At 40.7% G+C, this 72,089-nt stretch overlaps 2 protein-coding genes and 1 pseudogene across 2 annotated transcripts; all 3 read right to left on the bottom strand.

Moving 5' to 3' along the window:
- Positions 1-17,609: 17,609 nt before the first annotated feature.
- LOC118856021 (olfactory receptor 5V1-like) lies at positions 17,610-18,584 on the bottom strand. The gene has a single exon (XM_036766071.1). The coding sequence runs from the start codon at positions 18,582-18,584 to the stop codon at positions 17,610-17,612; it is 975 nt and encodes a 324-aa protein (XP_036621966.1).
- A 12,460-nt stretch (positions 18,585-31,044) lies between these two features.
- LOC118857513 lies at positions 31,045-32,485 on the bottom strand (annotated as a pseudogene).
- A 14,720-nt stretch (positions 32,486-47,205) lies between these two features.
- Positions 47,206-51,656, bottom strand: LOC118857514 (olfactory receptor 5V1-like). The gene is made up of 3 exons (XM_036768178.1): positions 51,486-51,656; positions 50,332-50,389; positions 47,206-48,170 (listed from the first exon to the last, which is right to left on the bottom strand). The coding sequence occupies exons 1-3, from the start codon at positions 51,654-51,656 to the stop codon at positions 47,206-47,208; spliced, it is 1,194 nt and encodes a 397-aa protein (XP_036624073.1).
- Positions 51,657-72,089: the final 20,433 nt, after the last annotated feature.

The raw sequence follows: 72,089 nt of genomic DNA on the forward strand, positions 1-72,089 counted from the left end.
AGAAGAAGGAGGGAGAACCAAGTCAAGTTTTTGGTAGAGAGGGCATGGGAGGGACACGATGAAGTTTGGCCAAGGAACCTGATATTCCTGGAGTCTTAAACCAAAGAGGTAGAAGGAAAAAGGTTTAGAGTGAAAGAAATGGAGAGGTAAGAGAAGAGGGTGAATGAAAGGGGTAAGAGAGGTCATCAGTTATTTTAGCTGTGCAAGAAACCAGTGATATTGGCATGTAATATTGTATATCAGGAGATTCCAGAGAATGGGTTTTCAGCAGCTAAAATCAAGCTTATCATATAGAGAGTAGAACAAGAGCCCCATGGGTGCAAGTCACAGAGAGGTATACTTCAGTTTATTATGGAGAATTCCCAAACATGTAGCAGTTCCCAAAAATGGATTATAAGAGGTCATTTCCTCTCTTGATGGAAGTGGGAGTTAGAGAGCAAGAAACATGGCAAGAGCTGGAGCCAACTTGAGTCCTTGAATTGGAACCAGAAGACCTGGATTCTACTCCTGGTTTGAGCAGAGAAGTGACACAGCCTTGGTGACTGTATCTGAACTGGGAAAGTCATTCAGCTTCTCTGAGTCTCAGTTTCCTCATTTACAAAATTAAGATAATAATATTGGCAGCTGGTACCTCATAAGGCTGTTGTGAGGATCAAGACACAAAGTGCTTTGGAAACAGTGCTATTGCTATTATCACAGAAAAGATCAAATGGATGAAGAATGTCTATTGTCCAAATTAGGATATGAATCTCAACAGCCATCCTATAGTGTTAGTATATGAATCTAGGTCCTGCCAAGCAAGTGGTCATTCAACTGTGTTGAGTTGAAAAGGAGTAGGGTGGCTTCAACTGCACTCTGGACATTGTGAAGTAATTCTAATGTCCTCAAGCTTCCTGTAACAGCAAAGTCCCTACTTTTCAATACAACCATTGTACTAGTGTTGTTGTATGGTAATGAGTACAGAATCACCACTGCTTCCAAAATATTTGACAAGTGTCATCCTGAGAGCAATGGAGAAGTGCATGGTAAGCAGGCTACAATAACCAAGGAGGAACTGTATTAAAAAAAAGAATACCTATGAATAGCATCATCAAAGAATTTTTTGTCAGAAAGAATGGGCAAGGCATGTGGGAAGAGTGAGGGATGAGAGGTGGACAGTCAGAGTGCCCCCAAGTTACCTGCCCTCAGATGTCAGGAGAAAAAGAGGACAGCCTCTAAAGTAGTAGGTGGACCCAGGCTTTCAACATGACATAGACATGAGGAGCACAGGATGAGCAGTAATGGACAGCTTCCAATGTATACTCATGGAAGGCAGTCCCAGAACTATGGGATCACAAAACCATTAGAGGATCACTTCCTCCCCATTCTTTTTGCTGGCATCTATATCTTTCAGGTCACTCTCTCAAGCTGCTCACTGATGCTATCAGGATCTTTCTTTCCTACCTCTCCTCTGCTGTCAGTCTCATGGATTTACAGGTGACTTCTCTAACAACCTGACTTTCTTTTCAGCTTTAGACTGGTAGGGTCACATCTAAGACCTCAACAACTCTGAAACTGTGCCGAATAGAATATCTGCAATTTTGAAATTCTAACTTGACCTCTATCTCCTCCTTATCTCTCCTCTGACCCTCACAGTGAATCTATTCTTTGCCCCTTTTACATTCGTAGTCTATAGGCCCTTGACATATCTCTTTTCTACCAATGCAACTCATTCTTTTTGATTTTTTTTTATTGTAGAGTCTTTACTACATGGCCTGCCAGTTGAAGGTTTCACTAGTTACTTTCCTCCACTCCCTTACATCCTTCAGCTTTACCATTAATCATCTATAATTATTTATCCCTGTGAATTCACTGCTTCTCCTCCAGTGCGTCTGAGTTTCAGTGGAGAAAATCATAAAACCTGATTATTTTAGGCGCTGAAAGCTTGGGTTACAAAGCCTACTTCTTGATAGTATCTCTACTCTACTTCATTCCCTTCATATGTTATTCCCCATAGCATCAACTACAAATTCTTCCATCCTTCTAACACTCATTCTCAGAAATGATATTTGGCCACTTGCTGGGTATGTTAGTTATAGTGGGGATTCTTTTTGTGTCATGGGTTGTAGAAGATGGCCTGAAGACTGATCTAACACTCAAATTCTGCAATTCTGCCTCCTTTTCACTAAGATTGAGGACATCAGACACAATCTTCAGACAACTATATTCTCTCTTTCCTTAAAACTTCTTAGCATCCCCACCCAGTTTCTTCTACTTTCATCTTCTCTCAGAATAAGGCGCATAACTTCTAACAAAGTCTAATTCTTCTCCCTGGGCCTTTGAACCCATTATCTACCCACCTCCTTCAGGACCTTACTACAGCAACAATTTTCTCTTTCATGCACCAGCAATTTTTCTTTCCCTTCTATGTGGAGATGTGCCCAGGTCTTCCCAATTCTAAAACTTAAAACCAAACAAAAAACCAGTTTGCTTAATCTTATCAAGCTTCCATCCTGAAACTCTTCTTGTTGCTAAACTGCTTGTAAAAGTCTCCCCTAAATGCCTTCGTTTACTCCCAAACCCATCTTCTCCTCAACTGCTTAGTACTGAGCTTCCATCCCTATCTCTCTGTTGAGACCATCCCCTCAAGGATCACCAGTGACTCTTGTTTTCAGATGATTTGACCTTTTTTTTCAGTCCTCATCCTCTTTGAATTCTCTACTGCTTTTTAAGTCATGCCTGCCTATTAGATACCACTGCATATACTTCTTTGGCTTTATAGCCAAGACAGCCAGGTGTCAGAGTGGAGGGTGTGCCAGGCCTGGAGTCAGGAAGATCTGAGTTCAAATCCAGCCCCCAACACTTATTGCGTGTGACCTTGGGCAAGTTACTTACCCTTTGCTTCGGTTTCTTTGACTGTAAATTAGGGAAAATAAAAGCACTTACTTTGCAGATTGGCTATAAAGAGGAAATGAGATAATGTTTGTAAAGCAGTGCTGGGCAGTATATAAATGATAAACTACATAAATGTTATGTGTTATGATTATTTTAGCTATCACTTTCTCTTAGGATTTCTGCCTTTCTAAACACTCCTTCTGTATCCTTTATAGACCTCTGAAGAAGGTATTCCTGCAGGCTTGGGTAGAGAAGTAGACCAGGGTTGTAGGCCTACCCACAAAGAGCATGTTCACCAACAAACCTGTGGCTGGATTTTCTCATTTAATGGAATTATTGGCTCAAGGGGTAGATCAATGGGAACAGCAGCCAGTAGCTTCATTTGTCTAATCTTCCATTATCTTCCAGATTTGTTGGGAAACAAATCCTGCCCTTTCCCCTCTGAAACATCTCTCACCTCTGTCCTTCCCATTGTCCCTGCTGTTCCCAAGGCTCCTGGCCCTCGTCACCAAGTGCCTGCCTGCACTACTGCAGCAGCCCCAAAGCAGGTCTTCCTCCCTCTGTTCTCTGCCCCCTCCAAAGCAGCCTTCATGCCAGGCAGCCTCATCTTTCTAATGCACTCATGTAGTGATGCCATCATTCTGCTCTACCATCCACAACGGTAATTTGCTGAACTGACTGTTTTCAATTAAAATTAAAATATTAAAATAAAATAATCAGTTAACAATCTGACCACGTTTTTTGCTTACATAAACCATGCTGAAAATAAATTGGATTGTCCTTATTACTTGTGGGTTTCACCTGTGGTGAGAACATTGTTTTACCCATGGATTCGGTAGGATAAAGAATTAAATTATTTTAGGAAACTCAGAAAAAAATTGAGATGTTTCATGTCAATCAAAGAAATATGACTTACCTCTTCCTTTGGAATTTTCTCCTTAAAAAACAAAGAAAATAGGTGAATGAAACTAGATGGAAAACATAAAGGAGAGGTTGTGGTTTCCTGAATGGGAAAAAATTAATTTCATGAGCAAACACCCCAAAAGCTCCTGTTTTAGTCTTGAGAACAGAGGTGCAATCAGCCTCTGGCAGTGAACTGCTGCCCCAGTGTCTGCCATGAGAGGATTTGGGTTTTTCAGGTCCTCCTCTACTGGCTGCTCTAACTTCTTGCCTAGCCTCAGGGGTAACTCTTGTGTGCGATCAGGGCCATCAGCTTGAAGAGTTCAGGTTATAGACCTGGTTGTTTCGTATTAACCCGGTCAATCCCTAGAGTCCGGAGCAGACTAGATTCCCTGTGGTTATTTTCTTGAGTCTCTGGATTAGCTCCTCTTTATTGCCTCAAGCAATGAGTCTTTCCTTTCCCCCAGGGTCTGAGGTTCATAGAATGATTCAGTGCAAAGGGACCCTGAGAATCATCTCTTTGGAGCCTTTCCAGTATCACTTTTTTGTTAACATTTATGAGCTTCACTTACTATATAATTCTGGAATTTTAAACTTCAATTTACCAAAGACTTATTTAAGTGTCTACTGTCTATACACTATAATATTCACTGACAGAGGTCCCTGCCCTCATGGACCTTACAGTCTAGTCTGTACACATACATATAGTTACCTGGGGCTCTCCTTCACCTGTGAAGTCCCAGGGTGGCAGCTTATCATGAGTGTGAGTCAACATTCATTCAAAATCAGATTTCATGATCCTTTTGGATTTTTTTGGTTTTTGGTTTTTACTAGCCAATCATTGGAAATATTAGTTCAAAGTAAAGGACATAGAATTCAACAGCACAGCAAAATAAGTGACCAAAGAATCAGCCCCAGACAAACCAGGGGACACTTGTCCATAGGTAACCAGATTACTTGTGGGAAAGAAGGCATATACCAGAGTGGGAATGTAGGGGCATGTAGGTAAAGCACATGCATGGGCAGAGAAGACACAAGGAGAGCATTTATGGATGGAGCAGACATGGAAAGGACAAATGATGCATCTGACAGTGCTGTTTGCTCCTGTGAAAGGCCCCTGATATGCTCTGGTGATGTCTCTGGGAAGGCTGCTTTATTCTCTGACCTGGGGAACTCAGCTGCTTCGTTTTAGGCCCCCTTCTGCTCTCTATTATTCTTGAACCTTATTGGAAGGACTATACTATTCCTTTCTGCTTGGAGAAAGTTATTTCTTGGAGCTGTAGCTCCATAGGGTATTTGGGCCACATTCAACCAAAGAGCCAGCAGACACCCTCAGGCTTAGATTGTTGGTCTTTTAACTTCATTGCTTCTGCCTCAGGCTGTCTACTTTCTGACTTGCAATGAGAAAGTTCCTTTCAACTTCTCTCCATTTTCTTGATGGCAATTTTGCTCCATGCAAATCAAGTGAGGGCAAGACTGAAAAGGGCCTGGGTGGAGCTGGTGCTGCCTTTTGTCTGCCCTCCCATGGTCCCACACAAACCCTTAGTAATCAAATAACCACACTCTTTATACACAGATGAATATATACAGAACGACAAATGTTTAGTATATTGGAGGAGGTGGTAGAGGTTGTTGCCCTTCATTCTTGAAGAGGACTAAAATGACATCACTATGTTAGAGTTACAGTCACAGTATATCTCTGATTGTGATCAGACCAATAGGAGCTCGGAAGGCTCTATCACAGTCTGGGTACAGATAGTCCATGTGAACATTTAGGGTGGATTCTCTAAATTTGCACATCTTGTGTTTGTTTTGAGCTACTTCAATTCTCCTTTGCTCGTAGAGCACAGCACCTTCTCTGATGTGGGCATGCCATGCTGGGCCCTCCTGTGCCAGCATCTACCATGTTACACAATCAATTCCAAAGTTTTTAAGAGAGACCTTGAGAGTGTCCCTGTATTACTTTTTGTGACTGCCATGTGAGCACTTGCCTTGTGTAAGTTCTATGTAAAATAGTGTACATTTGGCATGTTAACAAGGTGGCGAGCCCATCAGAGTTGCACTCTTTGCAGTAGAGTTTGAATGCTTGGCAGTTTAGTTTGAGAAAGGACCCCAGTGTCTGGTACCGTCTCCTTATCTTTCTAAGATAATTCAGATGAAGGTGATTCAGTTTCCTGACACAGTGCTGACAGGCTGTCCAGGCTTCACAGACATATAACAATGAGGTCAACGTAACACCTTCGTAGATCTTCACTTTGGTAGCCAGACTAATACTACTTCTCTCTGACACTTTCCTTTAGAGCCTCCTAAAAACCGAGGTAGCTCCAGCAATGCATGCTTCAATCTCATCAACGTGTATATCTCTGGAAAGTATACTGCCAAAGTAAGTAAACTTATCCACAGTATTCAGAACTTCTCTATTCGCTGTAACAGATGGTTCCATGTATGGATGGTGTGGTGCTGACTGGTGGAGCACCTGTATTTTCTTCGTGTTGTTAGGAGAAAATGAGTACAAGCAGCAGAGAAGTGATCCATACTTTGTTGCCTCTCAACTTCAGAGGCTGCATTGAGTGTACAATCATCTGTGAACAAAAAAAAATCATGCACCAATGCTCCCACCTTAATCTTGGCTTGTAGTGTTTTCAAATTGAGTAATTTACCATCAGTGTGTTAGCTTACCTTGATGCTGTGTTCATGCTGATTGGAGACATTTGACAACATGGCTGAAAACATCATGCTAAAAGCATGGGAGCAAGCACACAGTCTTGTTTCTTTCCATTAGTTACTGGGTAAGTGTGAGAGCATCGTCCATTATCCGGAATATGGGCAAGCATGCCATCATGAAATTGATGTATAATACTGATGAACCACTCCAGGCAACCAGATTTAGACATAATTTTCCATAAGTCCTTATGACTGACAGTATCAAAGTCCTTTGTCAGATCAACAAATGTTGTGTATAGAGGTCTGTTCTGCTCCTGGAATTTTTCCATATCAGCCATTCCTCAGCCCTTTGTGAAGCCACACTGGCTCTTGAGTAGATGACCAGCTTCCCTGTGAAGGATCAGGATCCTGTTAAAAAGAAGACGCTAGCATGAATCTTGTCAGCAATGACTGAGAGAGATTCCCCCGTGATTGTCACTGGAAAATCTATTTCCTATAATATTAATCTATATTGGAGAGATTTAGTCAAAGTGCTAGTTGAGGTCTAAGGAGAAAGGGTTACCAGTTACTAGAGAGATAAGTGAAGGCTTCCTAGAGAAGGTGGCATTTGAATTGAGTTTAGGGTTGTCTAAGAATTGGAACAGGCAAAGAGATGGAGAAAAAAATAATCCAGCCATGGAGAACAATAACAACAAATTTTGAGTGGCAAGGAATAGCCGGCATTCAAAATAGACCTATTAATAAACGTAATAGTAATAAATAGCATTTACGTAGCACTTTTAGGGTTTGCAAAGTTCTATACAAATATTATTTTATCCTCAGAACAAGTCTGAAAGGGAGGTATAATTGCTATCCCCATTTTACAGATGATGACATTGAGGCAGACAAACATTAAATGACTTGCTTGGTCTTATGTCTTATTGAAGAGGCTGTACTACCTCTTCTCTGCGGAGAGAAAGCTAGAAAGTGTCTGAGTCAGAATTTGAACTGAAGTCTTCCTAACTCCAGGTCTAGCGCTTTGTCCACTGGCCATTTATCTGCCTCCATGATAATAATAAATGGGAGGAAGAGAGTCCAATGGAGGGAACAACTTTATTCCATTTTGTCAGAGAAACTTCTTGTAACTGCATTGAAAAGTGAAGAACAGTTGGGAGACACCAGGCACAGTATTAGGAACATGCCTATTTCATACACAGAGAGAGCCAGCACACTAAATTCCTCTTTAAGAGAATAGGAGCTTCCTTTTAACAGAAAAAGTTATAGTGAAAACTACTGGTTAAAATAGCTATACATCGGTGAAGCTGGCTAGATAAGGACTTGTTGGCTGAGCAGTTCTTGTAAGTCTTCAGAGGCTTCCTAAAAATTTTTAAGATGTGCCCTGGCTGCCCCCTTTAGTTTCATTTGTGAAGTCAAGGACTTCATTTTTGGGTACCTGTATAAGTTGCAATTGCCTCATTTCTGTTGTTTCTTTGTGTGTGTTTATTTTCATTTGTTTTTTAATCTTTTATTCTTTGAACAAATATTCTAGTTTTAAGGCATCTTAGTTAAGTGTGATATAAGATAGAATAAAACCCCGTGTAATAACACACAAATCTACAAAGGAAAGGTGTTACTAAACTGTGGCAAAGGAATTTGCCCAGCTGCTAAGATTTAGGAACCAGGAGGTGGTCTCAAAAGAGGGAATGCAAGCAATAGTCTGGAATTTGGACTTCTCCAATTCCTCTGGGTCTTTCTGCATAGAATGAGCATGTTCCTCAATTTCTTTACTGTATGAAGATGTAGATGAAACATTCAGAGCAGAGTGGGTCATGCATCACCCCCTTAGAGGCCAGCACAGTATCCAAGGCCATGGGGTTTTCAAGAGCAATTTGTCCTGGAACCAGGATCGCTAAGGAGATGTCACAGAGTTCCGTGATGGGCTCGTCCATGGATTTTTCAAAAGCTTATCCTGGGGAGTTGTCTGCCTGGTCTCTGCAGCACCGTATGGGGCAAAAGTAGTTTGCATCCGAAATTATCAAGCTGTGAGAACCCCTTTGGGTGAGGAGACGACCCCGTTGTTGTGGATGGGCTGCCCAAGGTTTCTTTTTGTACACAGACCCTGGAAACTATAACCCCGTTATAACCAATGCTGTGCTATTTTAGTGTATTTTCTCCACATACTAAAATCCTGTTTCCTTTTAAAGTGCTCCAGAACCTGCCCCTGCTGGCTTTCCAATCTTCTTACACCTCAATCCCCTCTACACTCTAGGACCCGGTCCCACCGGACTCCAGCCTGATTTTCCCATATGATGCTCCGTCTCCTCTCTCCAGGCCTGTTCAACTGCTGCTCCCCCTCCCCCACCCTGTGCCTTCATCTCCCCCTCCCTCCTCCCTCTCTCCTTCCTCCCCTCTCTCCTTCCACCCCCTCCCTCTTCCTTCCCCCCCCCTCCCCTCCTCTTTTCCTTCCCTTTAAATTTTTTTTCTTGGTACCCAGCCTTACATTCCCTTTCACTCTTTGGCCTTGACTTGCCTTTTCCACTTGGCCTCCCCCTTGTCACTCTGCCCCTCTTGCTCTTGCACAGGCACCCTAGGCACCAGGGGAGGGGCCCTGGCCAAAGGGAGGCTCATCCCCGCCCCCCTGCTCCCCTCCCCCCCTCCCCCCAGCTCTGTGAGCACGAAGCCCACGAGGTCTATGTCGGGGAGGCCGTGGGGGCAGCCTGGAGCACGAGGCCGGCGCCTGGGTCTTTCTGGGAGCCTCCTGGATTGATCGAGGGGCACATCATCCACGTACTTTCCTAGCCCAGGGGGAGGATTCCCTTGCACGTGGTGCGGAAGAGGACGAGGCCAAGGCCGAAGGCTTCTGCTCTACTGGCCCAATGATCAGGGGGCACTGCCCTGGCCTTCCAGATGGAAAGGTCGACGTCCGAGCAGACCACGTAGTTACAAATCCCCTCCCCCAAGGCTCCGAGGTACCAGACCCTGCTGCCCGACGCCTGGGGGCCTGAAACCCAGGCCAGAACTCCTAGGACACGTGGGCAGGTGACAATCCCGGGAGAAGACACCGGATGGGGGAGACGAAAAGGGGAAGCAGGATGACCAAGATGGAGCAGCGGTGCCCTCGGACCACCCCGCCCGCCTTCTCCCGCCGGGACCCAGACCCTAAATCTGAAAGGAGAACTACGCATGTGCAGGAGGAGAGCGGCCATGTGGTGGGGGGGAGGGAAGAGGGGGATGCCAGTCCTGACCAGGCCAGGCGAGCCCATGCCAGGCCAAGGCCAGCCTGCCCAGAGGAGGGCAGAGAGGGCCAGGGAGCCAGGCCCCTACTCAGAGGTCCTCCACCAGCTGCAGGAGGGAGGCTGGTGCGGGGAAGGATCTGGAATCAGGAGCAGGTGAAGTCCAGAAACCCGAGTGAAGGGAGGGTGGGCTGGTGGCAGAAGCAGAGGCACCTCCCAGAGAAGCCACTGGGCATTGTGGGAACCCGGACCATTCTGCTGGGGGGTAGGGGTGGAGGGACCCTAGTCCACTGGGCTCTGGGGCTTAGCGAGGTCTGTCAGCCAACACTAAATGAAGATTAAAAAAGTAAAAGCCTTTGTTACTCCATGAAGTTTCCCTGCTTCTTAAAAACCTCTTTCGTTAGCATATATATGTAGAGAGAGAGGAGCAAATAGTTGCTTCTAATAATTTCTTTTCAATTCCTTTTGCAAATTCATTATTTATCTTAATTTTTGGTAATTTGCTCTTTTTAAAAAAACAAAACGCCTGCTTAAAGGTTTATTAATTTTATTGATATTCTCAGAGAATTGGCTCTCAGCTTTTTTAAAAAAAAGGCATTTCCTAAATCTGATAGGTAAACTATTCCTTGCTCTCCCAAATTGCTTATAGTATCAGCCTTTATTTATGGAACAGCAAAGAATTCATGACAGGACAAGAGATAGTGAGCATTACAAAATGCAAAATAGATGATTTTGATTATGTTAAATTGAAATGTTTTGTATAAAAAAAAAAGCCAATGCAACAAAGATTAGGAGGGAAGCAGAAAATTGAGAGAAAATCTTTACAACTAGTGTCTCTGATGAAGGCCACTTCTGTAAATATACAGGGAACTGAGCCAAATTTATAGGAATACAAGCCATTCCCCAATTGAGAAATGGTCAAAAGATATGAACAGTTTTCAGAGAAAGAAATTAAAAACATCTATAGGCATATGCAAAAATGCTCTAAATCACTACTGATTAGAGAAATGCAAATCAGAACAACTCTTAGGTACTACATCTCTCTTGTCAGATTGGCTAAAATGACATAGAAGGAAAATGATAAATGCTGGAGAGGATATGGGAAAATTGGAACATTGTTACGCTGCTAGTGGAGTTATGAACTGATCCAGCCATTCTGAAGAGCAATTTGGAACTATGCCCAAAGGGCTATAAAAAGGTTCATACAGACACTGTGACCCAGCAATACCACTTCTAGGGTTGTATCCCAAAGAAATTGCACAAGCGGGAAAGGGACCTGTATGTACAAAAATATTTATAGCAGCTCTTTTTGTAGTAGCAAAGAATTGGAAATCAAGGGGATGCCCATCAATTGGGGAATGGCTGAACAAGCTGTGGTGTATGAAGGTAATGGAATACTATTGTGCTGTAAGAAATGGGGATAATACAGACTTCATAACAACCTGGAAAAACCTACATGCTATAATGCTGAGTGAGCAGAGCTAGGATAACATTATACACAACCACAGTTATATGGATTCTGTGATGACTAACCCTGATAGACTTCGCTCTTCTCAGCAATACAAGGTGTGAAGACAACGCCAAAGGACTCATGATGGAGAGGGCTATGTACACCCAGAGAAAGAACTATGGATTCTGAATGTGGTTTGAGGCACACTTTATGCTCTCCTCTTTTTTTCCCTTTTTTTTTCCTCTTTTTTAAAATTTTTTTTGTTTTGTTTCTTCTTCCTCATAATTCATTCCATTGGTCATAATTCCTCTTTATAACTTGACTATTGTGTAAATAAGTTCAATGCTAAGTTATATGTAGAAGATATATCGGATTCCATGCCATCTTGGGGAGGCGGGGGGAGAAAATCTGGAACTCAGAATTATGTGGAACTGAGTGTTGTAAACTAAAAATAAAAAAATCTCAAAAAAATCATTTCTATAGTATTTTTTTCCATTTTATCTCTTTTCTCAGAGCTGTTTTGTGCTTCGTTTGTGTTTGTTGATGCTCTAGGTTTTTTTTAATAATTACATGCTCTATTAATCTTTTTTCAGGTTTGTTAATGTATTTTTAGCCACTGCTTTATGTGCATCCTAAAACTTATGGTATGCTGAATCATTATTACTGTTCTCTTTAACATAGTCCTTAATCGTTTCTGTGATTTGTGCTTTGATCCATTCATTCAGGATATCATTATTAAGTCTCGGTGTTTGGCTTTTGTTCTCTGTTATTGTTTTTATTGCATCATGGTCTAAAATGGTGTGCTTCCTATTTCTGCTTTTTATATTTATTAATAATTTTTCTGTGCCTAGTATCTGCTTTTTTAAAGGTACCAAGAAATGCTGAGAATATGTATTTTCTTTAGTGTTCCCATTCAGAAGATGCCATTAGTCTTCTTTCTGTTAGATTTGTCCCACTCCATAAGACATATTAAAATCTTGCACAATTGTTAGAGTTTGTTTGCAGTTCTGTTTACCTTTATGAATTTAGATCCTGTATAATATTTTGTTCAAATACCCTTAATGGTGACAATAGTTTCATTGTCTATGGAACCTTTAAGCGTAATATATTTTCTTGTTCATCCCTCTTGACAATGTCAGTTTTCATTTTTGCTTTGCCATAGTGTGGGTGCAACTAATGCCTGTTTGGAGTCATCTGATACATAGTAAATTTTGTTCCAGTCTCCCATTTTCATTCCACGTTTGGCTTTTTCAGATGTATTATTTATATGCAACAAATTGCTGGGCCTTGTTTTCTTATCCATTCTCCCATTGTCTTTCTTTTTATTGGATTTTGAAATCCAGGTACATTTATGATTATAATTATTGAATTTACATCTTTGTTTATTACTTATGTCTTGCTTTTTATCTCCTTTCAAGTTAATATTTTGTCCCTGAGATTGATTTTGTTTATAGTATTTTGATGCTTGTCATTTCCACAAGCTTTCTCTCTCATTCCTGCTTACCACCTCCACAAAATTCCTTGAATTAACTTAAATTGTTGACTTTTCTTTCTTTTCTATACTTCCCCAGATCTTTGACATTGCCCTTTCCTCAATCAGATAAATGGGTTATTCAAAGTCACGCCTTCCTGCTCCAGCACCACAGCCAACATTTTGGCTTAGTAATGTCCTTTTGTGGTGCTTTGTCCCAAGAAGTTTTCATTTATTATATCCTCTTCAATATGCCTGTCTTTTTCTAAATTGTCTTATGTCATGTGTGGGACATTAATATACATATCTAATATATATGTTATATATAATGTTTATATAAATACAGTGTGTATACACACACAAACACACGTGCATAGAGAAAGAGAATGTTAGGACAAGGCTCAAATTAGGTAACAGATATAAAACACTTTGCAAACCTTAAAGTGCTATATAAATACTAGTTATCATCATCATCATCATCATTATTATTATTTGCCTACAGTAATCAGGCATAAGTCTGGGGATAACTTCATTCCTTGAGCCTTCTACCGCACCCCGCCTTAGATCAACCAATGTTTAAAGGAGTTTGCTAGTAAATGTTAACAACTGGATTCTCGGCGGGGGCAAGGAGGGGGGGGGATGTGTGCACACATGTTTTAAAGTTTAATCTGCATTATTGATACTTTCTTACCCTAGATCAGGATTGGACATTATTTTTCTCTAAAGGGCCAAATTGTAAATATTTTAGGCTTTGTGGGCCAAGAAGCCAAACTGAGGCTATTATGGAGGTACTTATATAACAGGGCAGCTTGATGGCACAGTGGACAGAGTGCTAGCCCTGGAGTCACTGTGTGACCCTGGCCAAGTCACTTCTTCCCGTTTGCCTCAGTTTCCTCATCTGTAAAATGAGCTGGAGAAGGAAATGGCAAACCACTCTAGTATTTTTGCCAAGAAAACCTCAAATGGGGTCATGAAGAGTCAAACACAACTAAAAAAAGACTGAACAACAACTTACATAACAATAGAAATTAAATTTCCACGAATTTTTAATGACAGAATTCATAATATAAAAATGATAATTGGGTATAGCTTTTTGTAATACAGGTCTGCTAATGAGAAGAATGGAATTCTTTTTTGTGTGTGGGGGGGATAACATTTCATTTAATTGTGGTTCAAAGTGTTTCCTATTATCAAAATTGATTACAAATGTTCATCTGTTAATGCTGATCTGTAATGGGATTTTATGTATTTCATCTCTGAAAATTTCTTCACCTAGGCATCATCAAATACTGATATCTATCAATAGGTACATAATTTTAATTGAGCCTATTTATCACTTGGAAGGCATTTATAGAACTCTTATCAAATTCTTTTTTTGATATTTGCCTCAGCATGTCATTACATTGTAGATTAATTATGTATGTAAATTTCTTTTGTATTTGTATCAAGGTCCACAAAACGCTGCTGGAACTGTAGTTTGAGCTTAGAAAATACATCTGCTGCAAATGTGTGTGGGAGTGGAAATCTTGTTTTAACTTCTGACAGCATGAGAAGTGTATAAAGCAGTTTGACATTACTTGTAATTCAAACAATATTAGTTGCCACCAAATTGCCTTTACTACATGTAAATTCACAAATAAGTGCTGTTTTTCATTGAGTTTTATGTTGAATTCATTAACATCAACTCAACAGCAAAAGCTAATTTTCATAACCATTCAGTATTTGATAATAGTAGCTGGGAGTGGTTCTCTCGTTCATTCTTGGCCCTGAACTCTAAAATCGTAATAAACTTTTTTTTTCTCTTCTTATTTTGACCTGATGGGTTTATACTAGCAAAAAAAAATTAATGTCTTGGTATGGTGATTGGAACAGTCAAGTTCTAACTGCATCCTTGATTTCTACTGCAGTGAAATGTGAATTTTATATAGTTTTCATATGTTATGAAAGTCTTCTTTTGATTTTTTCTAACTATTTAAAAATATAAAACCATTCTTAGCTCTTGGATCAAACAGGAAGTGGGAATTGGCTGAGGGGCAAGTTTGCCAAGACCTGGTTTAGATAATCAACAAAACAATAAATCAAACCCTAATTTGGAGTCCGTGATTTCTGAGGTATAAATGCTCACTCTGAAAATGTTGCAATTGGTTCTCATCAGACTGTGGGAGCTGGCTCGATCATACCACTATGTGCTTTTTGATTCTATGTCACCAATGAGTAGAACTTCTGAAGTACCAAATTTCAGCTCCCTTGTCTGTCCCATTTCTTTGTTAAGTGTATTTGGATCTCCCCAGATTTTACCTTCCGCTTATTTATTGGCTTAATTTTATCTTTTTTTTTGGTGTGCCCTTCTACTGTACATCACTCCCAGAAGTATCAATTCATGAAAGAGGCAGTAAAGCATGATGGAAATCATGCCAGCCCTAATGCCGGCCGTTACCATGACTATTCACCTCTCTTAAGGCCAGGATGGATCGATCTGTCTCTGGATTTCTGTCTCTCTTTTTATGCTTAGTGCTAGTTTCTACCTATCCCCAATCCTGGGGTGGGATAAAATCCTGGTAAGTACAGTCCTTGCTCAGAGAAGGTGGTCTCCTATTCTGCCTATTCTTTCCAGATGAAATCTAGTTATAAAACTCCTCCCTCCTCACATTCCCTATGCATCTCAGTCTCTCGCTTCCATTACCTTTATTCTATCTCCTCTTCCATGATTTCACATATTTATTGAGAGACCGAAGAAATTGCTCTCCCTCTCCTATTCATCTCTAGACTCAGTGGAAATATATTTTTAGCTTTAATTTCTCATTTCTCTTCCTCTCCCTGCCAAAGTGATTAATTGTTAAATATACAGATTCATTTATAGTAAAGTAAATGAATTGCTTAGACTTTTCTTGGTTATTGTTCATCTTTTTTTTAGTTTATCTTCCTTATAGTGGTCATAAGTTAAATATTCTCTTTACCTCTGCTTTTGTTTGTTTTGACGTTAATACTTTTCATTTTGTTGTTGTTCAGGATCTATCTATTTAAATGGATGATTAGAGCTCTTTTGTAGGATATGTAATTTTAGGTTATATCTTGAGTTCTTGGTTTTTTGGAATATCTTATTCCAGTATATTTTGTGATTTCTCATAGCTGTGAAATACTCCTGGGCTATTTCATTTGATATTTCTTCATCACTTTGCTTACAAAACGTGTTGTTTGACATTGGAATGTTGAAATTAAACTACTACATACCTTGGACTTTCAAGTGTAGTGTTTTTCTCTGATGGCAACCAATGGATCCAATCAAAAAACATTTTGTAATATGTATTCAAAAGTTCTGGACAGTTTTCATGCATTATTTCCTTCAGTACTATAATTATGGGTTTAAAAATTTTTAAAGTCTTTTGAAATCTATAATACATTGCATATCTCCATGCACCTTATCTTTAAGGTCATTCACTTTGACTTATATAGAATTCATGTATTATTTCAGAGTTGCTTTCTTTTTCTTCTCTTCTTGTAGCCTGTCTTCTACTTCTGCTTTTTTTTTTGAGTTGCGAACCTATTATTTTCCTTTGAAGAAGGAAACTTTGTTGCCCACTAAATCTCCATTATATGTTTAAAGTTGTCTATGCTTATCTTTGTGATTGTGAAAGGTCTTATTTCTGACCTAGTTACCATCCAAATACCTTCTTTTAGACATTTTATTTTTTTTGAATCATTATGGGGTTTTTCAGTGTTGTTCTGGATCTCTATGGGATTAAATTTTTCTCTCTTCCATTGGAGGTGTTTAGTTAATTTTCTTTCATGGTATAATACTTATTGTTCAAGCTAGCCCTCTTAGCCTATTATATCTACTGGCCTTAAACACCAGGCATGCTTCACCTCAATATCTCATCGAGTCATTTAGCCATCCAGCTGTCTACTCCAGGCTGTCTTATCATCTGCCTGCCACATGCATAGCTACTCATTTCCCACCCCAATCCCTTTCTACCACTCTTTCCCAGGCTACCACTTGCCTATATATGCTGTCTTCCCTTGTAATCTCCTTGAGGGCAGAAACTGTCTCTCTTTTTATATTTGTCCCCAGGACTGAGTAAAATGGGTGACACAAAGTAAGTTCTTATTAAATGCTTTTACATTCAGCCATTTATTCCTTCCTTCATACCGTATTCAACTTACCCAGTCATGTTCCCCTGGGTCCTGTTGCTGGCTTTTCCTATTTTAACCTATTACCTCGTTGCCAGTGTTGACCCATCATTGATGCCATAAGGTAATATATAGTTTGTGGAGAGGCCCTAGCTCTATAGATGGTATAGTGCCTGCCAAATGGTAGGAAGGCAATTGTATGGGCATATTTAAGTGATATTTTATTGCACATATACTAGGATAAAAATCAGCTGAAAGTGTCATGTAAGAAGTCAAAAGCTTACAAGCACATTAACAACTTATGTTAATTTCCCAGATGAAAGAGTATAGAAATGGTGCTCATTAGAAGCTTGATATTGTAGAATTATAACAGTATGAAATGTGTAATGTTTTAGACGTATAGTTCCCCAAAATGTAAATATCACAGGATGGTGTGTTAGGCATCTGTATGCCACCAGTTAGTAAGGATTTTTCCCCTTCAACTTTAGTACTTTATTTAACCCATTCCACTTTTAGAAAGTTCAGATTATCAAGAAGCTCCTCTGTTTTCCTCCAACACATCCAGATTGAAGTTGCTTTTTCATTAATCACATGCTATGTACCAGGCACTATGCTAAGGGCTGGAAATATCAAAAGAAAGACAAAACCAAAACAAATCAAGTCCTTGTTCTCGAGGATCTTTTAATTGAAGCTCAAAGTCATGTACGATTGCACTACCGGAGCCCTAGGTTTGTACTCCTTCAAACCTTCTCTGTTTTTTCTGCCATAGGACTCATTTATATTGGAAGAGATATATTGACCTAGACTAGGGGTTTTTAAATGTATAAAATACATAGGCTCACTAAGGATACCAATTATATTGAAAATACAGGTAATAAATGTTTTTTAGATCAAGTTTAAGGACTCCAGGTTAAGAATGGATTTGAACGCTGGAATCACTGGGTAAAATATACCCTTCACATAGTTTCCTCAAGGCACCTTTGACTTCTTTGTTTCTCAGACTATAGATGATAGGATTTAACATGGGGGTGACAATACAGAAGAGGACAGAGACCAGGATATCCACATCCAGGGAGTAGCCTGAACTGGGCTGGTCATAGTTGAAGTTGGCAGTTCCAAAGAAGATGACCACCACAGTGAGGTGAGAGGCACAGGTGGAGAAGGCTTTTTGCCTCCCTTGAGCAGACTGGATTTTCAGGATGGCAGAGATAATGAGTATATAGGACACAGCAGTGAAGAGGCAGGGACTCAGACCAATGGTGGCGCTGGACACATAGAGTGTGAACTCATTGACTGAAGTGTCTGAGCAGGAGAGCTTCAGGAGTAGGGGGATATCACAAAGAAAATGGCTGATCTGGTTAGGACCACACAAAGTGAGAGTTGCTGTGAGCCCTGTGTGTGTCAGAGAATTCACTAACCCACACATCCAGGACCCAGCTGCTAAGTAGGCACAGACCCTCTTGCTCATGAGAACTGGGTAGCGTAATGGATGACAAATGGCTATAAATCTGTCATAAGCCATAGCAGCCAACAGGACACCCTCAGAGCCTGCAAAAGTAACAAGGAAGAAGAGCTGGGACAAGCAGCCTTCATAGGTAATGGTCTTCTTCTCTCGGAAAAAGTTCACCAGCATGATGGGGACAGTGGTGGAGGTGTAGCAGATGTCGAGGAAAGACAAGTTGCTGAGGAAATAATACATAGGAGTATGAAGAACAGGGTTGATTCTGATTGCTGTTAATATGACGAGGTTCCCCAGAAGAGTTACCAGGTATACAACCAAAAATATCAGGAAGAACAATCCCTGCAGTTCTGGGTGGTTGGAAAATCCCAGGAAGAAGAATTCAGTGACAACTGTTTGGTTTCCCCTTTCTTTAATGTCCTTCATAGCTGAAATGAAAATAGAAAATGTCATTGTTTGGGAGAGGAGAGAGTTGACCCCTTCCTCTATCTTACCCCACTTCACCACACTATTGGCTGCAGGAATCAATGGGATGTACTTAACCCAGAAGAGAGAAAGCACAGGAAGGACAATGGTTGTTGCCCTTAGGACCAAAATGACGTCAGTATGTTAGAGTCAAGTTACAGTGTGTCCAACTGTTGCTGATCAGACCAGTGGTAGCTCAGAATGCTCTACCATGGGTCGAGTGTAAATAGTCCATGTGAACTTTTCAGGTAGATTCTCTAAATCTGCATGTCTCACATTTCTTTTGAGCTGCTGCAATTCTGCTTTGTTTATAAAGCACAGCACCTTCTTTGATGAGGGCACGCCATGAACAGTCCTTTTCCAGCATCTCCCATGTCACATAATGGATTCCAAAGTTCTTCAGGGAGACCTTGAGAGTGGAAGACTCATGTGAATACCAAAAGACAGTCACCCAAGGGGAGGAAACTTGGCTTGAACTGGAATCCTGAACTCATGGATTTGTAGTTCTCTCTCCTTCAATTGCTTCACCAATATTCACTGACCCCTCTGTACTGACCTCAGTAATGGACTAACTACTGTTTTATAAAAGACTCTGTGGGTGTGACATTCATTCATTCAACCAATAAATATTTATTAACTGCCTACTATGTGCCAGGTATTGTGCTAAGAACTGAGCATATAAATACTAAAAAAAGAAAGACAGTCCAATCATCCTGCTTTCTTTCTTGAATCCTTTCTATGACCCTAGGGTCACACAGCTAAGTTCAAATTTGAGGTGAACTTAGGTCTACTTGACTCCAGGCCCAGCACTGTCCCCATTAGGCCACCTAGCTGCCTCAGACAAGTCACAATCTCCCAGGGTGCGTTTGCTGGGTATGTTATAGTGGGGCTTCTTTTTTGTGTACAGGTTGTAGAAGATGGCCATTGAGATCCATTCTGACTCTCAAGTCTGCAATGCTGCCTCCTTCTTCCCTAAGAAGATTGAGGACATCAGACATCAACTCACCCTTCAGTCAACTATACTCTTTCTTTTCTTAACACTTCTCAGCATCCCCTACTCATTTTCTTCTACTTCTGTCTTCTCTCAGAATAAGAGACATCTCCTCTCCCAGCAAAGCCTAATTCTTCTCCCTGTGCCTTTGAACCCATTATCTACCCCCTCCTTCAGGACCTCACTACAGCCACAATTCTCTCTTTCATGCACCATAGATCCTTCGCCTCTGTGTGTAGACATGCCCAGGTCTTCCCAATTCTAAAACTTAAAACCAAACAAAAACAAGTTTGCTTAATCTTATCAAGCTGCCATCCTGAAACTCTTCTCTTTTTATTGCTAACCTCCTTGTAAAAGTCTTCCCCAAATGCCTCCACTTCCTCCCAAACCCATCCTCTCTGCAGCCCCCTAGTACTGGGCTTCTATCCCCATCTCTCTGCTGAGACCATCCCCTCAAGGATCATCAGTGAGTCTTGTATTTAGATCTTTGGCCTTTTTTTCAGCCCTCATCCTCTTTGAATTCTCCACTGCTTTTAACTCCCTCCTGTCTATTGGATACCATTGGATGTGCTTCTTTGGCTTTATAGCCAAGGCAGCCAGGTGTCACAGTGGAGAGTGTGCCAGGCCTGGTGTCAGGAGGATCTGAGTTCAAATTCAGCCTCAGACACTTACTAGCTAGGTGAACCAGGACAATTTGCATACTCTTGGTTTGCCTCTGTTTCTTCAACTGTAAAATGGGGATATTAGTAGCACTTACCTTGCAGGATGGGCATGAGAATGAAATGAGATAATAAATGTAAAGTGCTTAGCACAGAGCCTGGCAGGTGCTGTATAAATGTTAGCTATTACTATTACTATTATAACTATCACATTCTCTTACTTTTCCTTCCTTCCTCCTTCTCTATCCTTTATAGACCTTTGAAGAAGGGTATTCCTGAAGGGTCTGTTCTTGTCTACTTCTTTTCTCTGCCTCTTGAAAATATCTTTCAGGCCTCTGGATTCAACCAAACCTATGCAAGGGGGTTGAAACCTTTATCTGCAAGGTAGTCTTACACACTAAGAGCATGTTCACCAACAAACTACTGGCTAGAGCTTCTGGTTTTATGGAATTATTGTTCACAGGGTGAATAAATGGGAACAGCAGCCAGTAGCTTTATTTATTTAATCTTCTATTCCCTCCCAGCCTTGTTGGGAAATAAATCCTGTCCATCCCCATCTAAAACATCCCTCAAATCTGTCCTTTCCATTCTCCCTGCTTTTCCCATGGGCCCTCATCACCAAGTGCCTGTTTGCAGCCTTAAAGCAGATCTTCCTCCCTCTTTTCTCTGATCCCTCCAAATCAGCCTTCATGCTGGCACAGCCTCATCTTTCTAATGTGTTGATCTGCTGATAACATTGAGGCAAACAGGGTTTAGTGACTTTCCCCAGGTCACACAGCTAGTAGATGTCTGAGGTGAGATTTGAGTTCACTAAGGTGAGTCTTCCTGATTTCAGGCCTGGTGCTCTATCCACTATGCCACCTAGCTGTGCATGGGTTTTTCGAGGAGGACCAGCACCTCTGGTGTAAGGATTTGCTAAGACCTTTTCAGAGTCGTGCATTTTATTTTTGGTGTCCATCTATCACCCAATTCTCACCTGTGGCTCCAAGAAGCTGTAGCATTGGCAGCAACCACTCCCAGGCAAATTCACTCAGCTGACAGACTAAACTAGGTTGAGGGTAACCAACTGTTCTCAAATCCATTGGTGAGTTGGGGGGGCATCTACCCCAAGCTTGTGAAGACTTCCCCTGGTACGGTGGACGAATGAGAACACGTTGTTCCAACAGCCATGAAGGCGGCTGAAGCAGGTGCTGTGAAGAGCTTAGAGCTTGGTCGGACATGGAAGACACCAAAGCCATCCGCTGCATCCTGGGACATCTCCGGTCATCCTGATTTTTGTCTTGCCGCTAGACATCGATGACTCTAGAAGAGAGAGTGAAGCTGAAGATTTTGTGCAACTTCACCTCACTTAACTCCAATTCATGCATAAGTCAAGACATCATCCATGATGTCATTGGTACTCTTCAAAAATGAAAGACAAACAACAGCAACCATTATTCTGCTCTATCATCTATAATGGTATTGGCCATTATAACCAAATTGGGTTCCTAGTATCTACAGAGTAAAATTGGAAAAATTGCCTGACATTCAAGGCCCTTGACAAACTAGCAGCTCCTTATCTTGTCATCCGTGTCTCTCATGTTTTTCCCTTCTATGGACTCTACATTTCAGCTGCATGAACTTCTCAGGTGCCCAAGCATGTGCTGCTCGTTCTTACATCCATAGCTTTGCTCACATTGTTACCTAGGCTTAGCATATTCTCTTTGCCTATTACATTTCTTCCTATGCTTTAAAGCCCAATTAAAATGCCACCTCCTCCATGAACCCACCCTGATCCCCCAGTTGGTACTGACTTACCCCTTTGGAGCCCATATAGCTGTGTATTTTGATAATTTTGATAACACTTATCTGTTACTGTATACTAAGTTACCTATCAATGTGTCTTATCTCCTCTATTAAATTATCAACTCCAAGTGGACAAGAACCAGTGTCTTAACTAAGCTTTGCACCTCCCTGTCTCTGCTCACCTACTACAATGCTTGGCCTACAGTGTGCGCTTATGAGGTATGTTGAGTTGAATCGAAACCTGTGCCGCCCTCAGCTACTAGGGCAAGAAAACACTCTTCCCAGAGACGAAAGAAAAATTCTCCTTTCTTGATGTCAGTATATGGAAGATACTCCTCTCAGGGCAACCTGTGACATGAAATTTAGAACAAGGGGGCTCACCGTGTGACTCTGCAGCACCAATTTTGAGGAAATGTCTTTTGAAAGCCAAGATACACAAAGACTGAGGCTGAGAGTGATTCATGTCACCAAAAAACCTGGCAAACACTGAAGAATCAGTTGTTTGATTGATCTTAGCAAAGGTTGAGGATGACTGAGTTTGTATATGGCTGAAATGACTGATTTTTTAAAAATTTAAATGACCACGTGTTTTTACATAAGCCCTGCTCAAAATAAATTTGATTGCCCTCATTGTTCCTGGGTTTCACCTGTGGTGAGAACATTCTTTTGCCTATGAATTTCCTAGGATAAAGAATTAAATTATTTTAGGAAACTCAGAAAAAACTGAAATGTTTCATATTAATTAAACAAACGTGACTTACCTCTTGCTTTGGAATTTTCTCCTTAAAAAAAGAAAGAAAATAGACACAAAAAACTAGGTATAAAACACAAAGGAGAGGTTTTGGTTTCTTGAATGGGAAGAAAATGAATTTCATGAGCATAACACTGAAAAGCTCCTGCTTTAGGCTTGAGAACAGAGGTGGAATCAGCCTCTGGCAGTGACCTGCTGTCCCTGTTCCTGCAGTGAGAGGACTTGGGTTTTTCAGGGCCTTCTTGGATGGCTACTCTAACTCTTGCCTTGCCTCAAGGGTTACTCCTGTATGAGATGAGGAACATCAGCTTGAAGAGTTCCAGGTTATAAACAAGGTTATTTCCTATTAACCTGGTCAATCCCTAGAGGCCAGAGTAGGCTTTAGTCCCTGAGGTTATTTTCTTGAGTCTCTGGACTAGCTCCCCTTTAGTGCCCCAAGCAATGAGGCTTTCCTTTTCCCCCAGAGACTCATAGAATGTTTCAGTGCAAAGGGACCCTGAGAATCATCTCTTTGGAGCCTTTCCAGTATCACTTTTTGTCAACATTTCTGAGTTTCACTTACTATAAAGTCCTGGCGTTTTATTTTCCCCCCAAGGTGTAGAGTATATTCAGGGAAGACTAGTATCTCTGGTGAGGGCTGCTTTCTACCTTTGGTGTCCACCTGATACACACGACTCTCACCTGTGGCTCCAGGAAGCCGTAGCACATGCGATAGCCACACCCTGGTAAACTTTTTCAGCAGATGGTCTAAATCAAGTTGAGGGTGATAGGTCTCAAGCCCTTCAGTGAGTTAGTGGGGTGTCTACCCCAAGTATGTGAAGACTTCCCCTGGTGGAATGGGTGAATGAGAACAAGTTGTTCCCACAGCCATGAAGGTAGTTGAAGCAGGAGCCATGGAACACTTAGAGCTTGGGTAGACATCGAAGATGCCAGTCATCCACTGCATCCTGAGTCATCCCCAGTTATTTTGACTTTGTCTTCTCCTGAACCTTGATGACTGTGAAAGAGAGGGAGGCTGATGACTTTGCCCAACTTTGCCTCACTCGAATTCAATTCATGCTTAAATCATCCTCACCCATACCATTTTACCATTTTTACCTATCTCAAAGTCCTGTGGTGACAGGCAAGTTATGAAGCAGCAAGTGTGGCTACACTGGGAACTGTAGTCACAGCCCTGCCCATTGCCTGCCCAGGTCATAGAGTTGTCTTTTCACTGGAAGCACCAGTGGGATTCCTAAGCCCGCTGGGTGTCTAAGCAGCCTTGTAAGGACTGCACTGCTCACCTCCTGGTGTGAGAAAGGGGCAAAAAAGGTGCCCTAAAAATTGTCTGCTTCATCCAACCTTGGTCTGCCTACCATGGCAGGTGGAGATTGCACCCTGCAGTTGAAACCAAAAATATGTACAAAATCTCTTGTGAAGACGATTCCACTCACCATCTGTACATTAATATCACGTACTTATAGACAACACAAAATCCCATAGACCTGAAAGATGAACGGCTCTTGTTGAGAGAGAACACAGCAGGTATCACAGCCCTGAGTAAAAAAAGGCTGGCAAATGAAGATCAACTTTCTGAAATTGGAGCTGGATACATGTTTTTCTAGAGTGGCCACAGTGAAGAGGAGCATGGTGAAGCTGGCATAGATTTTAAAATCAAAACTAATCTAGTCGGTAAGCTTGTGTGCCTCTCCAAGGGAGTAAGTGACAGTCTCATGACAATACAATTGCCAGTTGCAGGAAAGCACCATTCCACATCTACGAGCAAAGCAGAATTGCAGTAGCTCATAAGAAACATGAGGTGCTCAAATTTAGAGACATCTCCACCCTAAATGTTCATGTGGACTATTTGTGCTCAATGTGTCGTAGAGCTTTCTGAGCAGATATGGTCTGATCAGCCACAGCTGGACACACCGTACCTTGACTCCAACATAGTGATGTCATTTTGGTCCTCTTCAAGAATGAAGAACAACAACCAACCCCTCCCCAACCAATTCTGGTGTTTTAAATTTCAATTCAATAAAGATTTATTAAGTGCCTGCCGTCTATGTCACACAGCACTAGGCATTGACAGAGGTCCCTGTCTTCGTGGACCTTACAGTCTAGTCTTTACATATGCATATAGCACCTGGGGCTGTCCTTCACCTGAGAACTCCCATGACTGCTACTCCCAGGTTGGAAGCATATCATGAGTGTGGGCCAATATTCACTCAAAATCAGAGTTCACAGTCCTTTCTTGATGTGTTTCTTTTGCCAGCCAATCAAAGGAAGCAGTTCAAGGCAAAGGACATGTAATTCAACAGCACAGCAAAGTAAGTGACCAAAGAGTCTCCTCAGACAAATCAGGGGACACTCGCTCATAGGTAACCAGATTATACAGTATATACCTATACAACCAGTATATACAGTTGTGTGAATGGAGGGCTGTATAGGTAAGGCACATGCATGGGCAGAGAAGACACAAGGGTTATCAGTTACTGGGGAGATGAGGGAAGACTTCATAGAGGGAGTGACATTTGAATTGTGTTTAAAGGATGGGTAAAAATTAGGTAAATAGGTAAAGAGGTGGAGCAAAGGACAATCCAGCCATGGAGAACAAGGACAACAAATTCTGGGTGGCAAGGAATAGTCAGGACATTCAGAATAGATCCATCAATAGAAATAATAATAATAACTGACATTTATGTAATACTTTTCAAGTTTGCAAAGTGCTGTACAAATATCTCGCTTTATCCCCAGAACAAGCCTGAGAGGTAGGTGTTATGAATATCCCTGTTTGACAGATGAAGAGATTGAGGCTGACAAATATTAAATGACTTGCTTGGTCTTGTGTCTTACTGAAGGGGCTATGCTACTTCTTCTCTGCAGGGAGAAAGCTAGGAAGGTCTGAGTCTGAATTTCAACTCAGGTTTTCCTAACTCTAGGTCCAGTGCTTTGTCCACTGAGCCACCTCCTTCCCCCAATGCTAATAATAAATGGGTGGAAGAGAGTCCAATGGGGATGGGAGGGGAATAACTTTATTCCCTTTTGTCAGAGAAATCTCTTGGAATTGCACAGAAAAGCGAAGCATAGTTGGGAGGCACCAAGAGTTGTGTATTAGGAGCCAATCCATTTCATACATAGAGAGAGCCAGCAGACTAAATTTCTCTTTGATTAAAGAGAATGTGAGCTGTCTTCCAATAGAAAATGTTATAGACATGCACAATGAGAACTACGGTTTAAAATAGCTATATATCAGCAAAGCTGACTAGATAAGAGCTTGCTGGCTGAGCAGTTCTTGTAGGTCTTCAGAGGTTTCCTAGAAATTTTTAAGATGTGCTCTGGGTGTCCCCTTTATTTTAATTTGTGAAGTCAAGAGTGGGACAGCTTTTAACTCTGTCTTTCCCTCTCTGAGGATTTTTTCTTTCCTCTTCACTTTTGGTCACCTATAAAAGTTGCAATGGCTTACTCTCTGTTGCCTTTTGTTTTTGTTTTTTCATCATTCATTCTTTGAACAGTTATTCTAGTTTTAAGGTATGTTAGTCAAGTGTGACATAAGACAGAATATAGCCCCATGTAATACCCTACAAAGGAAAGGAGTCACTGAACTAAGACAAAGGAATTTACCCAGCTACTAAGATTTGGAAATCAGGAGATAGTCTTAAAGGTGGGAATCCATAGGTTGGAATTTGGACTTCTCCAATTCCTCTAGGTCTTTCTGCATAAAATGAGCATGTTCCTCAATTTCTTCACTGTATGAAGATGTAGATGAAACATTCAGAGCAGAGTGGGTCATATATCAGCCCTGTAGAGGTCAGCACAGTATGCAAGGCCATGGGGTCTTCAAGAGCCATGTCATGCAGGATTGCTAAGGAAATGTCATGGACTTTTGTGTGGAGCTTATTGATGAATTTTTCAAAAGCTTTTTGGGGGAATTGTCCGCATGGTCTTTGCAGCACGATATGGGGCAAAACTAGTTTACATCCCTTCTTGGAAATTATCAAGATATGGTAACCCTTTGGGTGAGGAGACGTCCTCTTTGTTGTGGATGTATCACCCAAAGTTTCTTTTTGTACACAGACCCTAGGAGCTATAACCCCATTAGAACCAATGCTGTACCATTTTAGGGTATTTCCCCCCACATAATAAGATCCTCTGGTTTTTAAAGTGCTCTAGAACCTACCCTTTCCAGTCTTCCTATACGTTAATCCCCTCTACACACTCTAGGATCCAGTCACACTGGCTTCCAGGCTGTTTCTCTCATAGGATACTCCATCTCCTGTCTCCCAGCCTTTTCAATGGCTGCTCCCCCCATGCCTTCATCTCCACCCCCTGTCTCCCCTGGATTCCTTCAAGACTCACCTCAAATCCCACCTTCTGCAGTGCATGTTTATATCCCCAAGATTAGGGCAGATCAATAAAATATATTTGGAGAAAGACTAAGTACCCTTGGGTATAAAGCGGGATTCTATGAGAATAGTTTCCCAGGGTTATACTGGTGGTAGATGTGGCAAGCAAAATAGATTTTTGTTGTGAGAGAGGAGAAGCCTGGGGCAAATCAAAACTTCTTAATATTTCTGAGCATCCACTCTTGGGACATCTCGGAACTTAGTGAGAAAGAACTTCCAAGGTGGGAAGGAGTGAACAAGGGGTCGTTGGCTGACCATCAGGGAATTTCTAGATGATGCCTCTGAGCCAGGGATAGTGTCCAACTTGAACCAAATCTTTTTCTCATCTTCAGATGTTTCATCCTAGTGTGAGGCTAGAAAGGAGAAGAGACTTGGCAAAGAGGTCAATGATGAATTTTGTACCAAAAAGGGGATAAAGTACCAGAGGTAATGACAGCTTTTACTGCAGTATCAGCAGTCATGACCTCTTTGGTACCTATGCTATGGACTTTGTACTAAGTGATTGAAATGGTAGAAGACAAGAGAAAGGCAGCAAATAATTCATTTGTCAGAGAATCATGGAAGAGAGATGTCCCTGCAGCTGTAAGAAACCCTTTGTATCTCCAGGTTAAAGTGAACACATAGCAGACATCATAGTCATGATACCTGTCAGCATAGATTGTGACAGATTGACCAGGGTCGAAGCACAGTGAGCAATGAGAATGCAGTAGGAGTCAGACATTATATGGGGAATGTAAGCATAGGCAATGATCAGGTTCCCAAACAGGTCAGGGCTGCAAGATTTGTTGATAAAAACAATAATAATAAAGGGCAGGGTTAGTAAGGGGAATCTCTATAAAATAAGGATATTGATATCCATAATATCTGTCTCTCTGAGTTGTTATAAAACTCAAATGACTTAAGTAAAGTGCTTTGTCAATCTCAAGGTACTATATTAATGTTATAATTATTGGTGAAAAATCATTCTCTGTTGTATTTCTTTTCAGATGAACTGTTGTTTGTTTTGCTTGATTGTTTTGCTTTGTTAAAAGAGACCTCTTACAGATTAGGAATAATCTGTAAATGTTTATCATGTGGAAAGAAAATATCAATAAAACTTTTTTAAAAATAAAAAAATAATTTTGACCTTGTTTAATGAAGTTCAAGTCCTGGGTAAGGGTTTTCTGGTTTATATTTAACAACCAACTCTCCAGGCGGAAAATGTGTATAGACACATTTCTAAAATTTAATCTGCATTATTAACATTTTCTCCATCACTTGAACCAGATCTTTTTCTCATCTTCAGGTGTTTCATCCTAGAGTGTGGCTAGAAAGGAGGAGAGACTTGGCAAAGAGGTCAATGATGAATTTTGTACCAAAAAGGGGATAAAGTGCCAGAGGTAATGGTAACCCTTTGGGTTTAAACTTAGATAATCAACAAAACAATAAACCAAGCTCTGATTTGTAGCATTTGTCAATTTCTGAGATGTAAGTACCTGTAGTGAAAATTTAACAATCAGGTCTCACATGCTATTACAAGCTGGCCCCAGCACATTCCTGGTTCCAGGATAAGTCATTCTCATGCTGTTATTATTTTATATTAAAGTTCTCTGGATTATTGTGCAGGTGGATAAAATAAATGCATTTTGTAGTTGAATGAAAGTATACGGATTTAAGCTCATCTTCTGTAGGCCCACTAAGAGCATTTTCCAGTAGCAGATAGGGTGATCAGAATGCTATATATCTCATCCCATTCCCACATGAATTTGATTTATTCTAAATTTCAGTATTTTGAAATCCTCCCCCTCCACACAGCTGAAAGATTATGAGTATTTGGTATGGAGACATCAATTTAAAATGTTCTTAAATTTTTATGGATCGACGTTATGACAGGGAAATTGTGGGCAACAGATTGGTCTGTGATCAAATGGTCCAATTCTAGTACAGTTTATTGGTTGAGTTCTCCAGGGTATTTTGAGATCCGTATTTGTATGTGAGGATTTGTCATCTGTCAGTCCTTGAGAGACAGAAAGCTTCTGATGTATAATTCTAGCTATCGGGCTATGCCTTGTTAGATATTCTGTGTAGTTGTTTGGTCATTTTTCAGTCATGTCTGACTCTTTGTCACCCCATTTGGGGTTTTCTTGGCAGAGATACTAGAGTGGTTTGCCATTTCCTTCTCCAGCTTTTTTTTCCAAATGAAGAAACTGAGGTAAACAGGATTAAGTGACTTGCCCAGGGTCACATAGCTAGTAAGTGTCTGAGACTGGATTTGAACATATAAAGATGAGTCTGCCTGCCTCCAGGCCCAGCACTCTATCCATTGTGCCACCTAGTTGCCCTTAGACATTTTGTAGATGCTAATTTTTGTAGCTTGCAATGATGTGTTGCATAGTTTTTGTTTCTTTGCACAATATTCATTTACCAAAAAGTCTGTGCTCCATAAGGATGACCCTTCTATAATTTTGGGTGGCAATAACCCGATCCTAAATTGACACTATAAACTCCTCAGTTTCGACAAACAAATCCACATCAGCCATTTGTTTTGTTTGAAGGACAAGCAACAACAACAACCACTTCTCTGTCTAAATATTATTGACTGAATTCATATGAATGTTGCCCATGGAGGGCAACTTTTATTTTTGAAGTTTTTAGCTGCAGATTTGCCACTGAAATGAATTTTGATGATGATAAACTACAATTTAGCAAAGAATTGTAAACGTTTCACACATCTGTCAGTCCTCTCTTTTAGGCTAAGTTCTCTTTTGATTACAAATAATTTAAAGAATATACAACTAAAGCAAACAACTTCCACACAGTACAAAAAGAGGTTGGATTTTCCTTCTCATAAACATTTTTTTTTAAAAAAAGGTATTGTCCCTGGAAGCCTTTTAGAAACCCTGATTTGACCATAAGGTGCTGCTGGTGCAATTGGCAAATGCCAGTTGTCTCTGGCATGCCTACACCTTCTATGCCCCTGCCTGTCTAGCCTCGGCACTCCTAGAATTGATCTCTGCCTGATACTCCACTTTGAGCTTAAATGTTCCTCATTTTGTCTATCTCAGGTCTTCATAAATAGTATGACTGCTCCTACTGGACAATTGCCTGCCCACCCACACTTGCCCCTGTGTCGTAACCCCCCAGGCTCCCTTTTCCTCAGTTACCTCCATTAATTAGTTCTCTTTTCTTATTGACACTCTTTAGTACTACAGCTCTGCCCACTGGCCAGCCTTGGCATAGCCAGCAAGCCTAGCTCTGTGGAGATCTAGCAATATTCCAACCCCCCACCCCCGAGAAACCCAACCCTTGGGGCAGTGGTTTTTATGTGTACTTGGAAGATAGTACAGAATTGAAATAAATCAATTGGGTTTTGTGACAAGATTGCTAAACTGATGGATAAGGAGAATGTGGTAAATGTCATTTATTTAGATTACAGCAAAGCTTTTGATAAAGTATCTTGTGGAGAAGATAGGAAGATAGAGATTAGATAATACAAGTGAACTTAACCTCAAAAGGCCAGGAAGAAATAATGAAGGGCCTTGAGTCCATGACATATGAGGATAGATGGGAAGAACTCAGCATATTTAGCCTGAAGAACAGAAGACTCAAGGAGGACTCAGGGAGCTGTTGCAAGGAGGAGGGATTAGATTTAACTTCCTCAGTCTTCTATTTCCTTATCTGTAAAATGAAGAGTTTAGAACATATGACCTCTAGCATCCCTTTCAGCTCTAAATCTATGATGGTTTTGGTTTGGAACATGTTCAGTTTGGGTTTTTTTTTCCCCCAAAGCCACTTTGAATGTTTATTCTTTAGACATTCACAATATTGACACAATGGATTGTAGCCCAATGGATAAACTGATATACTGAGTTTATTCAGCAGGCTTCTCTTCACTAGCAGGTTTCTTTTTAGCTACAGGCTTCTTTTCCACAGGCTTCTTTGCTCCTGGAGTCTTCTTTTCCCCAAGCTTCTTTTCTGCTGGTTTCTTCTGCCCTGAAACCATCTTTGCTCCTGTAACCTTCTTATTACCTATTTAAGCTTCTTCTTCTTCTTCTTCTTCTTCTTCTTCTTCTTCTTCTTCTTCTTCTTCTTCTTCTTCTTCTTCTTCTCCTTCTCCTTCTCCTTCTCCTCATTCTCCTCCTCCCCCTCCTCCTCCTCCTCCTCCTTCTTCTCTTCTCCTTCTCCTTCTCCTCCTCCTCCTCCTTCTTCTTCTCCTCTGCCTTCTTTGCCTCCATAATCTTCTTTAATGCAGCAGCTCTTTTATTTTCTCTGATTCTCCGATTCTTAGCCTGGCATAGAACTGTATTCTGGCACATTTTCTTGGCATATGGGTTCAACTTCACCGTGATTCTCAAGCTGTTCAGTGGGTTCTTCTCAAGTACCGTTGATGAATCTTTTTGCATGGTGCATGGTGGGCCCTCCAGATCTCTGGGCTTTTCAAAATCCCGATAATGTCTGTGTTGATCATCTTGTGCACAGGAAGATTGTAGTGATTTTTCAGGGTGGCAGGCCTGCACCATGTACCATACAGGTCATCCAACTTGCAGAAAGCGCTTTCAGTCCAAATGCAGAAATACCCCACGTACCCATCAGGAGCAAGTCTCAAAAGGTTCAATTTACTCACATTAAGTAGAGTAATACTAGAAATGTCTCTGAAGGCCTTGATGATACCATTGTCTTCATTATAGATGATACAAGGTCCCTGATGCTGGAAACAGTTTCTCATTTTACCCTTACCAGCATACATGCACTGAGAAGCATAGACCTTTTTGATATCATTCCATGCCTTCAGCTTCTTAAGCAGCAAAACTGCTTTCTTAGTGTTCTTAATACCCCTTGACTTTATCTTCAACCACTAGAGGAAGTTCTGGGGCTTCTTCAATTCAATGAACTTTTAACATGACCAGTGTCAGCAGGACAGAGGCTGCCAATGCTGAGCAGATGGCATAACGTTTTTGTGTTGTGTTCACTCTGTGATGCCAATAGCACCAAGTCTTGGTAAAAGCGAACATGCAACCACCTCAGTACAAATTTCCAAAAGCACCCTCGCCAGAGCAGTGAGTCCCTCCACCGGGAACATGAGGAATTCGAGCAACAGCTCTATCAGTGCCCAAAGACTCAGCACTGGTTTGATCACCTGCTAACTCACTGACAGCATAAGGATCCTGGTTATTTTTTCTCATGTTGGTATAAACAAAATTCACACTATCTAGATGAATAGGAGCCTTAAAGACAGCAGGCAAGGTAACATTTTTGTCAGATACTTCCCCCTTTTTGGAGTACACAGATATCAAGGGGCGTACACAAGCCATGGCAGGTACTGGAGAGTAAGAGCCATGCTCCTCTCCCCTCGATGACTCCCACAGGAAAAGGACATGTTTAGTTTGAAGTGATGGTGGGGCATTCAGAAGAACATGAATTTATGCCAAAGAGCAGAAAAATGCAGAACAATGGAAAACAGCCCTGTTAAAAAGTTTTAAGTGCCTGGATTGACTATACATTATGGCCCTGTACAAAGAAGAGTATCTGGCCATAGGTGATGGAGAGCTATGGATGATGGTAATTTTGGGGGCTTGATAATTTTAATGGCATTTTATAGGCTAATCTTTGATTATACTATCATCAAGCAAAGCTTTGAACCTAATTAGCGTTCTGAGGCAGTATCATTTTGGGGAAGAGGAATATGTCCTGATGGGGTGTGATGGCACTGTGGTCAGACTGAGTCATTAAAGCAAATGCATTAATTGGCTTCGGTAACCAAATCCTAACACCTAAATATGCTCAATGATATTGCTGACTTGAGTTCAATCCTAATTTTTTTAGACTGGTTTGTGAGTAGACACTTGGTTAGAAACAGAAAGAAATAGATCCGGGGGTTTTCTGGAACCAGGTCCAGTCGTCTGGTAGCCAATTTTCAGCATGAGCGTTTACAGCTCAGAAACTGGCAAACTACAAATCAAAGTTTGATGTACTGTTTTGTTGACTAGAATCAAGAAAGTAGTAGAGAGAGTGTTAATAATACATATTAAACTTAAAAGTGTGTCCCAGGTACAATTTTTCCTCCAGAGGACTGATTGTTAAATATTTACCCAGCACCATCCCCTCAATATACCTCTTGTATAGCTCTCATTCAAAACTCCGGATCTTAGAGCCTCATGGAACTTGAAGTATTTTAAATTCAGTTGAGCCTCTGTAATGAAGTTAGCTGAGAAATAAATTTTAAAATAAATAAATAAATGTAAATTTAAACTGGAAAGTCAACAGCCTAAAGGTCTTAAGAGAGACAAGAATAATTTGCATTAAGAAAATGGGAAATGTTTTGTTGACTAACCTTAAGGGGTTTCCTTTCTCAAAGGCAATAACAAAATGGGAATAAATCAGTGTAATTGCTTTGACTGTGTAAACCCTTGGAGCATAGATGGGGAAAAAATCTCTTCCTATCTGATTTTAATAAAATACATTCACTAAGTATCAAATTTAGATAAATTTTTAAACTGCATTTTTATCTTTCTACTTCAGTGATTTATACCTTTCCCAACCTGTCAGGTGTATGGTGACACTTCTATAACTTAGTACATTGGTTCTCAAACTTTTTGGTCTCTGGATCCCTTTATACTTAAAATTATTGATGAACCCCCCCAAGAGCTTTTGTTTATTGTATTATGATATATCTATCAATATTTAATGTATCAGAAATTAAAATGCCTTAGTATTGTTATGAAAATAGTTTTGACCTCAGGGAGCTTCTCAAAGGAATTGTAGAGCCCTCTAGTCCTGGACCACACTTTGAGAACCATTGATTTCGTAGGCCATTTCAGAGAATTGCCTGAGGTTCATAGAGGCCAAGGGGCATGGCCATAGTCAGTTACTCTGCTAGTTGAATATTGGAGGAGGGATTCAAACTCAAATCTGTTTAACCCCAGGTCCAGTATTTATTTTTTTTCAAATATTTATTTATTTATTTTTAGTTTACAACATTCAGTTCCACAACCTTTTTTAAGTTCCAAATTTTCTGCCCCTCTCTCCCATCCCCCCTCCCCAAGATGGCTTGCATCCTGATATAGGCTCTACATATACATTCACATTAAACATATTTTCACATTAGTCATATTGCAAAGAAGAATTATAACCAATGGAATGAATTACGAGAAAGAACAGAAATCCCCCCCAAAAAAAACAGAGAGAGAGCAAATAGTATGCTTTGATCTGCATTTAGACTCCATAATTCTTACTCTGTATTTGGATAGCATTTTCCATCACGAGCCTTTTGGAGTTGTCTTAGAACATTGCACTGCTGAGAAGAGCCAAGTCTATCAAAGTTAGTCATCGCACAATGTGGCTGTAACTATGCAAAATGTTCTCCTGGTTCTGCTCATTTCACTCTGCATCAGTTCATATAAGTCTTTCCAGGTTTTTCTGAGGTCCACATGCTCATCATTTCTTATAGCACAGTAGTATTCTATTACATTCATATACCATAACTTGTCCAGCCATTCCCCAATTGATAGGCATCCCTTCAATTTCCAGTTCTTTGCCACCACAGAAAGAGCTGCTACAAATATTTTTGTACATTTGGGTTCTTTTCCCATTTGTATGATCTCTTTGGGATACAGCCTTAGAAGAGGTATTGCGGGGTCAAAGGGCATGCACATTTTCTGTAGCCCTCTGGGTATAGTTCCAAACTGCTTTCCAAAATGGTTGGATCAATTCACAACTCCACCAACCATTGAATGCATTAGTGTTCTAGCTTTCCTGCATCTTCCCCAGCATTTCTGATATTCCTGTTTTGCCATGTTAGCCAATCTGACAGGTGTGGTGTGGTCAGGGGTCCAGTATTCTATCTATTACGAGTCATACTAAGGAGTGTTACAATTTTTCCCCTTTAAAGATCCCCAAAACTAACTCACTGTGGTCAATTGTTCAAAAGAAAGTGCTGACGATATAGAGTAACAGTGACAAAGTTAATTTGTTATGATTGCATAGGGAAGAAGGATTGTTTACCTTGACCCAGAATTCTCAATGTAAATTTCTCAATAGTATGGAAACATAAACCTGCATCAGAGGGAAGGGAAGAGCGCATGTGCATAGACATACTGAAAGCATATTTAATGAGTAGGAAGGATCCAGGAACAAAATACATGTCCATTCACAGAAGAATAGCTGAACAATTTGTGGTATATAATTGTAATAGAATATTATTGTGTTATAAGAAATGACAAATATGATAGATACAAAGAAACATAGGAAGATTTGTACAACTGATATAGAATGAAATAAGCAGAACCAGGGAATAATGTATGTGATGACAATAATAAAATGAAGAAATACAATTTTTTGAAAGACTTCAAAAGTCTGATCAAGGAGCAAACAAATGAAAAAAAAAACAACTAATGAGTAAACATACCTCCTCTTAATGGAGAATTGATAGAGTAGACATGCATTCTCTGACATGGTCATTTGTTTTCCTATAAAAACAAATTTTAACTGCAGCCTCAGACATTTACTAGTTGTGTGACCCTGAATAAGTAACTTAGCCTCTGCTTGCCTCAGTTTCCTCAGCTGTAAAATGGGGATAACAATGGCACCTATCTCCCAGGGTTGTTGTGAAACTTGTATTTGTAAAGCACCCTGCATACCACAAAGCATCATATAAATGCTAGCCATTATCATCATTACTATACATATTAATTACAAGAAAGGGCTTCTACTGGGGGATGGTACTAGATTTGTCAGTAGTGATAAACAAACAAAAATAATAATAAAACAGTTTAAAATGCACCGAATAAAACCAAAAGTATAGAAGGAGGCAAAAACAAAGTTTTGGTACTACTCTGTTAAATTTTGTATATGACGTATTTCCTAAAAACCATATGTAACAAAATTTCAGTTTTTAAACACTCATTCTTTTTACATTGAAATGTTTGTGTTTTTTTAAGATTACTAAGTTTAATACTTAATTTGTAATAAAAAGGATATATTCTATGATTAGCACTTCAGATCAAATTCTGAGGGACGGCCAATAATGGAGCTTAAATTTGGTTCCTGAGTTGGAAGTTGTTGATCTGAGTTGACCTTCTGTATTGGTAATTAAGGTGGGACTTTTTTCCTGTTTTCTCTTTTGGAGCACTTACATAATCAAGTGCCTTTGATGAGTCTGGCCTTTGTTTCTTTGATTAAATCTGGGAGTCTTTGATGACCTGCTTAAGAAACAAGGCCAAGCCTAGTTCACATAGGTTTGAGTGGCGTGGCTGTGACGCCCTTTGACCCTGACCAGGATAGATAAACTCAGAGGTTAGCATTTTGTTTGGGGCTCTCACTCACTGGAAGAGTGTTGATGTGGAGACTCTGGGAAGCCGCTGGAGTCCCCCACCCCCACCCACACCCCCAGCTTTGGAAAACCCAGATGTTGATGCTTCTCTGGTAACTATGTATATTGTGATTTGGTTAGACAGAAATGTTGATCTGTTTATATTGTCTCTGCCTATAATTTCTATTTGTATTTGCTCTGAAGCTCGGAATGCTGGCTTTTCTCCCTGAACAAAGTGAATGATATGTGTATGTTTGATTAAAGTGAGATTGTTAACCTCTTAAGGTGCTTTCCTTAGAAAAGCAGATTAAAGATCCTGTATTGGCAGCTCTTGTTGGGTCTTACACCTCAGCAGCAGCTGCTAGCCATATTGTTGTTACACCTTCCCTCACTGAGGGATTCATTTCTACGTAAACCCAGCAAGACATAGCTCTAGTCCATTCTTATATTTCAGACTAGCAAAAAAAGGGGAGAGGAGACTGAGGAAGGCAAGGTAGTTTAAAACTTCATCAACACACTAGACTGCCCTTTTCTAACCTATTTCAAACTCTTGAATTGTTCTAATTACGTTCTTCCCGCAGCTTAAAAGCTATTAGTTCATTACTATGTTTGAGTAATTTATAGCGATCTAGAACATATGGCAAGAAAGAGGCACCAAGGGTTTCCTACATATCTTCCTTTCAAGACTGGAGGCTCCTCATGAGGAGGGGTTGAGTCTTCTTTGTCTTTTCATCTCCCTCAGTACCTAGCACAGTGCCTGATAGAGTACACTCTCATAGATGCTTGTTGAGTTGAATCAAAATGCTCGACAGATGCCTGAGTCTGGCTCAGTAAATTCATCCCAGAAGAACTCTTTCTGCCAATTGTTTAAGCCTAATTGGCATCTCACCTACTGAATACACATTTCTGTGTTTGTCACTGTTCTTTGGATCTGCAAAGACACAACTTAAGAAATAGCAAATTTATAGGGGACATCAGACCCACAATACACAAAACATGTTGATATTATTCATCTCCATAATGTTACAATGAGGTTCTGTAACTTTCTGAAGGAGTTTATATGTTAGAAGTTATAATGTATTAAAGGAGTTATAATATATTAAAATGTTTTTGTGAAACAGAGTTTAAAGTATCCTTCTGTTTTGTTTTTCAAGCCTCAGTCCCAGGGAGGGAAATGGATGGGCAAAGGTGTCAGCTTTGGGATACTGATAGGTGGCAAGCTCCTTGACATTAGAGATTGTTTCATTTTTGTGCCAGGCAAATAATAAAATAATAACTAGCATTTATATTGTATATTAAGGTTTACAAAACACTTTACATATATGATACTGATGACAACCTTGTGATGTTTAAAAAGTTCAAGAGACATAATTGCTGAGTAATTTAATCATTTTATTAATAAGGCTAGCATGTTTACTAGTAAAAAGAGGTCCTTGGCACTCTCAAATGCCAAAGACGCTTCATGACAGTGGGCTCACAGTTTATACGCTCGTGGAAGAGTAGGTGTTCCTGAGGGTGGCAATCAACTCTTACTGCTGAACAGTGAGAAAATGAGTATTATGATGAGATGTGGGCTCGTTCTGATGAGGGCCTTGGGAGTACGTGTCTTGGATCACCCAAGTCTTGGTCACAGAGACATGTCAATATACATATAAAAGAGGAATCCACTTCTGCCCAGACCTGTCTAACAGCAACACAATGAACAAGAATTCACCAATTTCCTAGCCTGGTTGGGTAAGGCTTTGCCCAAGATTTCCCCACACTGGCTGATTTCTGGATGAGAAAGTAGAAAGGGGGAAAAACCTTGGTCCTAATTCAATAATTAGTTTTCAATAAAAGAGAAATAATCATTTAGCCTTATAAGATAGGTGCACCGATTACTAATAGCTAACACTCATGTAGTGCTTTAAGGATTGCAAAGCACCTTACCTGTAATCCCATTTGGTCTGCACAACATGGCGCTCTCTGAGTGGCTATTATTACCCTTATTTTGCAGATGAAAAAAACAAGGCTGAGAAATATTCACTCAAGGTCACGTAGTTAGTATCTAAGGCAGGATTTGAACCCAAGTCTGCCTCATTCCAGGGCCATCACTCTATCCACTATGCCACCTAAGTGCCGTAATAGTTTAATGAACAGTAGGTACTTAATAAATACTTGTTAATGAATTGATTGAAAAGACATTTATTGCATCATAGAAAATCAATTATCATCTTTGTGTGAGCCCTCGATTTGACAAGATGATTGAGCCAGCTGTATGCCTGTCGCATCCTACTTTTGACAGTGTTGGCAAAACAGCTTGGAGCCCAGGAGTAGGGGCGGGAATGGGCAGGGAACACCAGCAACAGACAGTGCCATGGCCCAGTTGGAGCCAGAAGCTAGAAGCAGAGAGAATCCTGATTCCTAGTTCAGTGAGTGCTCTTGCAATCACAACACAACACCTTCCATCCTGCCAAATTTTCCTTCCTGGATAAGAGGTCTTTATTTTTCTTCCATCATAATACAGTAATGTGTACATGCACCTACAGCATTCCATTTGACTCGTGGAAATTAAATAAGCATTTGTCTACAATCTCTTGCCTCTCATTAGTGTAACTTGTGAAATCTGTATTGAATTCTTATTCTTATCTCACTGATAGATATAAATGTTATCACAGAGCCTTTTTGGGGATAGCCCTAAAAAACTCAGGGTCACCTACATACCACAATGAGGCAGTAGAGGAAGATCTATATTCACAGGTCATATAACAGATACTTTAATTTAAAAAATTAAACAGTCTTTGCCTTCAAGGAACTTACATTCTATTGCACCCCTGAAGGACAGACATAAATGTTGAAGAGAAAGTCTAGTCTCATTGACCCAGATGCCCTGGCTCTCTCTTTGCTTAAAAGAACTACCGACCTTGAGTACATACATGGAAATCAGAATTTTGGACTTGGAAAGGATTTCAGAAGCCATGAAGTCCAGTCTATAAGAACACAGTGACTTGACTTGAAGATTCCTGTTGAGAGGAAAGCCACTCCTTTCTGAGGACACCTATCCCACTTGTGACAAGCTGAAATCATTTGGAATATTATCTTTACATCAAAGCAGAATCTTCAATTTCTACCCTTTGCTCAGTTTTATTAGAACAAGTCCTTCTTGACCCATATCCCCACTCCAGGCCTTCTCTTTTCCTGACTAAGCATCCCCAGTTCCTTCAACTGATACTTCTGATCTCTAGGTTCTTCACTATACTGCATATAACTGCTATTTACAAATCTAATGGTTCTGTGAGGTCATAGATTCATGGAATCTCAGAACTGGAAGGGCCTTAAAAGGTAATCCAACCGATGTAAATTCAATTAAAAACTATTTATAGCTAGTGACTCCTTTTCCTAAATGAAGTTACTTCATCATCTCAAGTATAAGACTCATCTAATTGAGTAATAAAGACTGTAGAGTGCACTGGATATAAAATTTGACAAATTCTAAGCCCCTGGTACTACCTAGCATATTTCTGGGTTTAGGTGAATTTTACATAAAAAAACAATGATAGTGGTAATAAGTGTAGCTTCTGCTAAGATGCCCTATATGGGTGAATCTAATGTTAAGCAAGATTTTTCTAAATTGGAATGGTAAATAAATGCTTGACATACTTACCACAGCATACACACAGCTCTTTCTATAGAGTTGATATTGCCTTCCTGACTGCCAGGTTACAGGCACACTGGTGCACTGTTAGTGGAACTGTGAATTGGTCCATCGATTCTGGAAAGCAATTTAGAAGTGTGCCCAGAAAGTAAACAAACTGTGCATACCCTTTGGCCCAGCTATACCACTATCAGGCCTATTTCCCAAAGAAATAAAGGGGAAAGGATCTCTATATACAAAAATAGGTATAATGGCTCTTTTTATGGTAGCCAAAAATTAGAAAACTAAGGAGGTATCCTATTTGGGAATGGCTCAACAAATTGTGATATGTGAATGCCATAGGAAATGATGAAATGGACAGTTTCAGAGGAAACTAGAAAGACCTTTATTAACTGATGCAGAACTAAGTGAACAGAACTTAGGAAACCAATTTATGCAATGATAACATTATCAAGAAAAAAAAACAGCTTTGAAATACTTCATTACTCTGATAGATGCAATGATAAACCATGAGTCCAAAAGAATGAAGATGAAACATATCACTCCTGTCCTGTCACAGAGGTGATGAACTTGAAATTCAGAATAAGATAAATATTTTTGATTATGGCTAATGTGGAAATTTATTTTGCTGGACTTTGCAGTTATGGTTTAAGGGATTAGTTTTTCAGGGTATTTGTTTTTTTAATTGCTCTATAAGGAAGGTGGGTAGTAGGAATTAATTAAAATATATACTTGTTATTTGAAAAACAAAAGTAATAAACTATTTTTAACTGAGGGCTAAAATATTCTTTTTCTGCTCTCCAGTGTCACTACAGGCAGGAATGGCTGATCTGGAGCTGGGTATCACTAGAACGTGAGTGTGAGCTCATTGAAGGCAGGGGCCATGTTTTTGCCTTTTGTTTGTGCATGTATGGGTCCCCTGCTCTTAGCACAGTGCCTGGCACATAGCCATTATTTAATTAAATGTTTGTTGATTGCCAGGTTCTGCCCCCTCAGTACTAGTAGTCAGTCAGTCACCTAGGGAGAACATATTAACTGTTCTCAGAGGGAGACAGTGTCCTTCTACATGAGCCATATGGTTTGCTCATTTTTCAGTCATGTCCTACTCTTTGTGACCCCTTTTGGGGTTTTCTTGGTGAAGATACTGAAGTGATTTGCCATTTCCTTCTCTTTTCATTTTACAAATGAGGAAACTGAGGCAAACAGGGTTAAGTGACTTGCCCAGGGTCACACAGTAAGTATCTGAGGCCAGACTTGAACTCAGGAAAATGAGCTTTCCTGACTCCAAGCCCAGCACTCTATGCACTATGGCACATCTAGCTGCCCAATGCAATGTTAGACTGTATTTTAAAAAGCCAGTATTACTGAAATGGTAGAATCACTGTACTCTTCCCTGGACAGACCACATTTGAAACAGGACATTTAGTTCTGGGTGGCTCATTTTAGAAAGCCATAAATAAACTACACAATATTCAGAAGAGGGCACCTGGGATGTTTGAAGGGCTTCAAGCTTATGCCACAGGAAGATTGGCTGAAGGAATTAGAGACACTTAGCCTAGAGAAGTGAAGACAGGAGACACGCAAAAGCTAATTTCAGGGATATGAAGAGCTGTTGTGTAAACGAGTGTAGATTTTTTTCTGTTTGGCTTCAGAACACAAAACTAGAAGCAAAGGATATGGGGAAATAGGCATATTAATGAACTGATGGTGGAGCTGTGAACTGGTCCAGCTAATCTAGAAAGCAATTTGGAACTATGTTCTAGAAATTATTAAATTGTGTGTACTATTTAACCTAGATAATACCACTCCTAGGCCTATACTCCAAAGGAATCGAAGAGAAGGATCTGTATGTTCAAAAATGCTTAAAACTTAGGAGACGGGCAGCTGAAATTAGAGAATAGCCAAACAAGTGGCATGTGGATGTGACAGAATACTATCATGCTATAAGAAATGATGAAGGGGATGGTTTCAGAGAAACATAGGAAGATTTGTATGGGCAGATAGAGAATGAAGTGAGCAGAACCAAGAGAACAGTGTATATAATAACAATAATATTATAAAGACAAACAACTTTGAAAGACTTAAGAACTGTGGTCAATACAATGACCAGCCATAATCCAAGAGGATTCACAATGACACATGCTACCAAGATCCTGACAATGAGGTGACAGACACAGAGTTCAGATTAAGACATATAATTTTTTTATTATTCCATTTGATTATTTGATTATTTCATTGCAGGAATTTGTTTTACTTGAATATTCATGTTTGTTATAAGGGTTTTGTTTTTCTTTCTTTTTCAATGGAGAAGGAGGAAGAAGTAGGAAAAGGAGAAGGTGGATTTTTGTTAATTAAAAAAATTTAATTTAAAAAAGTATTTGGCAAATATTTAAAAACAAAAAAGAATCAAGGGGTAGATGTGGCAAGTGGGAAAACTGGGGAATCACGTTAGGGAAAAGGTCTTACCAATTAGAACTATCCCAAAGTGGAATGAGTGGCCTTAGGAGGTAATGAGTTCGACCCCACTGGAGATCAAGGAAAAGCTAAATGATACCTAGCCAGATACAATGTGGAAGAGTATGGATAGCCTCTAGGGAGCTTCTAAGGTCTCTTCCAACTCTGAGATTCTTTGAGACTGAATAAACGAATGAATGGGTGATCAAAGAAGACCTCTTCATATGAGGTGTGAATGTAGCCAGTAATCTGTGAGATGGGCTTTTATGAATTGCAGTTCAACAGAAACAGTAAGGAAATACTGTTGAAGGAGACAACTCCTGTTTTATTAGTAGCATCCCTAAAAACCCCTCTTTGTGTGCTAAGAGAAATGAGGTTGTTAAGTTAGGTTACTCTGCAAGTTTCTTATCAAAGCAGACTCTCCTCTTGAATAGTTGATTTGACTGGGACAGCTCATTATCTGAACTTCCTCCTCCTCTCCCTATTTTTCATCTTCTTCCTCCTCTCCTCCTCCTCTTCCTCCTCTCCCTCTTCCTACTCCTCTTCCTCTCCCTCTTCTTCTTCTTCCTCCTTTCCTTCTCTTTCTCATTCTCTCCCTCTTCCTCCTCTCCTTCTCCTCTTCGTCTTCATCCTTCTCCCCCTCTTCTTCCTCCTCTTCCTCCTCTTCTTTCTCCACCCCCCTTCATTACTTCTGCTCACTTCTTTTCCTAGTCTTCCCTTCATCATTTCACCCTCCATTATCACCAGGCTGCCCATGCATCCGAATATCCTAACTCTCAGAGGACTTGCAGTTATGCCTGGGCTCCAGCTGCCAGATGCCTGCCTCACTCTAGAAAGGAGGGCACATCTGCCAGCCCTCATCTGGCTGGATGGGTGATAAAGGATAGGATCAGTGGGCTAAGAGCCAGGAGATGTGACTTTGAAGCCCATTCAGATCTGGCAGTAATCTGCAATCGGTGTGACCTTAGGAAGAAGGAAACAAATGTTTATTAAGGGCCTGTGTGCCAGGCACTGTGCTAAGTAAGTGTTTTACAAATAATATTTCATGTGATCCTCACAACAACTTCAAGAGGGAAGTGCTATCATTATCCCCATTTTACAGCTGAGGAAACTGAGGCAAACAAGGAAGTGACTTGCAAAGCGATCTGCCTGGCATCACATAGCTAGTAAATATCTGAGGGATTTGAACTCAGATCTTTCTGATTCCAGGTCCAGTACCCCATACACTGGGCCACCTAACTGCCTCGGGCAGGTCCCTACTGGTACTTTAGACCCTAAGTATCCTCATCTGCAAAGGGAGGGGACAAGACTAGACCAGTTTGCAAACTTTTTGGTCTCAGAATCCTTTTACCCTCCTCAAAATTATCTAGGGTCCCTCAAGGAGCTTTTGTTTAAGTGGGTGATTTGGTTTTCAGTCATTTTTTCAGTCATATCCAACTCTTCATGACCCATTTAGGGTATTCTCAGCAAAGATACTGGAGTGGTTTGCCATTTCCTTCTCCAGCTTACTAGACATGTAAGGAAACTGAGGCAAACAGGGTTAAGTGACTTTGCCCAGGGTCACACAGTAAGTGTCTGAGGCAAGATTTGAACTCATGAAAAAGCGTCTTCCTAACTCCAGGCTCAGCACTCTATCCACTGCATCACCTAGCTGATCTTTAAGTGGGTTATATCTATTTATATTTACTGAATTAGAAATGAAAATGTCTTTGTATTATTGTGAAAATAGTCCGACTTCTCAAACCTTCTAATAGGGTCTCTATGATGTGGAGGAGTCCCCAGACCACACTCTTAAACCACTGGACCAGGCAGCACTCTTTGGTACAGTGAATGACCGTATAGTGAGTGTCTCTGGAGTCAGGAGATCTGTGTTCAAATCCTGCCTCTGATGCTTGCTCCCTGTGAGATTTTGGGTAAACCACCTAATCTCAGCTTCATCATCTGTAAAATGAGAAGTGTGGGCTAGATGGCCTCTGAGATACCTTCCAATTCTAGATCTGTGATGCAATGATCCTCCCAGGTCTCATGATCTACAAACCTATATCCTTCAAACCAGTACCCAAAGCAGACAGCTCCTCCCCTGACATACACCAGTTGTGCTGTTGTGTGGACCTGCCTGGATCTTGATGCACTGACTTGTGTCTAGGCTCGCTCTCTGTCCAGGTGCTGCCCACTGCCAGTTCCCGTGTGTTCTAGTTCAAACCTGAGGTTGCTGACTTCTACCTATGGGCATTTGGATTACGATCCTTCTCTAGATTTTGCTTGTCTAGTATTTTGCTCCAGTTTGCTTATCTAGGCTTCCTGTCTTGCCTAGACTTTTAATTTGTCTGAGAATCCAGACTATCATCTGAATTTACCCTGCTGGATTTACAGTACATCACACAGCACCTTCCATTTCCTCTTTATGTATCTTCTATGTGCCTTTTTTACCTACTTGTTCTCTCCTCCCTCAGAATGCAAGATCCTTTAAGGCAGGGACTTGTTTTTGTTTTTGTTTTTTTTGGCTTTCTCCATATTTCTAGTGCCTGGCACATAGTAACCACTTAATATATGCTTGTTGATTGATTCATTGGTCAATGGTATCCACATGCTACAACTTTCCATATTTAATGGACTCACCGTTTATACCCTGAAAACTGTTTTCTGCCTTACCTTTCTAGCTTCACCCGGTTCTTGCTCCTGGATTCTCTTTGTCTGACCTGTCTACCACCCTTGCTGCCCCTTGATAACCAAAGATCAATGCCATAAGGTATCAGAGACAGTCCAGAGATCTACAGAGTTAAAGTACCTATCTGTCAAAGTGAAAAGAAGGCAAATGTGTGGCATGTTTTTTGTGATATTTTATTGTATCTAAACCAGGATAAAAATCATCTGAAAGTGTCATGTAAGGAGTCAAAAGCTTGGAAGCCCATTAACAACTTATGTTAATTTAAGAGACTAAAGTACAGAAATGGTGCTCATTAGAAGGCTTGGAACTGTGGGACAAGGAATATGAAATGTATGATATTTCAGACATAGTCACATAAATTGTAAATATTCCAGTGGAGGAAAGTGGGTTAGACATTTGTGTACTTCTGCTTTTTAATAACCTTCCCTCCTTGGACCACAGGTTGTACTTTTCTTGTCTTTTTCATGAACTTAAAATGTATTTGTTGATGTTAGAGTTATTAGTGCATGTATCTCATCAGTCTCTACTCCCTACCCCCAAACTCTACTGTAAATTCAATAAGAACAGCAGGATTTTTGTCATCACATAGTCGCAGAGCTGGAAGAGACCACAAAGCCCATGTTACCTGAATAGGAATCCCTCTACAACATCCCATAGCTGTCTAGCCTTTCCTTGAAGCTTTCCCATGACAAGGAATTCATTACAATTGAGACAGCCCATTCTATTTCTAGTCAGTTCTCATTGTTCAGGTTTTTTCTGCATTATCGAGCCTAAAGTGGACTCTCTGTAACTTTCACCCATTCCTCCAGGCTCTGCCTCTTGGGGCCAAGCAAAATAAACCTAACCCTTCTTCCTTCCCACAGCCTCGAAATACGTGAGTGTAGCTGTTTGTGCACACCAAGCCTCCCCTTGTGCAGGCTAACTCTCCCCTGTTCTTTTAACCCATGTTCCCAAGCTTGTGGTTTCCAGTGCTCTTATTATGCTGGTTGTCTTCCTTTGTTTGTCTTGTCTTGTTTGTCAATGTCCTTCCTAAAATATAGGACAAAAAATAGAAAATAATATTTGGGCTGTCATGGGATCAATAGAACCATTGCCTGTCTTGTTCTGGAAAGCCGGGTTTTGTTATTGCAGCCTCAGATTGCCTTTGGTTTTATGGCTTCCCCCATCACACTGCGGGCTCACACTGAGCTTCCAGTCAACTCTTAATGATCTCTTCCTGTGCCTAGCACTGTGTTCTGCACAAAATAGACTTTCAATAAATGTATTGCGTTGAATTGAACTAAATCTCCTGTAAATCTTCAGTAAATTCAGGCAAACACTAGTCATTTCAGGGAATGAAATAACCTCTGTATGTTATTGTTTCTACAGGAAGGCTTACTCGAACTTTTAACTCAGGGATTTTTCACTTTGTGACTCTGGGAATGGGTCAGAGGACTCCTGCCTCGCTCCTGGGCCAGTCACAACAATGGGAATGGAATTTCTGAGACTATGGAAAGAGAGGGAAGAGAGTAAGGAGCCAGATATTACCTTGGCATCCTCTGCATTGCCCAGGAAGGTCCCAAATATCCCCTGCAACTAGGGGAATGGTCAGGCATCCTAGCTATCCCCAGAAACTTCACGGAAAAAGAAGTGATCAAGGTACAGACGTAAACTACCAGCCAAGTTGCTGTCCATATGTAGGGTATTTGTAGGATAGATGGTTATGTATATTTAAAAGAAACAATATGCTGTTGTAGAGATTATGGAAGACCACTAAAGTTGTTAATAAGGACACCAGTACGTAGCGTCTAGTAACTTGATTGTAAAAAACAGTTTTAAAATATGCTGAGAGAAAATCTAGTGAAGCATATATGCATGTCTATATCACATGTCTCACATGTGATGATATTATATGTATTACATCTGTCCTTTCTAATGACCCACTTTATAACTTCTCTTTTAGTCCCACCACAGGATAGGACACATTGACCTAAACACTTGAACCACTGGGTAACATATATCTTTCAAACAGTTTCCTTAGAGTATTCTTGACTTCCTTGTTTCTCAGGCTGTAGATGATGGGATTTAACATGGGGGTGACAATACAGAAGAGGACAGAGGCCAGGATGTCCACATCCAGGGAGTAGCCTGAGCTGGGCCGGTCATAGTTGAAGTTTATGGTTCCATAATAGATGACCACCACAGTGAGGTGAGAGGCACAGGTGGAGAAGGCTTTTTTCCGCCCTTGAGCAGACTGGATTTTCAGGATGGCAGAGATAATGAGCATATAGGACATAGCAGTGAACAGGCAGGGGCTCAAACCAACGGTAGCACTGGATAAATAGAGTGCCACCTCATTGGCTGAAGTATCTGAGCAGGAGAGCTTCAAGAGCAGAGGAATATCACAGAGGAAATGGCTGATCTGGTTAGGACCACACAAAGTGAGAGTTGCCATGAGCACTGTGTGCATCAGAGAGTTCAAAAAGCTATACAACCAGGTCCCGACTGCTAAATATGCACAAACCCTGTTGCTCATGAGGACTGGGTAACGTAATGGATGGCAAATGGCTACAAACCTATCATAAGCCATAACAGCCAACAGGACGCACTCACAGCCCGCAAAGGTAACAAGGAAAAAGACCTGGGACAGGCAGCCTTCATAGGAAATGGTCTTCTTCTCTCGGAAAAAGTTCACCAGAATGATGGGGAGAGTGGTGGAGGTGTAGCAGATGTCCAGGAAGGACAAGTTGCTGAGGAAATAATACATAGGGGTGTGAAGGATAGGATTTACTCTGATTGCAGCTAATATGAGAGTATTTCCCAGGATTGTTATCAAATAAATAACCAAAAACAACAGAAAAAACAATCCCTGAAGGTCAGGATGGTTTGAAAATCCCAGGAAGATGAATTCTGTGACAGTTGTTTGGTTTTCCCTGTCTTTGAATTCTTTGATGGCTGAAAAGAAAAGCAGGAGAGACAACAGCTGGACAACAGAAACTGAGACCCAACATGAGGAAAGCTCACAAGACGAAAACTGCTCCCACCCTTGCCATAGTAACAGCAGTTAGTAGAATTGACCCCAACATTGCATTTATACTTTCTCCTTTCTAAGGCTTCATTAAGACAAAATACACAATGAAGAATCTGAGATTCCAAGTGTTACACTGGACCTCAGAGTTCATCTAGTCCCCTTATCTGACCAATGATACTGAATACACAAATCATTCAGCTACAATACAAAAGAAAAAGAGGAGCCATCGAAAGAGAATGATGTAGTTAGATGCAAAGGCAATGTTTCAACCTTTTCATATTTTTAAAATGTAGGAGTAGACTATTGAAACATAGGCAAGCAAAAGAAAATAAGTATATAAAAATGCCCATTGATTAAGGAATGTCTAAACAAACTACAACACATGATGAATACAAGGAAGTATGGAAAGACTTATGCGAACTGATGCTGAGTAAAGTAAGCACAGCCAAGAAGACAATATACACTATACCTACAATAATAGCAAATGGAAAGAACAACCATGGTTGGTTGGTTGTTGTCCTTTATTCTTGAAGAAGACCAAAATGACATCACTATATTGGAGTCAAGGTACGGTATGGCCAACTGCTAATCAGACCAATGTGAGCTCAGAAGACTCTACCACAGATTGGGCACAAATAGTCCATGTGAACATTTGGAGTGGAGATATCTCTACATTTGCACATCTCAAATTTCTTTTGAGCTACTGCAATTCTACTTCACTCATGGAACACAGTGCCTTCTTTGATGCAGGCACACTATGCTGCGTGATCCTCTGCCAGTGTCTCCCATGTCATGCAGTTAATTCCAAAATTCTTCAGAGAGACCTTGAGAGTGTCCTTGTATCACTTCTGAACACCATGTGAGTGCTTGTGTTGTGTGAGTTCCCTACAAAATGGTCTTTTTGTTTGTCATTCGAATAAATGGCCAGCCCATCAGAGTTGTGTTCTCTGAAGTAGAGTTTGAATGTTTGGCAGTTTAGCTCAAAAAAGGACATCAGGGTCTGGTACCTTATCTTGCCAGAGAATCTTCAGAATCTTCCCAAGATAATTCAAATGGAAGTGATTCAGTTTCCTGTCATGGCACTGGCATACTGTCCAGGCTTCACAAATATACAACAATGAGGTCAGCACAATGGCTCTGTAGACCTTCAGTTTGGTAGGCAGCCTAATCCCTCTTCTCTCCCATTCTTTTCTTCAGAGCCTCTCAAATATTGAGCTAGCTCTGGCAATGCATGTGTCAACCTCATCATCTATGTGGACATCCCTAAAAAGAATACTGCCAAGGTAAGTGAACTTATCCACAGCATTCAAAATTTCTCCATTTGCTGTAATTGATGGTTCCACATGTAGTTGGTGTGGTGCTGGCTGGTGGAGAACTTCTGTTTTCTTGGTGTTGTTAGGCCAAAATTAGCACAAGCAGCAGAGAATTGATCCATATTCTGTTGCATATCAGCCTCAGAGGCTGCATTGAGTGCACAATCACTGGCAAACAAAAAGTCATGCACCAACTCTCCCTTTACTGTTGTCTTGGCTTGTAGTCTTTTCGAATTAAATAACTTACCACCAGTGCATAGCTGACCTTGATGCCATTTTTATCATCATTGAAGGCATCTAGCAACATGGCTGAAAACATCATGAAAAAAATGAGAGCAAGCACTCAGCCTTGCTTCACTCCATTGGTGACTGGGAAAGCTCGAGAGCATTGTCCGTTATCCATAACCCAGGCAAGCATGCCATCATGAAACTGATGTAGAATACTCATGAACTTCTCTTGGCAACCCATTTTGACATAATTTTCCACAAGCCCTCATGACTGACAGCATCAAAAGACAAAGGACAAAATCCAATCGAAAAATATTGTATACAGAGCTCTGTTCCACTCCTGGCATTTCTCCTGGAGTTGTCAAGCAGCAAACACTGTATTGACCATTCCTTGGCTCTTTCTGAAGCCACACTACCTCTCAGGTAGATGACCTTCTTCCAGGCAAAGAATCAGCCTATTAAGGAGGACTCTGGCAAGAATCTTACCAGCAGTGACAAAGAAAGATCCCCCTGTGATTGTCGCTGGATGATCTACTTCCTTTACCTTCATACAGATGGACAATGGAGGCGTCCTTGAACTTCTGGGGGATAAACTCCTCTTGCTATATAACACAGAAAGTTTCAGACAGCTTTTGTATGAGCAGTGGATCCCCTGCCTTGTAAATCTCAGCTGGAATAGAATTAGCACCAGATGCTTTGCCACGTGAGAGGAGCCTAATGGCATTCAAAACCTCTTCTTCAGTTGGAAATTCAGCTAGACAGGGATTGACTTCAATCTCAGATATAGAGTCAGTGGTTTCAGCATTGACTGATGATGCTCTGTTGAAAATGCTATGGAAGAGTTCAGCTCATATCTCCAGGATCATGACCTTAATCACTAATCAATGTGGCTCCATCAGCACTGAGTAGTTGAGATGTACCATTGGTCTTTAGCCCATAAATGGCCTTCAGGGCATCATAAAAGCACTTTGGATTATTACTATCAGCATAAAACTAAATTTCATCTGCCTTCTTACTAAGCCAAGAATCCTGTATCTTTCTTAGCTTCACTTGCACTTTACTTACTGCTTTCTTAGATGTGAATGAACTATTCTGGAGATAAACCCTGTGGAGTTTTTTGTTTAGCTGTTTGCTGTTTAGCAGCTTCTGAATTTCCCTATCATTTTTGTCAAACCAATCTTGATGTCTGTGAGTGTCCTGGCCCAGATGAGTAATCGCAATGTTGTACAGCAAATCTCTGAAAGCTGCCCACTCCTTTTCTGCTCCACTGTTGACAACTGTGTGTTGGCTCAGCTTTTCCTCCAAGTTAGCAATGAACTGTTCCCACTTAGAGAAGCCCTCAAATCTGATGACAATAAGTCATCTTCACTGAGGGCTTCTGCTTTTGTTGAATGCGAATATTTAGCTTGGAGAGGATAAGTCTATGATCAGTCCAGCACTCTGCCCCACACATTACCTTCATCACTCTTACATCTTGTCTGTCTTTTCTCCTTACAATAACATGGTCTATTAAATGTCAGTGTTTGCTATGAGGGTGTATTCATGAAGTTTTATTGCCTTTAGGTAAATGGAAGACAGCATTGGTGATGAGAAATCATAAGACACACAGGCCTTCAGTAGTAAGTGACCATCGCTATTGCTGTTTCTGACTCCATTCCTCCCAAGGACTCTCTGCCATGTCTGATGGATTGTGCCTACTCTTGCCTTAAAGTCACCCAGATTTCTAAGCTTGTCCTCTTTCAGCACATTGATGAGGAAGCTTTCCAGGTCTTCATATAATTGTTCTTTTACCTTATCAGGGTGCATCATTGTTGAAGCATAGGCACCCATGATGGTGGCATGGTGTTTTCCTGCCAGTGGCAATTGCATTGTCATAAGTCTGTCATTTACTCCTTTTGGCAGGCACACAACTTGTTGACTAGATTAGTTTTGATAGCAAAACCTACCAACTTCCTGGAACTCCCTTTCACTGTGGCCACTCTAGAAAAATGTGTATTGAGCTCTGACTATGGCCTTAATTTACCAGCCTTGTTTCACTTAGGGGTTACTATTTGGATGAGATACCTACTGAGTTCTCTCACAAGAGCTGTTCTTCTTTCAGGTCTGTTGGATATAAGCATGTACACATTCCATGTACCAATGGTGAGTGGAATCATCTTTGCAAAAGTTCATGTACATTTTTTTTGTTTTAACAGTAGGGTAGGATCCCTGCATGATGTGGTTAGCAAGTCAGAGTTGAGTGAAGCAGACAATTTTTAGGGCGCCTTTTCTAGCCCCTTCCTCACATCAGGAAGTGAGCACTGTGGTCCTTCAAAAAGCCTACTCAGATGCCCAAGGGGCTGCTGAATCCTGTTGCTACTCCTAGTGAAAAAATCACTCTGGGGCCTGGGCTGACTGTGGGCAGGGTTGTGACTACATTTCCCAGTACCTCCACACCTGCTTCTTTATCACCTGCCTATTGCCAAAGGACTTTGAGGTAGGTAAAAATGGTAAAATAGTACGGGTGATATCTTTTGATTTGCACATAATTTGGATTGCATGAAGTTGTTGGCCTCATTCTCTCTTCTAGAGTCATTGAAGTCTAGGGGCAAGACAAAATTCAGGATGACTGGTGATGGCTCAGGATGCAGTAGATGACCTTGGTGTCTTCAACATCTAACCAAACTCTAATTGCTCCACAGCACCTGTTTCAGCTGTCTTCATGGTTGTTGGAACCAGTTGTTCTCATCAGCCCATTCAACAGGGGGAAGTCTTCACATGTTTGTGTTAGACACCCTGCCCCAATTCACTGAAGGGTTTGAGGTTAGTTGGGTACTCTCAACTTAGCCCATCTGCCAAAATAGTTTACTAGGGCATGTCTAGTATGCATGCCACAGCTTCTTGGAGTCACAGGTGAGAACTGGGTGAATCAGATGGACACCAAAGGTGGATGAGGAGCCCAAAAAAGGGCTCAGCAGCCGTCATACCAGAGGTACTAGTCTTCCCTAAATACACCATATACCCCATAAGAAAACAGTTGAAACTGAGTGTTATGAAATTGTGATAACCAAATTTGGCCCCAAAGAATAGATAAGGGAAAACAAGTCCTTTGCAAAACTGGGGATCCATGGATGTGAAATAATGCATTGAACGTCAGGCTTTTTCAATTTATTGATTGGTTTGATTGAATTTTCTTTCTCTTCCTTTTTTAGAATTCTCTGCTATAAAGGGTTTTGTATACTATAAGGAGTGTCTATCTTGGAAGGGTTAAAAAGAGGGCTATGTGAGAAAATGTCAGTGATGTGAAAGCAAAAATATCAATAAAATCTATTCTTTAAACAGTGTCAAGAATACAGTGCTCATAATGTGCTCAAGCTGGCATGGAAAGCTTGATACAAAAATACATTTTTTTCAGGCTACATTTGGGAAATAAGGGGGATCAGAGAAGAAATCCAATGATCACAACTGGATAGAACAACTTTAACAGGGTACAGAAAGAAAGAGGGCAGAGATGCTGAGCTCATTTTGCTTTTCTCTTTGCCAAGGAGAATGATCTTTGGACTAGAAAGGATGGAATAAAAATTATTAATCACAACTGATTACTGCAAACTCAGACTTTAGATATATCTATCAGAATTGTTAGAGAGGGCTGACCTGTGTCCATTGTTCAGATTAAATCATCCACTGCTGGAAACAAATTTGTCTTCATCCCATTTGGATCTGAAATGAGAGCCCAAGGGATCAAGAAGAGATGCTTAAGAAAACATTGATGTCCTGCCTCATTGATGAGGCAGGACAGAAGCTGAGCTGTGATTATAAAGGTGGTTCTCAAAGTATTAAAAATTGTAATCTCTTTTTATGGTATGGGAATATAGAAACATGGGAATTGACACACCAGGTATAATTCATGGTCTACCCTGCCCAATGTTCAGTTCCCAACAGAGTACTTAATGGGAATGCCCTAGTAGAGTACTTTTGTCTACTGAGAGTTCAGTCTTAGAGTTGGGCCTACATTTTTCCCTCACTTCTGCTCCATAGAATTCTCTTCCTTCAGGACCCAGTTCAAGTACCACCTTCTACATGAAGATTTTCCTGATCACGCCCAACTCCTGACTGCCTTGAATTTAACTACTTTGCATTTTTGTGTATTCATTGTCTTTATATTTGTTCATTTATACACATTGTATACTATATGTGTGTATGTGTATGTGCATATATATATGTGTATATATATATATATATATATATATATATATATATCCCCTAGCACAGAGCCTGGCACTTAGTAGGTACTTAATAAGTGTTTATTAATTGATTAATTATAGCTCATCTTCATCTGATTATCAGAGACATAACAGTCTCCTTCTGTTCTGCCCTGGTGAGACATCCAATGTATTTTGTTCAGTGCTGGGCATCACATTTTAGGAAGGATCATAGGAATATAGATTTGGACCTGGAAAGGACTTTAGAGATCAGCTAGTTTAACCACCCCCCCCCCCCCCATTTTATAGATGAAGAAACTGAAGCCTAAAGCAGCAGAATGACTTAATAATGCTAACAGCTAGCACTTACCTTGTGCTTTAATGTCTCATTTTAGCCTCATAATAGCCCTTTGAAGTAGGTGCTATTATTATCATTCGCATTTTACAGATGAGGAAACAGGCAAGCAGAGGTTAAGTGACTTGCTCAGTGTCACACAGCTAATAAATATTTTGTCTAGTGTAGGATTTGAACTCAAGTCTTCCTGAATCCATGTCTAGCATGGTATGCATGGCACTACATAGCTGCCTATATAAGATTTGACCAAGGTTACACAATGGTGGCAGAGACCAGATTCAGACCCAGATCCTGATTCAAGAGTCCACTACACCATGTTCCTTCTGAAGCTCATTCAAAGGAAGAGGACTGGTCTGGTAAATGCATTTGAAATCATGCCAAATGGGAATGGTGTGAAGGAACCAGACATCTTTAGCATGAAGGAAGAAACATAGCAGCTTACTTCCAATGGTGTATTTGAAGGATTGTCATGCAAAAGACTTGCTCTGCTTGGTTCTGGAGAATGGATTTTACCATTGGCTGAAACTTCCAGGAAGGCAGATTTTTGCTCAGTCAGGGAATAAGATGGAATGGTTTAAAAACCGAATGGGATGCTCCGGGGCACAGCCAGTTCCTTGGCATTAGCGATCTCCCAGCAGAGGCAAGATGAGCTCTCAGCAAGGAGGGCATAGACAGGATTAAGACTTTATGGGGATCCCTTTCAATTCTATTCAATGACTCATTAGTGATTTCAGTTTTTAAAACTTAGACTATTTCACAAAGTGCATCATTCAAATCTGTTTTCCCAATAGTTGGATTAAGTAGGATGGAAGGAGCATAGACTCAGCTATCTGAGGATCAGGATTCAATCAAACCCTACCCTTGACCCTTCCAACCTGTGTGACCTTGGACAAATCACTTAAATTCCTTGGCTTTCAGTTTTCTCATATGTAAAATAAGGGGGTTGAACAAGATGGCTTCTGAGGTCAAGACTATCATCCTATTATAATACTATGAACCAGACAAGTATTCTGTTGGTTAAAGTCAGCTTTCAATCTACCTTCTGCTGTAGGGGTTCAGGGGCAGCTAAGTGGCACTTTGTCACACAGCCAGGGCTTGCCTCTAATGCTTCCAGTCCATTGCTCTGCCTTGATCTCTCAGTCATCTTCCATATATGTTGTTCCATGTATCTACGGCGTGCTGGTATATAGTAGGAAAAGGGATGAACTGGAGTCAAAAGACCTGGGTTTGAATCCTACCTCTAACACTTGTCATCTGTATGACCATGAGCATGGAGCTTAATTTCTGTGAACCTTAATTTTCTCGTTAATAAAATGAGGATAATAAACTCTTTAGCATCTAGGCTGCTGGCTTGTTTTTGTAGTCCAGATCTGTGACTTCATCAGTTTAGAGAATTCTCAGTATGGAAACTCCTTCCACCAATGAAACTGGGTAATTTATTTGTAATTCTTAGTCTTAAAATGTTGCCTGGAACAATGAGATGTTAATTAACTTGTTTATGGTCACAGCCCATATGTGTCAGAGACAAGATTTGAATTCAGGTCTTCCTGACTCCAAGGTAGGTCTTTTATCTAATAGTGTGAACCAGGCTGCCTCTTACACAGAGCTGTCATGAGGATCAGATGAGATTAACATAAGCGAGGTGCTTTGTAATCTCTGAAGTGTAATGTAAATAAATAATAATGTATTATTGTTACCATACTGCTCACCTCTTGTTGCTGCCATCCACTAGTCTTCACATCACTCTCCCAATTTTGCACTGACTTAAATAGCTGATTTGTGGGCTTTGTCTCCTTCTCCCCTACCAACATCCTGGGGGCTTCAGTACTCTCATCAATGATTCCTCTATCAACCTAACTTCAATTCCATAACCTCTCTTCAGGCACAGACCACTGAGGTCTCACACATGTCATGCAATTTTATTGAATCTACAATCTGGGGCTTTGAAGTTCTACTCCCTGACTACTTTCTCTTATCTTTCTCCCTCTGCCACTTCCACTTAGGTTAAACCTTGTCTTCACCCTTATTGTAACCACCAATCCCCTGGTCCAGCCCTATTCTCTCAGTCCATTCAATTCAACAAACATTTATTGAAGACCTACTATGTGCTTATATAGCACTGTTCTAGGCACTGGGAATACAAAAGCAAAAATCAAACAGTCCTGCCAGTGGAGAACTTACTTCTACCTAGGACCTTATATTTTACAGTCCATTTCATCACCATTGACTTTTGCCTCCATAACATATAATTAGTTAATTAATTAAATATAATAAGTAATGGCCCTTTCTTTCGTTAGTGAGTTCTTCCCTGAACCATCATTTTGAGGAAGGGTCCAGACCAGCTGTCTTACATTCTCCTGATGGATTTTGGCTCCATATCCCTCAGTGGGTATTTCCCCCCTTCCTTTTCAGCCTCCCTTTTATGGATTTTCTTCCTCCATTAGAATGTTAGTTTCTTGAAAGCAGAGACTGTCATTTTTTTTCTTTTATTTATGTCCCTAGTACCCAGCTAGTGTCTGTGACACAGCAAAAGTTTAATAAATGCTTGTTGACCACTGACTGACTAAATCAAGGCTATAACTAACCTTGATCACATAGTCTCCTATTTTAATGTTTCATTATTTGCTATCTTCCATTCCTATACTCCCTTGACTTTGACTTCTCTAAACGTGTGAATCTTTATACCCCTCCCGCAATTTGATTTCTCTGTTCCTGCTCCAGGGTCTCTGAGTATCAGTGGAAAAAAAATCATGAAAGCCAACTAGCTTCACATCTTGCTGTGTAATATAAGCCCAAAGAGGCATCACATGGTAGACAGAGGGCAGACCTTGGATTCAGGAAGAGCAGGATCTCTGGGTACATATTCCAATGGTTATTTTTGCATGCACAGAATAGAAACTATCATGCCTTGTTGGGAGGAGGGTCATGGATAGATCAGTGGGGGGATAAAATAAGGTGGGGGTACCTACGCATTGTGAGTTTGTTGGAACTGCCTAAGAGTATAAGACATTTCTTTAGTTTTCTATAGAATCATAGTTCAAAGTGGATTAATCATAAAACATTCAAGCTAGAAGGGAGAAGATGGATAAAGCAAATGTAACCCCTGTCTCAAAGCCCATTGGTATGAGATTTTCTCCTTATTGATGGAGATGAATGTCCTTACAGGAGAGGTAGGTAGAGTTGGCAAGAGACAAAAGAGCTTCCATTCTCAGCTCATCCTCTTCTGGGATTCTTCAAGCACCAGTGCCCTTTGGGACTCATCAAGCTTCCAGTTGAGTCCCTTAGGGCATTTTTGGCTTCTAGCTTTGAGAGAGAGGATCTAAGAGACCAATTCCATTTTAGGTTGTCAAAGGAAAAGACTCTGGGAAGACATGAGAAGAACTGGCAGTCTCCATCATGTCCTTATTCTCAGCTTTCAACTTTTAGAGACTGGGGAGTTTCCCCTTGGGTGAGGTCCAAGAGCCTTTCTCTTGCTTAGGCAACGAGAGACAGCTCCCAATGAGAGAACTCCTTCCCTCTGTATTATCTAGTAGCATATATTCTCCTATGAATAACTTCTCTGATGTCTGCCTTGCTATGATTTGGATAAATGGGCTTCTTCGCTATTCTCTGTGTGGGTTCATTGTGGAACTGGTATTTGGTAGGAAAGGGAACAAACTTTGGATACAGAGCTTGGGGTCCCCCACCCAATTTACAAAGAGATCAGAAGTCACATGGAACCCAATCAATCACACCCCCTAGATGGATAGCATTTAAAGGAGCAGAGAAATAGGCTTCTACCTCATAACCTTTTTATCTGAGAAGAGCAGAGTAGCCTCCAGCCCCAACCTCCTGCTTCCCCTTTTGGAAGGAGTGAATGTCTTCCTTGGAGAAGGGTAGGGGAAGAAGAGGCTGGAGACATCTATTCTGCCACCCTCTCTACACACAGGGACCCACTTCACTATACTAACCAGCCCTGCCTCTAACACTTTCACGTGACATAAGCCCAGGTAAGTTTGTATCAGCAAAGGAAGTTTCCATACGGAGAGACCGTAATAATAATGGCTAGCGTTCACAGCATCCGCGTGCCAGCCATATACATATAACCACAGCCATATAACCTTTTTTAAGGCTTGCAGAGATTACGTGTTATTTCATTTGATCCTCACAAAAACCAGGCAAGGCAAGGGCTATTATTATTCCCATTTTATAGATGAGGAAACTGAGGCTGAGAGAGGTGAGTTGCCCAGGGTTACACAGCTAGTAAGTGGCTGAGGCAGGATTCCTGCCTTTTAGTCTAGCACTCTATCTACTGTGTAATCTAGTTGGCCACCCAGCACAAATCACACGTCCAGATTACCCTTCCACACTCTCCCCCACCTCCAAACAAAAGCTTTCAGCTGGACATTCATTGCTGTTGACCATCTGCATGTTCTTCTCCTGTTGAATCTTCATGCATGAGAATGTCAATTCCAAACTCTTTCTTTCCTTTTCTCAATAAACCCCCAGTCTACTCTCACTGACAGCAAATGATCTTGCCTCCTAACTCGCTGAGAGGACTGAGCTCCCTCAGCCCCCCTCTCTCCTAACTTCTCAGCATCATCACCTTCCTTCTCCTACTTTCCCTTGGTCTATGAAGAGGAGGTATCTCCATCTCTCACTAAGGTAAGCCCTTTTACCTGGGCCTTTGATGGCATTCTCTCTCACCTCTTCTAGAACCTTGCTACGGTCGGCATTGCTTCCGTCTCAAGAATCCTTAAGGAGTTCATGCCTCTCTTCCTTTCTGAGGCTCTTTTCCATCTGCTTACACAGGCATGTTCAGGTCTCCTCAGTCCTAAAAAGAAGCCTTCCCTTGATCCTTCTAGCCCATCCACCTATCATCCTCTCCTCTACTTCTCAGCCTTTTGAAAAAGTTGTCTCCTGGGGATGGTGTGGATGAGTCTGAGTACTGTAAGTTTGGGAGTTTGGGAGAAATATATTCTCCAAAGACAAAGAGGCCAAAGAAATAGAGCTAAGAGGTTATGTAAATAGAGACCTTCTGAATATATTTTATCCCCTTCCTTATTGGAAACAAGAAGATAAGCCTGACTGATTCTCTCTTGAAGGAGGCCTCCACCATTTTAGAGATTTACTGCCAATACAGGCTATTCTGACAAGACTAACCGTGAAAAAATGCATTTTCCTGTAGGAATAAAGCTGGTCTTTACTAACTCTTATGATCCCAATGCTTACAAACTTCCCCCATTTCCATTCTGCCTGAAATGCCATTGATTAGCTTTGTAATCTAAGTGGGCCATAAAAAGCTATAAAAGCCCAATCTGTGCCCTAAGAAACTAGACTTTCTGTTAGGGAGCAGTGTTCCTTGGTGCTTTAATAAATTTACTTTTCGTTTCAGTCAAGGCACTCACTTTTTGACTCCTACTCTTATAGACCTCCTTGTAGGTGAGAATCTCCCTGAGCTCTCATAGAGCCCAGACTGAAAAACTCCTATAACATTGCCCAATACTACATTTCATCACAATAAACTCCCCCCTCAAACCCTTGCAATCAGAGATCCATCCCCACCTCTCTACCGAAACTGTTCTCAGAAAGGTCACCAATGACCTCCTTACTGACAAATACAACCGTCTTTTCCCGGGCCTCATCCTCCTTGACCCTTTTGCTGCTTTTGACAATCAATCAACAAATATTTCTCAAGTGTTTACTGTGTGCCAGGCATTGTGCTAAGTACAAAGGATAAAAATAAGGAAAAAACACACCCCCTGCCTTCAGAAAGTGTATATTCTAACGGATGAGACAACATTCAAATAACTAGTTCTATAGAGGGCATAGTTTAAATATAGAGGGTATAGAAGAAAGGGAACACATTAACAATTGGGGCAGGGGAGGACAAGACCAGGAAAGGCCTCCTGTATAAGGTGGGATTTGAGCTGAATTTTTCAAAGGAAGCCAGGGAAAGCAGAAGGCAGAATTGAGGGGGCAGAGTATTCCAGACTCAGGGATTAGCCAGTTCTAAGGTATGGAGACCAGAGATGGTACAATGTGTTCAAGGAAATGCAAGTCCCTGAATCATAGAGTGTGTGGAAGGGAGTAAAGAGAAAAGAGACTGGAAAGGTAGGAAAGGGCCAGATTATGAAGAATTTGAAATGCCAAATAGAGAAATCTATATTTGGCCACAGTAGATCACTCCATTTGATTGGATACCCCCTCCTCCACACCATGACGTTCTTCCTGGTCCTTCCATTTCTCACTTGTGACCACTCCTCATGGGGTCATTGGTCCTCTTCAAGAACAAAGGACAAACAACAACCATTACCTTTTAAAGACTTCTAAGTTCTTCTCTCAGGCTTTTTTTTTTTGGAGGGGGAAGGCAGAGCAATTGGGGTTAAGTGACTTGCCCAAGGTCACATATCTAGTAAGTGTGTCAAGTGTCTGAGTCCAGATTTGGATCCTAGACTTCTTAATGTGGATATTCCTAAGGGTTAGTCCTTGGCCCTATTCTCTTTCTACACACTCCCTTAGCATAACATTCTCCCTCATGGCTTCAATTACAGCATCTATAGAGATGATTCCTAAATCTCTATCTGCAGCCCTAACATCCTTTCTGAGCCCAAGACTCATATCACCAGCTGCATCTAAGGCAAATGCTGCTCCGGTACCTCAAGCTCAGCATGCTCAAAAGTAAGGGTATTCTCGACCACAAAGAGGAGATATGAGAAGGCAACTCCCACCATTTGTTTCTAGAGATTGGAGACTATTTGTATGGAACACTGAACATGTCAAACTTTTTTGATATATTGGTTAGTTTCATCAAGCTAGTCTTTTTCCCCTCTTTTTTTTTAATTCTTAGTTATAAGATATTGCCCTCTGGGAGTGGGAGAATAGAGGGGTACATTGAGAAATGTAGGTGGTAGAGTAAAAAGAACAGATACCATTTTTTAAAAATCAGCTTATTGTCTTTCTCCTTTTTTCCTTCAATACTTCAGCATATAAACATACACCTGTTATATTCACAAAGGACAAAGGTCTTGTTAGAGATGGCTTTTAGCTGTCTGTAATTATTCGTTTATGTCCCCCCCCCCACACACCTACACCTATATTATAAAGGAGTGGTCAGAATCATGGATTCAAAGTTGAATAGGACCTTAGGGATCATTTAGTCCAACCCTCATGTAGCAGAGACAAGAAAACCAAAGCCTAGAGAGGATTAATAAATTGTCTCAGCTCACATAGGTAGTAAATTAGCAGAGCTGGGATTCAAGCCCAGCGCCTCCAATTCCAACCCTATTGCTGTTTTCACTGAACCATGCTCCCTCCCTAAAATATTATTAGCTCTGCTTTGCAGATGAGGACATGGAGGCTCAGGAAAGTTATAGGACTTGGCCATGAGCCCACACCTAGTAATCAAGGCAAGACCTACTTCTGAACTAGGATCTTTCATTCTTTTTTAGAGGCAATTGGGGTCAAGTGACTTGCTCAGGGTCACACAGCTAGTAAGTGTCTAAGGCCAGAATTGAACTCAGGTCTTCCTGATTCCAGAGACAGTGTCCTATCCACTGTGCCACCTAGCTGCGCTTTGCACTAGGACGATTTCTAAGGCTCCTTCAAGTTCTAATATTTCTCTGGTTCTTTGATGTTCTCTTTTCAAGGTCAAGTTCTCTTTTTGAAATGTTATCTCCGGACCCTACGTTGTCTCTAAGGACAGAACACCGCTGCCTTTTCTTTTTGAAAGGTCAGGGAAGCAGTGGGGTAACCCCATTCATATCCTTGAGGATTTGTCCGTGTGGGTCCAAGGCTGAGAGAGAGTTTTTCATGCTCAGTTCTCAGTGAGAGTTTATTTATGGAAGTAGACTAAGGTATTTGGAATAAGCATGCGCCATATTTAAACATTTTGCTGGAGATGCTAGTTTCATGGGATGATTTTTGATTCTAAGAGACAGACTAAAGGGAATTGCAACCAGGAGCAGGATTTGTTCAGCCTCGTTCTCCCCTTCAAGCTTGGCTGGGAAACAAAAGCCTGTCAATTCCCCCTTGGAAATATCTCACATCTGTCTCTATCTTTTTTCCCCATTGTCGTAACTCTCAAATGGGCCCTCATGCTGTCATATTTGTATACAGTATGGGCAGTGCCCATATTGAAAAAGCCTCTAATAAGATTTTGGGGCACCTAGGTGGTACAGTGGACACAGCGCCCACCCTGGAGTCAGGAGGACCTGAGTTCAAATTTAGCCTCAACTACTAGCTGTTTGACCCTGCACAAGTCACTTAGCCCTGTTAGCCTCAATTTCCTCATCTGTGAAATGAGCTGGAGAAGGAAATGGCAAACCATTCCAGTATCTTTGCCAAAAAAAAAACCCAAATGGGGTTATGGAGAATCAGACACAACTCAACAAAAACTAAACAGATCTTGCTTCCTCTGCTCTTTCCTCCTACCAATTCAGCCTTCATGTGTGACTAATATTCCTTATGTATAGATCTGGTCAAGTTACCCTTCAGCTCAAGATTTTTAGGTCCTCTCTATTGCCCAAGTAAAATGTATTGTACTTTGCCTGGCATTCGAAGCCCTATACAATCTGGTGGCATGCTATTTTTTTCCAGCCTTCTCCTATTATTCCTTTCTAAGTGCTTTACACTCCCACCAAATGGAACTATTTTACTACCCAAATATGTCTTGCACTTGAATGCATCCTTAGATTTGTTCACTGTATTACCTATTCCTAAATTTGTCTGTCACTTCTCTGCCTGTTTCATTTCTTCCTATGCTTTAAAGGCCAACTAAAATGCTGCCTCCTCCAAGAAGCTTTCCTGTTCCCCCAGGTGGTATTGACTTTCCTGCCTAGGATCTCTCATATCTGTTTGTTTTGTATGTCTCCAATGCATTCAACGTATTAAGTTATCAAAAATGTGTCTTATCCCTCTATCAGATTGTAATCACCAGGGTGGGGCAGGGACTAATGTCTTATCTAAGCTTTATATCTTTTTTTGTTCACTTAACACAGTGATGCTTTTAAATATTTGTAGATGCTTATAAATATTTGTTGAGTTGAATGGAAATATATGCCTCCCTCCACCACTGGGGCAAGAAAATGCTCTCCCTAGAGAAACAAAAGAAGGTCTCTCCCACCTCCATGTCAATGCATAGAAAACACTTCTCCAAGGACAACCTCTGACATAAGTTCAGAGAAATGGGCTGATTGTGTGACTCTGTGGCTTCAACAAGAAGGAAATGTCTTTTTAAAGTAAAGAAACATGACAATTTAAGAACCAAGACTATGGCTCATGTTGCCGAAAATTCCAAAGAAAAGTCACTGTCTATTTGGCCAACCTTCAACCAAATAATTAGCTTAACTGATTTTTTAAAAAAAAATTAAATTGACCAAATGTATTGAACTTACATAGACTCTGCTACAAAGGAACTATTACCCTCATCACTCCTAGTTTCACCTGTGATAAGGACATTTTTTTGGTTCACATAATTTTTACGATAAAAAAATTAAATAACTTTAGAAAACTCAGAAAAAATTAAGAATTTCATATTGATTACATAAATTTCACTTACCTTTTTCTTTGTAATTTTTTTCTTTAAAGAAACAAAAACAAAGGAGAGTGATTGAAAAGGATGTAAAACACGGTGGAGGAGCTCTGGTTTCTTGGGTGGAAAGGAAATTAATTTCATGAGCAAAAGTAAAAAGCTCCTGCCTTAGTGTGAGGCCAAGAGGGGAGCCAGCCTCTGACTGCTCCTGGCCCTGTGCCTACAATGGGGTGACTCAGGCTTTTCAGTCATCCCTCTTCTGCCTACACTAACTTCTCACCTCATCTGAGGGGTTACACCTGTATGAGATGATTAGAGACTTCCAGTTTAGAGACTCCCAAATTATAAACCAGGTTATTTCCTGTTAATTTGGTTAAGCCCTAGAGGACTAAACAGACTTTATTCCCTGTAGGGGAAACCTAGACAGAAAACAGTATCAGGGAGGAGAGAGTGATCCACAGTGCCAAAGGCTGTAGAGAGGTCAAGGAGAATGAGAATTAAGAAAAGGACATTGAATTTGAAATCATTGCTAACTTTGGAGAGAGCAGTTTTGGTGGGATGATTAGGTTGGAAGCCAGATTATAAGGGTTTAAGAGAAGAACAAAAGAAAAAGTGGAGGCACCTGTTGTAGATGACCTTTTAAAGGAGTTTAGCTACAAAGGGCAGAACAGATATAGGACAATAGTGGGGATGGAAGAATTGAATGGGAGCTTTTTCAGGATAGGGGAGACATGAGCATGTTGTAGGCAGTAAGGAATGAACCAATTGAGAGGGAGAGATTGAAAGTATATTAAAGAGTTAGGAGGAGAGAGGGAGCGATCTATTGGAAGAGATGGGATGGAATAGGATCTCTTAGAGAGGTTAACCTTGGTAAGGAGTGAGGTAACTTCATAGGAGACTGGGGTGAAGGAGGAAAAAGGGGCAGAAGACCTGAGTGATGAGAGATGAATAGGGGAGAAGAAAGAGCTCATGGTGAATGGCCGCAAGGTATCAAGGTTCTCAGCAGAGAGAGTGAAGGGTGAGGGAGCCATAGGAGGTTTGAGGATGGATGAAAAGGTTTGGAAGAACCACTTTGGAGAATGGGTTAGTGAGTTGATAAGGGAGATAGAATAGGATTGCTGAGCAGTAGCGAGGGCCCAATTGAGGTCGTATAACATAAATTTGTAGTAGATCCAGTCAGAATGGTTGAGTGATTTTCTCTGACATCTTCAGCAACACATGTGTACGCTCAACAAATGGTGGCAGTGACCCAAGCTTGAGGCTTGGGCAAGTGTGATTGGAAATATGATAAGGGATCTAGGAATTCAAGAGAGGATAACAGTGTAGAGTTGTAGTCAAGGTAGGAAGAAGAAGAGAGAGTGGCTAGTGCAGGGGAGATGGCCTGGGATAGCACTGAAAGGTCAAAGGTTTGGAGGTCATTGTATGGATGTTGAGTAGGGTTTTATAAGGGAAGGCAGAGAGAGAGGTGAAAAGTCAATAGATTATGGTCAGATAAGGAGATTTCAGAATTCTTGAACATAGAAGTGGTGATTTGTGAGTGATAAAAAGATCAAGGATATGACAATCTTTGTGTGTGGCTGAGGTTGGGTGGAGTAGCTCATGGGAGGTGAATAGGTTGAGGAACTGAGTGGTTAGGGTATTTGAGGGAGAATCAACATATATGTTGAAGTCCCCTAGAAAGAGGATAGGAGTTGGAGAGGAAAGAAGAACTGTGAGCTAAGTATGGAACTCATTAAGGAATGAAGGGAAGTGACTTGAGGGTCTGTAGGCAACAGTTGCCAGGATTTTGATTGGGTGATAGATTTGAATAGCATGAACCTCAAAGGGAGAGGACTTCCTTAGTGATGGAGGAAGGGGAAGAACCTGGGAGTGGCAATGGGGAGTAAAGAGTATTCCAACTCCCCTGCCTCAACCAGTGAGCTGAGGGCAATGAGTGAAAGTACAGCTAGCACTGGAAAGGGTAGTCAGGAAGGCTATGTCATCAGGGAGGAGCTAGGTTTCAGTAAGAGCTCGTCAATGGAAGGAGTGGGAAAGGAAAAGACTTAAGATGAAGGAAAGTTTGTTGCCTGTGGAACAGGCATTCCTGAGGGCACAGTAAAAGGGCTGAACTTAGAATAAAACTTTGGGGTGGGAGAGTTGAGAAGGATAGGAATGAGGAATCAGGTGGTAGTGGGGGTATGGAATGGAATTTGGATGATGATCTATAGGTGTACAGAGTCACTGGGAGGTGAGAGGTATGACCAGGTAAGAGAATATTGATTATTGAGTGGAAGATGCCTCTTCTCTTCCCTCAAGGAGAGACACAACAGGTTATGGGAGACTTAAATTCAAAGGGAGGGATGTTCTTCTTTGTACCAAAGGTTCTCCGTATCCCAGTTGGGAGATTGGACTGGAGCAGGAGGTGTTAGTTGCCCTCTTCTGGTATGGATGGAAATCATTGCATTTGGGGTAAATGGAAGATGCCTGCCCCAGCCTCTACCAGACTTTCCTTAAGAGAGTCTACTGAGCAGGAGATTCAATTCAATAAACATTTATTAAGCACCTGCTATGTGTGAGGCACTGGGCTAAGGCTGGCTATGAGATGGCAATAAGAAGTCGTAGACTCTCTGAACAGATGGAAGATACCCAGCCTGCCTCCTAATAGCCTTTTCTTAGGAAACATGCGGCACCCAGCAGAAAATGGAAGGCCCAAAGCACTAATGCACTTGTGGTCTAGTAGAATATATATTACATACAAATATAGCATCTGGGATTCTCTCTTCCTGTTTAAATAATACCCCAGGTTCATAGCAAATTGTGAGGTTTCAGTCAACATATACTCAAAATCCATAGTTCATGAGCCCCCATTGTTGTGTTTCTTTCACTAACCAACCAGATGATACATTATTTCAAAGCAAAAGAAATTTAATTATACAGTGTAGCAAAATGAGTAACAAGAAAGAATTTTCCAATACTCCACAACAGGTTACCAAAATCAGTAAGAAAGACTGAAGGAACACACAGGTAGGAAATATATGTTGCCAGGGAACCCACATGAAACACATTTGGCCAGCAAAATTCGTACTTTTGCCATTATTTACTCCCCTGAATGGAGCAGCTAAGTGGCATGGAGGATAGAGTGCTGGACCTGGAGTAAAAAATCCAGCTCCTTTCAGTGTCTTCTGATGATGCACAACCTGGGGACTGAGTCTGGATTTGAATTCAGGGTTCTCTGATGCTCTGTTCTATGGAAGTCATTTGGGGGCTCTACTGGGTATCTTCTGAATTGCATCTTTATGTTACCTCTTTCCAGCAAAGGCAGGGTTCCACACTTGTAGATATAGACAGCCCTTAAAGGCTACTGCCACTTACAAATAGCCAGGCAGCTAGCAAAAGCTGACAAAAATCCCTCTGGTTAAGACTGAACCAGTTAAGAAAAACTTAATCTGGTTAAGATTGAACTCTCAATGTTCCTCAGGATGCCAGTCTGAGTTTTCTCTTAAATTTGTATCAACTTCTTTTTAAAAAAATATTTATTTTAAAATTATTTTCTTCTCAAATTTTGAATTCCAAATTCTCTCCTTCCTTCCCACTCTTCCCCCACCACAAAGGCAAGCAATAGGATACCCATTATACATGTGAAATCATGTAAAACATATTTCTGTATTAGCCATATTTCAAAAAAAGGAAGAAAAATAAAGAGAGAAAATTATACTTCAATTTGTACTTAGAGTTCATCAGTTCTCCCTCTGGAGGTACATACCATCTTTTTATCGTGAGTCCTTTGGAATTTTCTTGGATTCTTGCACTGACCAGAGTAGCCAAGTCTTTCACAGTTGGCCATCATTACAACAACATTGTTGTTACTGTGCATAATGATCTCCTGGTTCTTCTCATTTCATTTTGCATCAGTTCATATAGATCTTATAATGTTTTTCTGAGACCACCCCTTTCAGCACAGCAGTACTCCATTGCAATTATATGCCACCACTTGTTCAGCCATTCACCAATTAATGAGCATCCCCTCAATTTCCAATTCTTTGCCATCACAAAAGAGCTATCTGCTCTTTTCTAATCCCATAATGCCAATTATGCTTCATGTAAATGACCTAGGGAGCCAAATTGTGAGGTGATTTTGTTGGCTTTGCCCAAAGCCATCTCCCAGTCCATCCCATCAACCAATGATAGCACTCATGATGCCAAATATAATACAAGATATGACACATTAAGTAAATTGAAGAGGTGAAAAACCAAGTGTTATGTGAAGTTCAAGGAGGAAAGGCGATTACCTATTGTGGGGGGTGTAAGAGAGGCTTTCATGGAGGACATGACATTTTAGTTGGGTTTTAAATGCTGGATAGGAACTGAATTGGCAGAGAAGCAGAAGGAAGACAGTCTAGGCAGAGGGAACAATGTGATTACAGTTAGGAATGAAGGTGATAGGCAGGACATATTGTGGATCATGATCTAAAAGACAGCAATTATAGCGAGTCCTATGAAACAACTTCATTCCTTTCCAGGGTCAGCTTTTGACCTCTTGTTACCACCTCAGCTCTGTCCTTGACTCACTAAGTGATCATTGGCAAGGTCCGCACAAAGGTTATTCCATTTGCTCCTAACTGGGGGCAGAAGTGGAGGAAGATGTAGGGGAAGTCAGTTTTGGGAGATTTTTGCCACACCATTAGGTGGTTGGGGAATAGCCATTCTACAAGTGATTTCACTTAGGAATCCTTGAGTGAATTTTCTTCCCTTTCCTCAGTAAATATAGCCATGGGGAATACCTCCAGCAAGGACTATAATGCAGAGAGAACCCTTTCTATACATCCAACATAGATGAACGAACAGAAGTCTGGTAGAGTAAAAGACAGCAGGTATAGTGAATGCAAAGAACCCTGGAGAATGAATTAGAAACTCTGTCTTCTATTCCCAGCTCTTCTAGTCACACTGGCTGTGTGACCTTGAACAAGTCACTTTACCCTTCAAGTTCTCAGTTTCTTCCTCTGTAAAATGATGAGGTTGCTATATTCACTGGAAAACTCTTTGAAAAGTTGGTACTGATACATCATATTGCTCTTATTTATCCAGTTGTGAGCTTGACTCCTGTTCCGCTGAGCAGAGAGCCCTATGTATCTAGTAGAATGTAAACTCTTTCAGGGGGAGGACAATCTCATGTTTATATTTTATCCTTAGCACCCAGCATAGCTCCTGCCATACAGGAGTTACTGAATAAATAATAATTCAAATAACATTTTAAGGTTTCCAAGCACTTAACCTATGTTATCTCATTTGATCCTCACAACAACCCTGTTAGATGAGAGCTACTATTATCCTCATTTTACAGATTAGGAAACTGAGTCTGGGAGAGGTTAATAACTTGCCCAGGGTCACACAGCCAGTAAGAGTTTGATGCAGGATTTTAACTCAAGTCTTCCTGGTTCCAAGTCCAATGCTTTTTCCATTACATCAACTAGCTGGCTGGATGCTTACTGACTGATTAATTGATCAACAGATAGAATAAAAGGAATGTCTCAACCCATATGCCCTTGTGTGGAATGTATTCTACTGCAGGAATTCCTATCAGTCAGCCACATGAGATTATGGCATGGCTAGATTAACTTGAGGATAGTGAAAAAAGTACAAGAGGATGAACATTTTATATTCGGACTCTGCTGCTCACCCAGACTCAATTTAAACCCAGATTGACTATATGACAGGGGGCTTTCTAAAGCATTGGTGATCTTTCACCAAAGCTGAGTGATCTCTCAAACTGAGCCAAGAATGTGGAAGAAGTATTGAAGGAGAGACGGTTTTGTCCTCATCTATTCACTGTTGAGAGCCACCTGAAAATTGTTGTGACTGACTATACATAATAGCACTATAGCCCAACGGCGCTGTGAAGGGAGCCATCTAAGGTAGACTGATTACCCTCCTTTTACTCTCTATGGCCACAGTTTCACTCTATTCTGCAATTGTCAGACTGTGTCTAGAGTATTGTGTCCCATTTTGAGTACATTGTAAGAGGCATACCGATGAACTAGAATAGCAAACAGAGTAGAGAATCCAAAGAGCTGGAAAGAGTCTTACACATCAGCTCTTCCAAAACCCTCATTTTTATAGATGATTAAAAAAGGAAACCCAGAGATGTCGTCTCTGACCAGAAGTCAAAGGAGAGTGATCGAAATGGTGAAGGGTTTAAAACTAGATCATATTAGTAAGGTCTGAAAGGACTTCACGTGTTTAGTCTGGAGAAAAAAACTACTAAGCAGAAACATGAGAGCTATTCTCAACTATATAAAATCTTGTCAATTATCTCATTCAATCAACATATATATGTGTACATATATATGGAGAGACAGACAAAGACACAGAGACAGATAAAGAGACAGACAGAGACAGGCAGCCAGAGATAGAGCAAGAGAACGGTGTAGGGGGAGAGAACAAGAGGAAGAAGGGACAGAGGGAGAAGAGAGGGGGGAAGAGTGAAAAGGAGAGAGGGATAAGGAAAGAGGGTGAGAGGAAGGAGAGAGGGAGAGAGTTAGGTGCAGTGGTAGACACCCCAAAAAAGATATTCTTGCCTTCAAGTAGATTATAATCTAATAGGAAAAAAATATGTTCAGTAAATATTATTTAAAATAACATATGATAACTGGCACAAGTACTATAGAAATTAAATGTAGGATCAGAACCACCTTCAGAGACTAGGTGGCATTTGATCTGGGCTTTGAAGGATGTAGGTCTAAAATATACTATGTTTAAAACAGAACTAAATCATTTTCCATCCTCTAACCCCATACTTCTTCGAAAATTCACCATGTCTACTAAGGGTAACTTCCAGTTACAGTATCCCAAAATCATAGAATTTTAGAGTTGGAAGAAACCCTAGCAGCCATCAATATATCCTCATATGACATGATCTCAAGGCTCTTCACTATCCTGGCCAAGCACCTCTGGATATTCTCCAGTTTACCATTTTCCTTCATCAACTGTGCATTCAGAACTGATTGTGATCATCACTTTAAGGATCACCTTCTCTGTGATACTCTTGATCCCTTTAGTCATTGCTGTTCTCTCCCTCATCAAATTATAGTTTATTGACTTATGCATTTATAATAGAATGTAAACTCTGATCATAAGGATTGTTTTATTTTATTTTTGTACCACCAGTACCTAACACATAATTATGTATCAGTAACAATTAAGGTGCTCACTGGAGGAAAAGCAATAACCAGGTTCTACTGTTCCTTTTCTAACCAATTGGTGGCAAAAGGTTTGAAAGTGGATGATTTTGTGATGTCAGTAGTCACATCAGACAAAATCAAAGAGTTAATACACAAAACTGATGTCCCTAAGAAGTTTATTGAGAGCTAAAGCATGTCTGGCTGGGACCAATGATGAGACAGAAAGGGTCTTGGCACACATCTGCTTCCAATGAGCCTCCCAGGCCTGTGACAAATCTTTAGATATGCGCATCAATAGTGACATCCAGTGTCAGTCAAGGGCAATCAATGAATTTGATGGTCCAAGTTATCCAGTGCCATCTCCAGTCATCCTGATCTATATCTCATCAGTGGACCCGGATGGCTCTGGAGGAGAGAGTGAGGCTGGTGAGTTTGCATAGACCTCTGTCACTTAAATCTAATTCATTTGCAAGTCATGACATCTCCTTCCTGATTGTCGTGGTCCTCTTTGAGAACAAAGGACAAACAACAACCTTTTGAAACTTAGCAAACCTGATTTCTGAAGTAGTAATCTATTTCCTTGATTTAAAAAATCTCACTATGGACTTCAGACCATCTTAATTAGTGAGTATATAAGGTATTATCTGTTGTCTCTATGCTTTAGAATCTTTGTGCATTCCAGATGGTTGAAGGTTGAGGAAGGGTAAAAAAAATTTTTTTTAAGGAAAGGATATTCACTTATTAATATGTCCATAACTCTTGGTAATGGGACCTTGTTAGGGGGTCTCTTATAGGTCAGGAATGCAAGGAGTAAGCAGATAGCCAAAAAGACAGGGGTGCCATTAAGTCTGTCCATGGCCCAAGTACACATTTAAATTCTTATCTCTCCCAAGCCGGCCTCCAAACTTTAAAGCATGCGTTATAAATACATTAAAGTTATTAACATTCACTAAGGGATTTTGTTTAGTATTTCAAGGACTTGCATTTATGAGATAGGCCTAAACAGACACTTGACAGGGATCCAAAGAGGGAACCCATAGAAAACTGGCTTCCCTTTATATGTTGTCTTCCTCCACTAGAACATAAGCTCCATCTGGA

The sequence above is a fragment of the Trichosurus vulpecula genome, chromosome 7, assembly GCF_011100635.1.
Source record: "Trichosurus vulpecula isolate mTriVul1 chromosome 7, mTriVul1.pri, whole genome shotgun sequence".
In the NCBI taxonomy this organism is placed as follows: Eukaryota; Metazoa; Chordata; class Mammalia; order Diprotodontia; family Phalangeridae; genus Trichosurus; species Trichosurus vulpecula.

Excerpts from the sequence above, each read along its gene's own strand:
- LOC118856021 (XM_036766071.1), bottom strand. The coding sequence starts at position 18,584 with ATGAAGGACATTAAAGAAAGGGGAAACCAAACAGTTGTCACTGAATTC.
- LOC118857514 (XM_036768178.1), bottom strand. The coding sequence starts at position 51,656 with ATGCAATTGCCACTGGCAGGAAAACACCATGCCACCATCATGGGTGCC. Across the intron at positions 50,390-51,485 it reads TGGGTGACTTTAAGGCAAGA|CAAGAGGAGTTTATCCCCCA; the intron begins GTAGGCACAATC and ends TGTGTTATATAG. Across the intron at positions 48,171-50,331 it reads CATTGTCCATCTGTATGAAG|CCATCAAAGAATTCAAAGAC; the intron begins GTAAAGGAAGTA and ends TTTTCTTTTCAG.